Consider the following 72,089-nt stretch of genomic DNA (forward strand, 5'->3'; position numbering starts at 1 on the left):
GCCGCACTTAATGTTCGCTCTCTGCCGGCGCATTCCAAGGACGTGCACCACGACCCCGTCCTACGCCATGCATCTGTACTTTGCCTCTCGGAAACGTGGATGGATCCAAAACAGGCGGTAGAAATCATGGACTACCAGTACTGCTGCGGCGTCAGTAGAGAGCACAACAGAGCGGCAGGGGTGGCCATCTACGTGCGTAAGGGTCTGTCTGCCGTACCCATCGAGATATTTGGAACGTCAGACGAAGTTGGAGAACTTTGTGGCGCCAAGTTCGACAACGGCTTGGTAGTGGTGGCTCTGTATATCTCGCCTACAGCACTCACCAAAGATATCGTGCATTTTCTGCGACTTGCGTTAAGCACACGTGGGTCCACACCCATGTTAGTAGTCGGGGACTTTAATGCAGACTTAAAGAAGGATAAGAACTTCATACCACTTATGCAGGAAAACCTCCCATTTCTCTCCCTCGTAACAGCTCACACCGCTGTGACGACCTCTCGAAACACGTGCATAGACCTCGTCTTTCAAAATCAGCCTTTGGTCCATCACCTGGAACACATATCCTGCCACTTCTCAGATCACAAGGCTTCCTTCATAACAATCAAGGACTGGGATAAGAGTGCTATTTAAAGCACCAGTATAGGAGGAGCTTGCTCTATATTTGTATATATTGTGGGGATTTTGGACGCCGAACTTTGGCGACGATATGCACTGCACGCTAGGAAGAAAGGAGGAGGAGAAGAACGAAAGCTGGGAAATTGTTCCCTCCGACGGTCTTGCGTACCTTGAGAGGTGTTAGGCGGGCCACTCGGAGGAGCATCTACCAGCTTCGTTATCAGTTGGAGCGTGCAAGTCGTCCAAGACAGGACGAGGAGGACGGTGAGGTTGAGGAGGAGGAGGAGAGGAGATGCCATATACGTGTTGTGCAAGCAAGTGGTCTCATCAATCGTAAATCACATTGGAGCTTCCAGATCTGACAAGTATATTCCCTTTCTCCGTACAAGCGGTGAGCAAAAATACCACAATATATTACATAGTTCAGTGCAGTATATCGCAAAATTGAGATACCTCAAAAGAGGAGGAGGAGCACAGGAGGAGGAGAAGGGGACGACGAGAGAGTACGGATGAGGAGGAGGGGCATACCCTCCCCTCCGTTCCCTCTCGCCCCCCCCCCCCCCCCCCCCCCCCCCCCCCTTGCTTGGAGCACATTTGGAACTTAGGGAATGTCATAGCTCGGGGCCTCTTCCTTCCTTTGCTACTGGAACTACACACTCTAAGTATCCAGAGCTTGAATATTTTTCATTCGAATTTAACATGGCCGACAGCATTGTTAAGACGTTCGACGAAAACATTGTAAACGTCATTAACACAATTCAGACCGGCTTCCCTACATTTATTATAGGTGTGTTCCAAGCATGTGACGACTTTCATGACCCTGTTTCATCATCAAGTATTGAAGTTCATCTTGCGTCAGATCTAAACAAATCACAACACCATGTTTGGGGTAAGTCCCTTATCAAGATTAAGATGGTGTGCCTGCCTGTAGCTTCTCTAAAGTGTCTTTTTTTACGCTCGTTTCACTTATTATAAGTGTTTTCTTTTTTATATTATACTCGGCCGAGTGCCCATCTTCCAGTGTCCATCACACTTTTAGTCTGGTGATCACGTCACCTTGAAACCCTTGTAAGCTTAGAACTGAAAAGTTTTGCTGCTTACGCACAGCAGACAAAAAAAGGTAGGCAGCATTTTAACTTCCAACTGTCTAAGCGTGGATGTCAAGCATAAACCCTGGGAAGATTTGCCCACTGCTTAACTACATGCTTTTTTTTTTTCATGTCCTGGTTGGCTGCTACACTGGAGAGGCTGCTGAACATCATGCCACGGCGGCTGATCATGGCGGTTTAGTTAAATTAATAATGGGGTTTTCATCCAGGACGTAAATTGGAAACTCGCGGAGCAAACTTTAAGGTACATTGGTATAACAATTGCGTACGTTGGCTTTGTACGTTATTAGCGTAAACCTTGGCCGGATATGCAACGCAGTTTCCAATATACACCACGGTTTTTCCCCAATCAATAAAATTTCAACCCTCCAAATTATTTGTCCTGACTCTATATTTCAGAGCACAGCTCTTACGCGACCCTTTCCGGCTTGAGCGGCAAGGAGGAAAGCAGTACGAAGGTGGAGGACGGGGGGAGGAGAGACGAGGAGGCGGAGGCGAGGGGAGGGGAGGAGCTTAGGGACGAGAAGGTGGTAAAGGAGAGGGAGGGGGAGCAGGAGGGGAGGAGGACTAGCAGGCATGATCACGAGGGAGGAGGAGGAATATACCCTCCACTCCTCCTCCTCAAGAGCTGCGCTCCAATTCGGCGTTACAGGAAGTTGTAAACGGCTTTCACTTTTTTTCACGAGCCCTGCCGACCTTCGCCATTAGACAAGGAGTTCTCTACAAAGAGAACTTCGGCAACAACAACTCGACGTGGCTGCTGGTAATCCCGACCGACCTTCGAGAGGAGATCTTCCAAGCCGGCCACGACGACCCGACGTCCGGACACCTCGGTTACAGCCGGACACTGGCCCGTATTCGTGAAAAGTATCACTGGCCCAAGCTCCCCAAAACGGTCCACCTATATACACACGATCATGCCATGAATGCCAGCGACGAAAGAAACCTCCAACGAGGCCGGCCGGACTCCTGCAGTCAACTCCTCCGCCAACGGCACCCTTCCAACAGATCGGAATGGATCTACTTGGCCCTTTTCCACCGTCGACATCGGGAAATCGCTGGATCATCGTTGCCACAGATTATCTCACGCGGTACGCCGAAACAAAAGCCCTTCCTTCCGGAACTGCTGTGGAAGTTTTTCATTGAATCCATCGTCCTACGGCACGGCGCTCCCGAAGTCCTGATCTCAGACCGTGGATCCTCGTTCATGGCCCAGCTGACACAAGAAGTCCTTCGTCTCAGCCACACCAGCCATCGTCGCACCACGGCGTACCACCCTCAGACCAACGGGCTGACGGAAAGACTCAACAAGACCATCGCCGACATGATTTCCATGTACGTCGACGTGGAGCACAAGACATGGGACGAGGTGTTGCCGTACGTCACCTTTGCTTACAATACGGCCGTCCAAGAAACCACCGGGGTTACACCCTTTCAACTGGTTGATGGTCGCAAAGTGACGACAATGCTGGACGCAATGTTACCCCACGAACCGGTCGTCGACGGAAGCGACGACGCCCAAGTGGTTGCCCAACGGGCAGAAGAAGTCCGTCAGCTCGCCAGACTCCGGATTCAAGCCCAACAACGTATCGACACTGGCCGCTACAACCTTCGTCGCCGGGACGTCCACTTCCAGCCGGGAGACAGGGTGTGGGTCTGGACACCGATCCGCCGCCGTGGTCTCAGCGAGAAACTTCTGAAGCGCTACTTTGGACCCTACAAAGTGCTTCGTCGACTCGGGGATCTGAACTACCAGGTGATGCCCGATGGAACACGGACTTCATCACGCCGCCCTCCAAGACCAGAAGTCGTCCACGTCGTGCGCATGAAGCTGTACTACGCTCGATAGGACTGTGGACCTTATGTGTTCCAAATGACTCTTTTGTTTACCGTTATTTCTGTTCGCTTTGTTTTCGGTTTGTGCTGCATCGGGACGATGCGCTTTTAAAGGGGGGGGGGGGGGGGATAATGCCGCGCGCAGACTTGCAGAAGGTTCTCGTTTATTCTTGCTGCGAACATAACTTCTATCGTTTTTGTTGTTCTAGAAAGAGCGTGTTCATTCTCGCCCCAAGCGCGCTACGCTCGAACCTTCCCCGCCGAATCTTCGAGATAGTGACTCATTCTAGATAAGAGGCCGCCCGCGACCTTGTCGAGTCAGTTTCGCCCCAGCGTTCGACTCTGCTGCTACGCCGACTTCGACGCCCGCGACGCTCTGTTATTATCTTTTCTACCCTTTTATTTTGGCCCAAGTTCGCCATATTAAACGTTTATTTCTTCCTATTCATTTCTTGTTTATTAGTCACCACCCGTGACAATATCCAATTGCAATTTTTTTTCGTGTTTTTTCATATATGAGCAAGGGTCCGTGCTTTCGGGTGAATCCGAAAAAAATCCGAAAAACACACTCGTCGGTAAATATTTCGTCAATTCGGATTTATTCAAAAAACTCAAAATTTCGAAGTCACGACGACAAAATAAAAAGCAAAAGAGACGGCTTTTACAAATGTACTTCACAAGAAACTGCAGGGGTAGGGGTCCTGAGGAGATACCACTTCAGTTTAATTTGAAATATCTAACTACTGACAAAAGGCTACTCAAACAGGTCATGGTGCCTGGATTTTTTTATGAACGCAGTAAAATAAACTACGAATTTCAAAGAATTGAGAATGCAACAAAAATAAACACCGAAAAACACCCTCCGAAGTTTACGAGAAATAAACTCCGAAAACACAAAGTCCTATATATTGGCTGTACTTGCTATAATGCCGGTGCTACGGCGCTGCAGGTTTTTTCTATAAATATCTTTCAACTGAACTCCAGAACTGAGTCCTTCATACCTTTGTACGCCTAAAACAATTTTGATTTGTAAAGATTCAAATCGTTTAACGTGAAACGTTTTTAGGCCAGGTTTCTAGATTAAAGGGATTATCCAAAACTATTTTGTCTCCAGAAAACAATCGCTTTATTTCATCGCTTTTAGGAATATAATCAGCGTAATATCCTAATTTTTAATCCTCCGACGCACAAGTAATTAAATTTTAAACGGAGCCGAAATGCACAGCTTGCATCTGCAAAACCCACACCGTTTCCGCTGGCAACAGGGGAAGCTCTGACCTAACATCTGGCAAAGAGAGCCACCTCAGCTCTTGACTGCTGTCTCAAGTAAAATAACTTCGTCTTAAGAAAGACAAGGTTTACGGTATTGAGGGAAGCTCAATTCTTCGACGATGATCTCTGTATACGCACCATCAACCACGCTGATCAAAACCGGGAACTAGTCAACGCCCGCGACTCTGACATTACCATGCCTAATGTGACGTCACGACACACGACGAGCCTTGCATACTTGCGAACTTCGGCGTGAAGTTTCGTATTGATGCTCATAATTCATTTAACGAATATTGGGGCGTCTTTTAATTAAATAAATGACTAGATTTAGTCTCTCTCCGCGTGACAAGCGCAAAAACCTGGTTACTTCGGAAATCACCGGACAATCCCTTTGAGCGAAGCCACAAAAAGCGCAAGCACGTGTTAGTAGAGTTAGCAGTGCTCCACCAAGTCTGACTAACTATTTCTAACTAACTCTAACTCTAACTGTAACTCAACACTAACTCGACACTAACTCCGCTAATCCAGAAACGTTTCACGTTGCAACACAGTTGCAGGACAATTCAGGGCACATTTTTTATTCATTCGTCGAACAGTCAGTCTGCTTCATCAGCGTTAGGGCGCGTAATTTCGAAATTCCGATGTTTCCGAACATTTTATTTTTCTAAACAAATAAAAGAAAGGCCTACTTTTTAAAAAAAGAAATGTATGACGACACTTATTTACGCACCTCTCCACGCAACACTCCAGCTCTCAACACCTTCATTCAAACGACGTAACGAGAGAAACGCACAAAAAAAGATAAAAAAACTATATTCAAGATATTCCCGTGCGGCGTAATAACCAACAACACGTCTTTTCTCTCGCTCTTTCTTTCTTTCTTTCTCTTTCACTATTCCGCTCGTTGTCTTTTTTTTTCTTTTTTTCTGTCACGAAGCTATTCCCAGTCAGCAGCAAGTATCCACGCAAAAAAAAAAAAAAGAATAAGATAAAAAGAACCAAGAAAGCAGAGCAAATACCAAACGGCGGAAGGGGTCGGTCGCAAAGCCCCCCTAGCGGGAGTTTTATTAACTACCCCCCGCTGCGCGGAACAATAGCTCTGGCCGTATATATATCTCGCCGGGTCATGGTGCGTGTTGTAGTAGTAGACGCGGGGATACGGGAAGGCCGGGGGAGGAGTACAATGGCAGCGTGTAGTAGTGTCGTTGACGACACATCTAGCCGCGTGCAGGCACGCGAGCGCATGGTGCGCGTATACAGGGCATCGTAGATATCTGACGTCACGTGATGACGATGACGCTAAGTGTCGTACGGCCCATGCGCAGAAGTTTCGCTCGTTCTAAAAGGGGTTTTCTGAGCAGGCGTACTGTCCACGTGCTTTTGTGGGCAAATGCCCTTGTTAGCAGACAATGAATAATGAATTGGAGTACTGGTAACGCAATGATGTGATTGACGCACCATTCGCGCCGAACTGCACCGAAGTGCTCACCATTTCGCCAAAAATCTGACGAATTTGCGCTAACGGTTGGGCAGAAACTCCATTTCACTCTAATAATAGTGGAAATATAATAGATCAGCCCCGCTGCACGGTCGGACCGTCTCGGTATGCGCGTGCATTCACAGTGGTAGGAACGGAAATGAAGCGTGCGTGTTCATGCTTTTACGAAGAACTCCGATGCGGTGGCCGACGAAGGTGACAGCACCAGCACGCGGTCTTCGAGTTCGTGATATTCCCTATTTTGCCTCAGTCACGGGGTTCATTATGTTCAGTTTACACCAGCACCCCTGCGCCCTCGCTTTTGTGTTCAACGATGTCCTTGAGCCGCAATCATAGGGGGCCGTGTTCCCATTTACGGCTGAACAATACACTGCACAGTAGGATTAGACGTTCAATCTGCCCATTTTTGTTAGTGCTTCATTCTTTCATGATCACACCTTTCGTTCTAGCCCACCGCAACTGGCTGAACGCGAGCTTACCAAGTAACAAACAGGACGGTATGCTTCACTTCCCCTTTCTACTTCTGAAGCCGCGCAAAGAGATTAATGTGCAGAACACCGAAGGTTGCGTAACAAATGAGGCCAATTATGTTGGAGCAAAAGAAAAAAATGGACCTATAAAATTGTATGCTTTCGGGCCCTACGTTTGTTTCTTACCCTAAAAGTTTAAGATAATTAAAATAGAAATATATATATTTATTTTTATTTTTATGTATATATAAACAAATAATATGCTCTATTATGACCCCGTTTTTGCTTTGTAATTTTTTGTGTTCGTCCTTTGACTCAGGTTTTAGTGTGTGCAAGTTTCTTTTCTTTATCCCACAATATTCTGAAATGTTGGCGTCGGAGCCGTGCGGCGTTTAAGGGAGTGCGCCAGCGCAGGTCTCTCCGAGCCTACCTGTCAAAAAGTTTGGAAGCAAGTTTGGAAATACGAATTTATGACGCGCAGAGAAAGATCGATTGGTGTGAGAATCTCCCAAACTTGTTTCTTCCTTTTTTATTTTATTTTCACCTTACCTCCGCCACACCGCAAAAAAAGAAAACCGCTTCTTTTTCCCTTCAGAGTGCGAGCAGAGGAGCGAGTATCTCCTAGTTCTTTTCAATCGAAGATTTCACGTTCGTTCTATCTCCTTCTCTTCGTCCATTTTCTTGGAGAGGGCATCTATTTATCAAGTGTCATCTCCACATTCTTCACTTTGAGTAGCAGTTTGTTTGCCTCTGTCCCGTGATAGTTTGCTGTATTTACGTTGGAAGAGAATATATATACCTCTTTTTTTTTTCGATCTTCTTCGATTGACAGGCATTGTTGCCACGGAAGCACCTAGAAAAAAGTGTATGGTATGTTTCTTTTGGCGAGGTAGTTTATATTTGCATAATGTTTTGTGCGTGCGTGTGTGCGTTTTACCACGTACAGTTCATGTACAGTTCTGCCTACTCTTAAGGTGAAGGACAACATGCCAAGACATAAAAGAAAAAAAGAAGTGAAATATTCTTATTTAATTCTGAGGATTTCTGACTTGGGGAAACGCAGTCTTTTAAATTTTGTTGGTAATATTTTTAAAATCCAACTCGAGCCGAGGGGGAGGGGGGGGGGGGGGGGGGAGTTACAGAATATGATTATTTACTGAAAAAAAAATAAATAAATAAACACGTAAAAGAATGCTTGACAAACAATTGAAACGGAAGATAAAGTAATCTGGAAGTTCCAAGTCGTTAGCACAATGAAATGAAGCTCCGGGTTGTTAACACGATGCGATTTGCACGTGATAGAAAAAAAAAAAAAAACTATGGTCGGTTGCTGGTTAAGAGTTAAAGGGCTTAAAAACCGGTTCTGTCTGACTTGGTCATACTTGGTTGCAAGTGTGAACGGCGCTTTAACCTGTCACTGGCTACAGCGGCCGAATGCAACGATCAGATGTTTCTTGCTACTGCACGGTGTGTGCTCGGCTGAATAGTGTCGCTAAACCTTGGTATATCGCCCGCATTTATATCTTCCTAAGTGCGCTTTCAACAGGCTCACATCAATGTAGACTACACATTTTTTAGACGCCACCATAGATATATTTTTCTGTCACGCCAGACCATACTGAGCATCAAGACCATATATCAGCGAAACATATACACGTTTGCAAGAAAGGCTCCTGTGCGCTGCCATTTTGAGCGATGCTGGCGCCGCGTAACGTTTCTGCCATGCTGGCGTGCGCCAGGGTCACGTCATTGGGGTCACGGCGGCAACTCCATTTGGAATAACTCCAGCACGCACCTCCCGGGAGGCCGGGATTCAGCGGCGCTTCGTGGCGGGGCCTTGTAGTCTGTATATTTTTTCGTCTTTTCCGCGCTGCACTTGGTTGTTTTGGCCTCTATGGTGTTGGCGGCGCGGTTCTGTAACTGAGCAAATGACCAGTTCCGTAATTGAGCTAATCTAATAGACGCTTTGCAGCAGCTGTGCATGGGCACCGACATAACTGACCTTCAGTTTTTCTTTCCCCTTATTACGTTTACGTCACTTCATTATTACCATAGCAGGCCAGGTTATAGCCATCTTAGATTTTATTCTGTCTTTCTCCCCACCATTGGCTTTTGTGGAGGCTCTTCCACACCAATTTGAGTGGCTCGGTATCTCGGTAAAACAAGAGAAGGTCAGCAATGGCGGCTGTATTCTGGCGCGTGTGGCCGCCGTCATCTTGTTTGGTTGGGGTGCGCTTGAGCGCGGCCATAATCCGATTACGACGCCTTAGCAAAGCTTCGTAATCGGATTATGACGCTTCGAAGCGCACACCAATCGAGCAACATGGCAGCGCTTAAGACTGACACGCGGGCTTAACGTAACCGAGCTGCAGCCGCGCTGCGATCGCGCCGGAGCCGGGAGGTGTGGGCAAAAGGGCGCGCGTTTTGCATGGCCGCCATAGCCTTTCAGCATGCCGCAATGCTGTGTAGCCGTTAATTGCACCGAGAGGTACAGGAAATGTAGCGGAGTGAGTTTCCCCAAGTTCCCGACTGACTCTGAAAGGCGCAGAAGGTGGATAATATCCGTGGATCGAAAAGTATGGTCGCCTTGCGTGGACGACCGCTTGTGCGGCAAGCACTTCCTTCAAGGCAACTGTGGCTTTCATTTCCATCTCCGTCCCGACTCTTGCTTATGTGCAGGGAAACCGTCGTCTGAGATCACCCAGATTTTGTTCCTACGGTGTTCGCGCACAAAGCAGCGGCCAAGCGCTTGTCGGTGGCTCGCTACCACTGCTGGGAGCAACGCGTTACAAGTAACGCGGCGTCGCCGGTAAGACGTTACTATTTTCTGTAACGCAATAACTTACTCATTGCTTTTTCAAGGCAGCAACGGGTAACGTACTTACGCTACTTATTTCGAATAACGCGTACATAGTAGTTACGTTGCTCGTTACATATCCTTCCCAAGACTTGAAAAAAGTAGCTTTTTTTCGTGCTTTCATACTTCGTCTTACCTTCAGCCCAGACGCAGCCAACGCTACGAGCTGATGGGACCAATCGGCAGCGTCAAAAACAGACCATCATGGTGTCCGTCATGTTTCTGCACGTGTTCTACCATCGCTGAACCAATCATAAACCAGAAAGACCCAGTGACTCGCTCTGGAATTAAGTTGAAACGAAGTATAGGCACCAAGACATCAATTATTGCACTACATTCCACCTACCTTCAAAATTTCGCTTGTTTTTTCCCCATGCAAAACGTTTCACTTCGGAAAAACCCCAACGCCTAGGCCCTTTGTCCCAGTGTCAAAAAGTTGTCACCAAAGAAAGAAAACACTAACCGCTCATTCACACTGGAAGCGGATCCGCGTTCGCAAAGCGGGCACTCGATGACTTCAAGTGCGCGTGCAATTGTACTGGATCTTTATACAACCGCGTTCGCAACCGCTTTGCGAACGCGGATCCGCTTCCAGTGTGAATGAGCGGTTACCGTCAATTTATAAATAAAAAGTAATGCAAAAGGAACGTGCGTTACTTTTTAGCGGCAACGCTTTCCTTTTATCTTGAGGTAACGTAGGTCGTACGCGTATCTTTTATTTGCAAGTCACAAGTAACGTATTTCGTTACTTTTTTTCGGTAATGCGCGCTACGCCCGTGCCAACAAGCCGTAGGAAGCCGGAGGAGGAAAGGAAAAAGCGCTACCGCTTGTCGTGCCTTGTGGTCATGAAGGTAAGAAAAATATCCCACCTTGACTCGAAGGACGCTGTATGTATTTAATCAATTAATACATACACTTCCGCAGACCCACAGTCTACTGATCCACTTTGCTGATCCCGCCGGCAGCGTGGAAAGCGGCTCGAAGTAATTGTAGTCCTCCAGTGACCTCCTGTACACCTGCACCGTGTCGGCTGTGAACTGGCTTGGCGAAAAAACTAAATAAACGACGACGTGAGCCATCGACATCGGTGGCAGAAACTTCATATCGGAACTCCAGCTGTCCTTGTTTACGGCGTACGGATCGTCTCTAAGGCAACGCCGTCCACGCACAGTTTGTCTCGATACCGCTGCCTTTCAAGCTCGGGTAGCGAGCCCAAATAGTCGGGCATAACATACAACATACGCTGACAAGAAATACGGCGCACAAATAAAGCTAGAAGCGTCTCTACAACGTCAACAACGAGCGCACGCCACATAACGCAATGGCGAAAACGCGCGGAGCCTGGCTGCTTTGGCCCACATAGCTTCTGCGCGTGCGCGGCCTTCCGGCTTTGTTGGTAAACAGAGCCGCGTCGCGTGTCGGTCTATAAACGGGGCGGTAATTCCAAGATGACGGGAGAGACGAAGATGGATTCTCCCGGATTTTCCGTGCGCCTGCTCGCTGACACTGCTCAGTGCGCTAAAATGACGTCCTTGCACAGGACGTCATTTCCGTTGCCCTCCAAAGAAGAGGGGAAGAAGGAGCTCCCCTCTTATCAGGACCCTCCTTTGTACCTCCCGGATTTGTACAGGCGTCGCTATTCTCCCCCCAGAAGATTATAGAAGATTAACCTGTCGCTCAAAATTCTTACAAAAGCAGCTTCCCTCTCCTCCTCTTACTTGGTGTTCAAAATTGTGCGATGTGACGTCAGTGCAAGGAGCCTATAAACGCGAAGCGGTCAGGGCGGAAGCATATTACAGGTGACGGAGATGTTGATATGCCCTGCAAGGACGTTTTTTTTTAATTTGCACTGAACCTGAGCGCACTGAACGTAGTAACTTAATGAAGCTTTTATTTTCTCGAATTTTGCTTTAAATTAAAAGTCATAGGCAAATTAAAATTACAAAAACGACCAAAAAATAACCTCCTTCATGACGTCCTTGGTCGCTTGAGTGGCCGTGAACTAGAGGAGGGGTAGTGAGCTCAGCGAGCGCTCACGGCTGCCGCACTCCGTGTCGGCGGCTCGAGAGGGCGGCACTAGAGCATGTTCTGGATAGGCTGTATGAAGCGGGCAGCCAGGGCGGCTTGCATTGCATCTGCTGCGCGATTATGCACTAATTCGGCATGACAATTCATTGGCCACTAACGACAGCAAACACGGGGTAAAGATGACTTCAGGACGGGAGCCACTTCGCGCTGCCATTCCGCCAAAAGGCCAAACCGCAAGCCAAAGCTGCTCGCCGAAGGCCTTCGGAACACTCGGAACCGGTCGGATCCTTCAGTCCATACGACCGCAGCGCCGCCGCGTACGTCCGGGACCTTTCTACGCTCGCCGCTGGTCGGTGCCTGATCCCACTAGACCTTTCTAGTACACGCCGCCTTTTTCACCGCTTGGTGGCGGGTATGTCGACGGGTCATTCCTTGTTTTCGTACTTTCTAAACTGCATTTGTTTCTTTTCTGACCTAAAACACCGAACAAAAACTACTTTCATACATAATTGAAACGGTTCGCGCCACTTATATTTTGTATTTTGACTAAAAAGAAGCTTTTAGCGGGTCTGACCAGTAGGCACCAAGGCTAGCCCATAGATAGTCCTTGCCACCGACTCCTCGCCGCCGACGCCGTCCCCGTTCCTCTAGTTCCTCGTTCGTCCGCGAGAGGGCGAGCGGTGGCTGGAAATGCCAGCGTTCTTCCCACATCGGGTGTGCGCATAGCGCGTGCGCAGAAACCAGACTCGCCTGAGGCAAGCCGTCTGCGCCTGCGCAGTTCCGACAGCGGCGCCACCACAGCAGCGTGACGTCAGCGAATTGAGTTGGTGTATAGCCACCGCCAGCCTAATTAAGAAACGTAGGGCGTAGCAAGTTCCGAGTATATCATTATCGCTCCACGGCCAATCAGATTGCGTCATTCGCTGATAAGAGCGCCCGAAGAACCAATCACAAAAAAGCAAGAAGCGCGAATCAACATAAAAAGCCACGGTATTTCTGGCAACGGGGTAAGGGAATAACATCCTGACAAGATGTCGAGTAATGAGTCAATACAAAACGTGTTAAACCTCGTTTCAGCTTAAGACTGCAGACGCGGCCGACGCTACGAGCTAAAATGGGAGCAATCAAGCAGCGTCAAAAGTGCGAGTCACTGGGCCTTTTCTGTTTATGATTGGTTCCGCCATGATGGAAGACGTACAAAAACATAATTACCACCATGATGGTGCGCTTTTGATGCTGTCTGATTGGTCCGATCAGCTCGTCTGTGTCTGTGAAACGACGTAAAGTGGCAAGACGTAAAGTGGTAAGTCAACAAAATACGTTACAGAGCAGATCAATGTAGCTAACGGAGGCTATTCACTCCCTCGGTAAAAAGCAGTAGGAATTATTTATTCTAATCTTACACTTAACAGAAGAGTACAGTGGCCCAATTTTTTAATTATATCAAGCGAGCGTCGACCGCCGGGACTGCCAGCGCCGTGCCGCGGAGGCGTGCGGCGAAACGGGAGAGATTAAGTGCACAAAGCCATTTCTGGTGGGAGCGTCGTCTGCTAGGCTATTCCGTTGATCGCACACAGTCCCTGCTCCTTAGCAAAGGAGGGCAGGGCGCTTGCGTTGTCGAAGTGCATCGCCGATACGCCCCTCCTCTTGGACTGTTGTTGCTATATCCTTTTGTGTCATGCCGCCCATCGAAATTCTCACAACACGTTACCGTGTCTCTATAAGCACTCGAGGAGGCATAAAAATGTGCGCGCGCCCGCTGGTCAAAGAAAAGTGTGACTACTCTGCTACATAGGCTAGATGACGACAGCAACAATGCAGTTGATAATACAAAACGCCAAGCGGAAACCCTGTTTGTACTTCATTTTACTTTGCGTTGTACCGCAGCCGACGCTATGAGCCATCTTGGCCAGTCCGTCGCTAAAAGAGTGTCACGGGGCCTTCCGGTTGGGTACAACTGCACGCGAAAGTATGACGTCACACGGCAAAATGAAAGCACTGGATTGGTTTGATGGCTCGTAGCATTGTTTGCGGGTATATAGTTTAATGCATCGTTGCATTCAGTTTGTCGCGTCACCGTATTTTTCATTTCTCTTGGTGCTCACAAAGTAAACGCAAACATAAAATGAAAAAAACAAAAAACAAAATTGAACTCGAGATAACGCGTGGTTTACGCCACGCCTGAGCAGTATCGAAAAAAAAGAGAAAATAAAAGAAAGCGCTGTTCAGACCTTTGCTGAATGGCGGTTAGCTATGCCAGCAGATAATGAACAGGGGCTGTGTGTGGTCAACGGAATAGCCTAGCAGACGACGCTCGCAACGGAAAGAGCTTTGTGCGCACGCGCCTAATCTCTCCCGTGACGTGGCGTTTCTCCGCGGCACAGCGCTGGCCGTCCAGGCGGTCGACACTCGCTTGATATTATTAAAAAAAAATTGGGCCACTGTACATTTCAAGTGTTTTCAGTACCCTTCCGGTATCTGAAGATTACGTTTAGTGGGTACTGGATATTGTTTTGGTGCGGCCAGCGTGTCGAAGCAGTCCAGCAACTGATGTGTGCATACTAAAATTAAATGTTTGATATACTCTTCGACTCTAAGCAGAATATCCCCCCAAAAGGTTTCTTTTTCTTTAATTACGAAAATAAACGATCCATCGCCCAGCGCTCATATTCCGTCCAAATGTAGTGCTAGCGGTCCGGACCAGGTGCCAAAATTTCATAATTGAGCGAACATTTCAATGGTAAAATGGCGGCCGACGGGGAGCTCTGAAAACACATGGAACTGAGTGGCGTCAGTTACCGAAAATGGGCGAAAACGGGCTCCATTTTCTCTATGAAGTTTTCAGAAAATCGCTTATAATTTTTATATCAGATATCGGTTAGTTATGAAACTGCCATCCGCTTCGAAGTGCTAGCCCTACATTTGGGCGGAAAACAAGCGTTCCGCGACACGTAGTTTAATTTTTCAAGAAAAAAAAAATAAAAAAAATTTAATTTTTTGGTTTTGTATGTGCTCCAAGTTTATTGTGCGAGCGACGTGTTTCGTTTACGTATAAAACTGGAATACTTTTAGTATCTAGCATTTTTACCAGGGGCTGTAATCACCGGTGCTGTAATCAAAGGTGACGCGTTAAAAAACAAAAGGATAAAAGAAACAGAAAATACGACAGATAGAGCCTAACTTGCCACGTGCAATGAAACAAGGTAGAATTAAGGCATTGCAGCAGACGTGTGGTTTCCAAGCGGAAACAAAAAGAACAGAAAACAAATCTGTGCACGACATCTAATACGAATTACTCTGAACAAATCGACAGGAATGAGTCGCCTCCAGTCCAGAGTGTAGCATTGCCCCCCGCTCTGCATTCCGGTTTTAAGAGTGGCACAACCAAACACAACACGTCGAACGAAAAATACCAAAACGTCACTGCAGCACGGGACAACTATTTTCCAATCTAACCTGCTAACGCGGGACAACACTTTGATTGGTGAAAGAATGTGCAAATAGCGAACGAGAAATAAAATAACGGGAAAGAAAAAAATATAAATAAATCTCCGTGTCCAACAACTCGTTGTTTGAAAGAAGCGATGCCAACAAGGTTTGTGACGTCATAGGATGGCTGCTGCTGAAAATTCCTGAAATTTTCGGAGCGATCGTTCGTTTGCTTTTTTTAAAATTTTTGATGGCTAGAGTTTTCTAGTGTGTGCGTTTCGGAAACGCTGAAAAGTCATCGTGTTGCTGTAATGTATTTTTTTTTTTATCCTTGTTGTTGCCACTCATGTTACCGAATAAGGCAAGTTACGAACGAGACGAGAGGACCCAGGGCTAGCATTATAAAAAACGTCATGACACCATGAGAAACCACGATTTATAACGATTGTCTCACTACAGTAGAAGACATATCTACATTTTTATTTAATCGTATACATAGGGTGTTTAAGCGAAGACTGTAAAAAATTTCCGAATTACTATATTCGAGGTATAATGATAATTTTCTCGGGACCGCTTTACTCGTGGTGGCGGACGTCAGAGAATGCGCGATACTTCCTAATTATTCGATAATTATTTAAAAATTACCAACAACTTTGATTTATTGAAAATAGACATGTGGTTTCAGTTAAGAACTTGCTGATAGTCATCGAAAACCACTAAATCAGTAATTTTCAGAAAGACCTTGAGCGCGTGAGAAGCTTAGTAGTGTAATAAAGCTACCACCAGACTTGTACCGTACGCATTACAAGTAATCAAATTACTTGTAATCGATTACTTTTTGGAGTAATTTTGTAATCAGTTGATTACTTTTATTAGGCAGTAATCACAAGAGTAATCTGATTACTTTTTGAAGTAATAAAATTACTTGTAACCATTACAATTTGTCCACGGGACCCCCCCCCCCGGGCACACGCCTTTCTTTTATGAAATGACAAAAATCAAATTTGCTTCTTTTTATTTTTTCGAACGGAAAAAAGAAAGATTTTTGCGGAGCTGTAGGAAACGAGGTCAATATCTTTCTATGTACAGTTTCTGTGGAATGCCCGTTTTTTTTTTTTGTTTTTTTTTTTGAGCTGGGACTGGGAGTGGGAAGCCCTAGGGAAGCCGCAGTGCGTGACGAAGGCCATTCAGGGCGAAGTTTGAGAAAGCAGAATGTAGCTTTGTGAGTCCTTCGTTCAAACTAGCCCCCTCACGCACACACTCACAGAAATAAAAAAATTAAAAAAATCCTGCTTAGGGTACCTACTCGCAGCCCGTAGGAGAACTAGAACCGAAGAATGCCTAAAGCGGATGCAAAATATAACAAAGGCAGTTGAAATATTTCCCCATTTCCCCTACGTGGTCTTTGTGACAAGCAATGCTTCGAGTTGAGAAGTAGTCGGGGCGATCTCTTCCGCTAATGAATACTACACATGATCCGTTTCAAATCCTGGAGCTGCTGCCCTTTTGTATAACGTGCGAGCTCATCCACATGTGAATAATAAAATGACCGACGCAAACTTTGAGCGACAACCCTTGCTCAAGCTTAACAAGATCTAGAGCCCCCTCCGCTCCCCCCCCCCCCCCCCCCCCCCCCCCCCCCACACACACACACAATGGCGAACACTTACATCATTAAACGTCTTCAAACGAATTCTATGCTTGTGTCCGCATTGTGAAGGTGCAACGACCACGAAGAGGGAGCCAGTTTTTCTTCTTCAATACTTGTGCAAATGTGAAATATAGGTTGGAAGTAGTTCAATGTTATGAGCGCTAAAGATGTGTCTTCACACAATAAAGTAATCGCAAAAGTAACGATTACTTCTTTAAGTAATGTCCAATTACTTTTGCCATCGAGTAATCAAGTAATCTAATCGAATACTTTTTAGCCAAGAGTAATAGTAATTGTAATCGATTACTTTTTTTTAGTAACGTGTACAAGACTGGCTACCACTCGTGGAGCAGGTACAAGGCTGGGCTCTGATGAAGGTCCGTTCACACACATGCAACCGATTTACTGTATTAATGAACAAATCTTCACCAAGAAAGTCGTAAACGTAGAAAAATGTTGGAACAGCAGTAGAGGCTTTATTACACGACGTTTCGGGAAGAGACTTCCCTTCTTCCACTTGAAGAAGGGAAGTCTCTTCCCGAAACGTCCTGTAATCAAGCCTCTACTGCTGTTCAAACATTTTTTCTACATATGCAGCCGAGTAAGACCGAGAGAGACCAGACCGGTTTTTAAGCCTTTTGCGACGTGTTAGGACCAGATGCGCTGCAGCGGAGCTGGTCCTAAGACGTCGCTTAAAAACCAGTCTGGTGTCTCTCGGTCTTACTCGGTCGCATATGTGTCCTTATCGCAAACGCTAGCCTTGTACCTGCTCCACGAGTGGTCACTTTACCGCACTACTACGCGTTTCACGCGCTCAAAGTATTCCTAAAAATTGCTGATTTATTGATTTTCGATGACGCCCTGCAAATTTCTAATTGGAACCATATGTCTATTTGCACTTATTAAAAAGTTAATTAGTCATTTTAATTAAATAAGAAACTAATTAGTAAGTATCGAGCACTTTTTTGACGCCCGCCACCATGAGTAATGCGGTCCTGAAAAAATTATCTTTTTACTTTGAAAACACTAATTTTAGGAATTTTTGTCAGACATCGCTAATATCAAAGCCGTCGAAGGCTAAAAAAAAAAAAAAAAATGGACGCATTTCCATGTGGTGAATGATGTTGATTGGGGCGGAGCTGTGGTGGTGCTGATGATACTGATTTTATTGTTCATAGGTAGTGCTGATGGTGCTGTTTCTTGTTTTTATTGCTCATAGGTAGTGCTGAGTTCCGGGTTGCGTTTCGACTTCATATTATTACTGCTTTATGGTCGGTGAAATGCAGAGCCAGTGGTTCTTCTAGCGGATCAGCCTGGATCCGCTAGAAGCCGTGGGAACGCATGTCCACCGCTTAAGTCAACGGTCCATGTCAGAAAGAGAATGTGTGGTATGGATCGTGGTTATATACGGATTTGAGCATTTGACCGCAGCGCCCTCTCGTCTATAAACGTTGAGCCAATGCATGCAAAGTTTAACGCGATTATATACGCATTTCACCACAGCGCCCTCTCCAGTATAGACGTTGAGCGGCTACATGCAACGTTTCATCCATGACAGAAACCCCAGCTCTTGAGTCACATCTCGGAGCCCCCTACTCATCCCGCAGTCGTGGCCGAGTGGTTAAGGCGATATACTAGAAATCTATTGGAGTCTCCCGGCACAGGTTGGAATCCTGTCGACTGCGCAAACATTTTTTTTCTTTTTTTAAGAAGACAAATGGCATGGCAATCGATGTGAGCACGGACGCCGGACAAGGCTAGACCCTAAGGAGCTTCGCCCCTAAAAAGAAAAAAAGCACAAACGTACCCGTACGTTTGCATTGCCACGGTGCGCTCTGTGGCTTTCATTGTATTAGCCACCAAGGACGCTGAAGATAGCACGAGAACAGCCGTGACTCAATGAGCGTGAGCGCACGGGTACCAGTATAGGGAGTATTCACTGGCGGCCATATCCGTGTGCGCTGCTGCTGAGCGCGTGCTGACGGCGAACTTTCGCAGTCCTTTTAGAGCGTGCATTTAGCACCATCAAGGTTGCCGGTCTTAGCAGGCTATTAATGTGAGCTCGTTCTGAGCATGCGCTCTAAACATCGCCCTCAAATATGGCGTCCAGTGAATACCTCCTATAGCTTTGGCTAGAGCCACTAAATGAGCTTCGCTTAGAGTAGCGGCACTCTGTTCCTCGATCTGCTTGTGAGCGCCGCCATCATGGTGTTTAGTGCAGAGCAGAAGCAACTGTGGATCATAACAATTAAAATTTGCGACATCATCAGCGCTATAGGTACGGTGTTAGGAAACTCAGGTGATATTGTTTTGCTCTGTCGCGAACTGTTTTAACATTTCTGGAAAAGGAAAAGCGATTCCTGCGATTTCAGATAAAGCTTCAGATAACTGGCGACCATGACTTTAAGCACCAAGTTGATCGAAGCGTCGTTACTCTGAGGCGTAGCTTATTTAGTGGCTCTAGCTTTGGCTTCATTGCCGAGGAAAGTTGTCCCCAAGTATAGAATATACGTCGGTATCCGTCCGCGCAACTGCTGAGCGCGTGCTGTCGGGGGAAGGGAGGGGGGTGGGGGGTTGCAGTTCTTTTGTAACGTGCGTTGCGCTATATTATTGTGAGCTCGTTCTGAGCATGCGCTCTGAACTGCGCAATCAAATATGGCATCCAGTTGCAAGCATGTCGCCCGATTGCTGCAAGCTTGCAAAAGCTATGTTCACGCGCAAGTTGCGCGTGAACATAGCTTTTGCAAGCTTGCACTTGCACGGGCTTGTCCCCACGAGCAGACACATGGTGGCGTCCAGTTGCCTTGCTTGCAATCGTCTATAGATGTCTAGAAATTGAGATGGTTTGTGCACCACAGACGGGAACTTTTGGCAATGCAGAACGACTGCTAACATTCGGTCTTGAACCTGTATCACGTAGTTGTGATTAGATGAGCAGATGCGGATAGGAAGGAGCTACTTTTATACTACGCGGTACGGCGACTTGATCTTAGCGGGGAAGACAAGTTAGCAGACAACCCACCGACGAGACTAGCACGACTCTCTCTCTAGTGTGTGTGACTCCCGAGGGAGCTCGACGGGTTGGTCGCGACACTCGGCTTCGCTTCGGCGTCCCGAAACTACAAAAACAAACGCACGTTGAAGCGGACGCTGGAAGCAGATACACACAGTCACGAAACGCCACCAAGAAAAGGTACGACGAAAGCGAAACAAAAACTACAGCGAGGAAAACGGGGAATCGAACCGGGAAAAAGGGACCGAAGCTGACAAATCACGAACCAGGGAATCATGAATGATGAGGGGAATTGGGGGAGGGAGGGGGAAGAAAAAGGGGAGGCAGAAGGGTAGCTAGGGAAGTGGGTGGGGAAGGTTTTGACGCCGCAGAGATTTGCGTCTCTGGGGAATACGGCGCTGCTGCTACTGCCACCACCGTCTCGCCGCCAGAGGGCTTGTCCAAGAGGGCGCTGCGATCGGCACACGCGAACGGTGTGCCTAGATTTCAGAGTGTTTCCGTCGGCTCGGTCGGGGTCAGGTGGTTTGCAGGTTGGAAGCGTTGGTTTAAGCGTCTATGCCTTTCCACACGACAGCGCAATGAATGCGCCTTTGCGATCAATCTGCCCAACAGGCATCCGCCATTAAATTACAAATACTCTTTCCACGGTCCCAGTTGCTCCCTCTTTTAAAGATAGGCACTCTACTCTCGAGCGCGGGGCGCGGGGCGCTTTCGACGATGGTGACACCTGGTGGTGGGTGGGGGAACTAGGGTTGGGGGAGCAGTCAGCGTGACGGCGGTGAAACGAGCTCCTCACACCCCCGCTTTTTTTCGCGACTGAGGATGTGTGTAATGTTTAAACGACTGCCATGACCATTAAATATGCAAACGAGGAGTGGGTGCGTGGAGCGGCTTTCTAGGCTTAGTAATGGTTCATCGGTGAGCCGTTGTAATATGAATGTTTCGGTTACGTGTTTGATTGACTTGGCGCTCGGTTTTTCGTGCCGGTTCCCCAATCTTCTTTGTAGGTTAAATTTGGGAAAAAAATATGGTTAAAGCGTTTGTGGCTTGGCCATAATCCACGCTACGCTTCAGATTGTTATATTTTCAGTGATGACAGGGATGACGCACCGGTATAAATGTAGACAACAAAACATTTTCCACGCCAGAGTCATTTTGAGAAAGTTTACAACGAAAATAATCCAAAAAAGAAAAGCACGGAACACCGAGTAAAAAAGTTTGTTTTTACAAATACGAGTATACAAGGAACACTTACATCGAGCTTTTTTTTTTTTTTTTTTTGCCACTTAGAGTCTCTTGAAGGTCAAGAGCTCGTGCATAGAGGAGAAACTGCATCAGGACGGTCTCAGCAAAGTTTTTGGACAGAGAAAATAAAGTTTATTTTAAAAGGAAGTCCATTGTACAAGTGAAATCTTCCGAAATCCTTAGTTACACTGCAGTGTCCTCCGCTTACACTGTTTATTTCAGGCTCGTGGTTAACAAAGCAAGCAGTACTGTAAAAAAATGCGTGCTAAAGTACCGGAATTTGACTCAATTTCACGAACTACTTGTCACAGGCTAAAGTAGTTAATTACCATTACTGTAATTATAATTATGATAATATAGATAAATAAAAAATAACTATAAAAGTCCGACCGAAAACGCTACCAGGATTTATAAAATCATACACCGGGAGTATTAGCCTCGAGAAGTTCGCGTGGCGCCCCCTTACGGAAAACCGAGGTGACGTCACGGCGAGGAGAGAATTTTTCCCCGACTCGCCCTGCTCGCCCTGTGGAGCCTGTGACGACGCTAGCTGTGGGCGCGCTCGTTTCAATCTAATTTTTTTTGCGTGTTTTTCATAGGAAGTGAAAATTTCTATCTTTGCCTTTATTGAAGTATGGCCTGTAGCTACAGGCGAAACTTCAACCAACATTTTAAGCATGGTTGACAGGGCAGGCAACGCATGAATTGCAGCTGGTATATGAAAATAAAGAAATATGGCCATAATTGCAGGAGAATCACTATAGATTTACCTCTCGCACAATAAATGCTGCTGATGGTCTGAATGAATTGGTAGGTTATGCATACTATTTTTTTTTTGTATTTCTGTTTTTAAACAAGATCGCCGAAGCAGAAAAGCTGCATGCCGTTCGAGCAACATACTGAATAGAGTCTGGGCCTTGGGGAGAGAATCACAAGTAAGACAGCCTGAGTACAGGGGCGAAGTAAGGAAACAAGGAACATTTATTATATACGTTGCTCGCATTTGACCTTTGCTGGAATCGGATAGTATTTCAATGGACTACACGGGTGGTATCCGTGGACTTGTTTATATCAACCCTTAAGTAATGTATAACAAACGTAAGCGAAGGTGTCTAGCTCGTTATTAGTCCCTTAAGCCCTAAAATTGAGATTTTACTTAAATCAAATTCTCCTGAAGCTAAAATACCAGAAGCTTTTTTCACGCATACTGTCGCCCTTCACGCGTTCCACATTTTCTGCTACTAGTGCTGCATCTACCACTGGACAGGTGTTCGAATGCTTGCTTTTACTCCTGTTTTCCTCTGTTGTCAGAGAGTCCAACTGTAGGGAGTTTGGAGGCTGAGGAAGCTTTTGGAGACCCTCAACAATCTCTCCTTTAATTGGAAATGACAATTCAGACTAAACGGTGTATTTTCCGAATACCCAAGGCTGGAATAAAAATGTCACGAAAATGTATAAACTATCCAAATTACGGCGCTATTGCTGTGCATATTTTGGGCAGTTCAATACATATCATACATGCAACTGGGGGAAATTCGGCCGTTTTTGCTGCTTCCATACAAACTAATTTCCAGTAATTGTGCATCTTCTAAGGAATATGCCTGCATACGTGTATAAACTATATAATTAATTCACGAATAAGCTACATTTACGTAAAACAACCCTGTTCCCCGAGCACTTAAATATAATCAGACACAGGGCCTTTAAAACATCTGTGAACTAGCGCATGCAGAGTGGCAGCGCAAAGTCGGGGTCGCGAGCTAATTTGCCGCCCACCCAAAGGCTCATGCTATAAATGTCACTTCAAATGCTTTTAAAGCGGGATGTAATCTCGTCCCAAATCATGAACATGCAGGGAACAGAACTCCAGCATTTGAAACACTTGCGCCACCGCTTCGCCGATCCCTCGCAAAATTGCCTTGTCGTGTGGACGGACGGGGAGGTTCTTCGGCGGAATCGCCTCCGACGATAGCTTTCGGGATTTGTAACCCAATTTTAAAAATAAAAGGGACAACTAGGCTTATAAAACGTACGGAAGCACGTCAACATCGGCCTAACTCAACGTCTTGTACAGCGGGTAAACAAGGTCCAGCTCCTCGAAGAGCTTGTGGCACAATACGCCAAACCAGGAAACCGGTGCTGGGAAGCGAGCCGATGCGACATCGCGGAGCGGAGCCATCCCCCTGACGTCACGGTACACCTCACCCAATCAGGGCGCGGCGACCGCAGCGACGCTTGTGTTCGCTTTCGGGGCTAATAGTACTGACGAAGAAGCGAATAAACTTGTTTTTTAATCTTGAAACCAGATTTTTAATTTTGCACCTAAAGAACCGTTATGGTCACGTGACAGCTAGCTCAAGAAACGCAGGAAGCGGCGAGTCTTGAACATCTCATTATCGCTTCTCAGCCAATCAGATCGCACCCAGAACGACCAATCACGAGGCGGGAGGCGTAAAAAATGACGACCCGTGCTCGGCGTTTTTTCAGGTTGTCAGCGACCCTAGTAACGCCGCGGTCTCAAACCTGCTAATACATCGTACAAAAGAGAGCCGGCAGAGACGTAAGAGAGTTTTAGGGAACCGTTTTTGTACATCCGATGCGGTTCCCTGAAACGGTTCCCCAAAACTCAATTTTAAAGAGTTTTAGGGAACCGTTTTTTCTCATCCGATGCAGTTCCCTGAAACGGTTCCCCAAAACTCAATTTTAAAGAGTTTTAGGGAACCGTTTTTTCTCATCCGATGCAGTTCCCTAAAACGGTTCTCCAAAACTCCCTATTAAAGAGTTTGAGGGAACCGTTTTTTTCCCATCCGATGCAGTTCCCTAAATCGGTTCTCCAAAACTGCCTATAAAAGCGTTTTAGGGAACCATTTTGGCACATCCGATGCGGTTCCCTAAAACGGTTCTCCAAAACTCCCTATTAAAACGTTTTAGGGAACCGTTTTTGCATATCCTATACGGTTCCCTAAAACGGTTCCCTAAAACTCGCTGCTAGATAGTCTTAAGGAACCGTTTTCGCACGTCCGTTACGGTACGATGAAACCTCCGGTACGCACTGCGCATGTGCGGGTCTTCTGCTTTAGCGCACGCGCACTTCGTACCGGAGATTCCATTCTACCATATCGGATGTGCAAAGACGGTTCCCTAAAACTCTTTACCGTTTGGGTAGGGTATGTTGACATTACTGTCTACTAGTCTGGGGTTCAACGACTAAGACAAATATTGATAGACTGTTTGTTTTGCAAAAAAGAGCAGTACGTTGTATTGAAAATCTTCAGCGCACCGACCACACAACGCCGTTTTTTCTAAAACATAGCTTCCTTAAAATTAGTCAGTTATTCCAGCTTAAACTTTCAATCCACATATTTAATGAGTTCAATCGTGACCAGTCCACTTTTTTTGACGCATTCCTTCCTAGAAATATACAATACAATCTTCGGTATGACTCTTATACGCCTCGCAAGTGGGCTCATTTTCGTCTTCTCCGCATGAGAAAGGAAGTAGCGGTGACGTCAGAACGCCGAGCCCTGACTGGCTGATCGCGACCCCCTATCTCAGCGTTGTCTGCTCCTTTGCAACGTCGTCTGCCCAGGTCTTTACGAGCGAGCTCGACTTCGCCTTTCAGAGAGGGCAGACGAAATAACTCGAGCGGTACTTTGTTTTTGTCTAACAACTAGCAGACGCGCATCAAGGAGGGAAGTCAAAGGACTCACTGGCGAGGTGTCCCGAGGCGCCGAGGTTTGTTTGCTAAGAACCGAGAGTGAGGGTGGTTAGTGTCCGCAAGTTCCCTCCCAAATACTTTTTCCCTCCTTTCGCGTGCGGCGAGACTCCTCATTCTTTAACGGCGTCGGCGGGTTGGCGCAGTTAACGTCGTCTGCTTTACGTCTGCTAGTCAAAGCGATGGCTGCTTTACCTTTCCTGCGTCTGTCGGAGATTCACCGCTTTTTCACCGGCGAGACTCACCGTTGCCCCAGGAAACAAGGAGATAACAAGAGGAAGAAATTGACCTCTTAATCTAAAATTGAGGTCAGCGATCAAAGTATAATACGGGAAGGGTTCACAAGGGTCGCGCAGGCATATTCCATTCAGCACGCCAGCCGGTCCTGGGTACTAGGTAGACGGTCGCCGGGTCGCGGAGTGCCTGCTAGGCCTAACTGCCGTACTCGCTTGGTCGTGTTCGGTGTAATCGTGACCGTTGGAGCTTTTCCCGGGTGTTTGTGGATCCTGCGTTCTTGTTCGGCGTGGTCTGTTTCAAGTACTTTTATTTCTTTCTTGCTGCTTGAAGTCGGGACGCGTGAGAAGCGCACGTAGAAAAATAAACGTCCGTGGGTCGTCGCGACCGCGACGCTGTCGGCCATGCTGATTTGATCGTAAGTGGTAGGATAGCTTCGGAGCTGCCGTAGGATTTCGTCGTAACCTGCGCAAAACTTACGAAAATTTCGTTTCGTGAATGTTCTTAAGTTATGTCTTACGTACATTTTTGGCGTAAGATCATTTCGTGAATCTGGCCTCTGTACTTTCGAAAGTCGCAGGAAAGGTAATACAGACGCAGACAACGTTGCGAGCAGACGACGTTGCAAAGCAGCAGACGACGCTCAGATAGGCGGTCGCGATCAGCCAATCAGGGCTCGGCGTTCTGACGTCACCGCTACCCCCTGCGCAAGAAGCAGACGAACTTGCCCTCCGCATAGAATACCTTGGTCAAGGACGAATTACGGACATACTCAATTAGCGTACTTAATTCCTGATTTCTTAAATAAACATCCGGCCGTAAGAGAAATGATTCATGAATGCGGCTCAAAGCATACCTTTAAAAGAAATATAAAACGGTACCTTCTGTCATGTCCCATTGAATGAATGTTTTTAAAAAGTGTTTGTATCCAATGGTTGAGCTTCATTTATTCTAGTGCATCCTATGTCCCCGAAAATTGTTATGACATGACTACTGTATAAGTTATGTTGTTTTGATCTTTATTTGTGGGCCGTTCTGTTTCCTCGTGGTTTCTGTGTTTATTTTACAACGTGTCGTAATATACGCTGAGCAATGTAAACTGGTGATAGGGCCAAGTCAGGCAGAACCCATCTGCCTTTTGCCTTGTCATCCGAGACCTTGTGTCTGAATAAACCAATTCAATTCAATTCAATTCAAAATATAATAATAATGTCGCTGTACGAAAAAAAAAATCTTTTGCAGAGATAATAAAGAAAGACAAGGTGTAAAAAAACACTTTATTTTTTGTTTATTGCAAAAATATACTATTCATTCATTTGCCTTATTTTCAGTGCCACGCAAACACGCCTTCTTAGTGGTGCACTACGTCTAAATAAAAAATAATTCGCATCTCAAGAACAAATGTTGACATGTCAGAACGAAAGGAAGACATCGATGCACTTTCTAAATGTTCGTTCGCATCCAAAAATATCAATACCAAGTTCATCTAATGGTGAATTCCGCTCGCAGATCTCGAGCGCTCCAAAAGTGCTCCATTTGGAGCGCGCATATTCCGCTCGCAGATCTGGCTCAAGTTGGTCATCTTCCGCTCGTAGATCTCTGGCAGCGCCCGCTCCACGGAGCGCCCCAAACTCCGCCGAACTTGCTCTGCGGGATTTCACGGATCTCTCCGGAAGCTGACAGTGCGGCCCACGTGATTTCCGTCTAAATCGGCGGTGCGCATGCGCGGCGAGGTTGGAGAGATCGGCGGGCCGGTCGGGTCGTGGAGTTGGACCTGTTCGGGTGCATCGGTTGTTTACTCTGGATTGTGACGGCTCGAACGCTTCTACCTCGCGTAGATCAGGAATAAAAAGCCGGGAATGTGGAGCGTGGCAAATCGTAAGCGCTGACGTCTGTGATCGTGAGAGGAAGAACGAGAAAAAGAACGACAGAAAAGCCGGAGGCAGACGCAAGGTTAGGCCTATTCATTCTGCAGCCAGTGATTGTTTACCTTTCTACACTGCATTCCGTCGGCGTTTTCCCGTGAAATAAAGCAAGAAGTGGTTAGGCAACGACCGCGAAAGTTATGGTTTGTTACCTCTGTGTTTATTAAAGTCGTACTACAAATCTGAACACCGCTGGCAATCGCTGTCCGTGCCCCGCCGCTTCGAGGCGGCCGAAAGGTATGTGACGGTGCCGAACGCGGACGTCCTCATTATTTGTCACATGGGCGCCGCGGTACGTATAATTTCGCCCGGCCTGTGTCGCGTGTTACTTCTGCAGCTAGGCAGTGACAGTCGTCACTGGTCGTCGGAAAGATCAGCCGGCTGTGGCGTTGGTGGGCTGGTCAAGTTCGAGCAGCGGCCATTTTGTACGGCGGAGGGAGAAGGGATGGGAAGGGGTGTGGGGGAGGTCGCTCCAAAAATGCAAGTTTATCTTCCCCTCGTCGATTCGGAGCGGGTCCCACGGAGCGGAATTTTGCCTCCCTCGCGGAGTTTGGAAAGCGCTCCAGATCTACAAGTGGAATTCACCATAAGTTGGATTCGAATTTGTTAAAAACCAGTTGCAGTCGCGTAATAGGGTCAGCGTTGTGTAAAATCGAAGGATAGAACAATGAGCGTATGTGAATAGACCGTTGAGGAACACGCAAATATACAAGTGTCCAGTAACGCTGTGCAGTCAACACCATTAACAACTTTATGCAAGAACATGAAGTCACGCATCATTCGCCTATTACACAAGGAGCGTAAGCCAATTTGTTTACTGATTCTCTCATAGTCATAAATTACCTTGGACTGCAAGTAACGATCATAAAAGACACGTATAAATCTTCTTTGCACTCGCTCAATACTAGATGAGTTAGATTCTCCACTGCTGTTCCATAGAACTGAAGAAAACTCGAGGCGGCCGTTAGCACAAGAGAGCGAAATAACATTAAAAAAACACTGTGGATTTCTAAAATTTCTCGATATACGCGTTATGATACCAAAAACATTTCGAGACGAGTTTACAATATTCATAACCTGATGATTAAACGAAATTTCAGTGTCTAAATACACATCCAAATCCCTATTCAGAGACACACGGCTGATAACAGTTGAGTCTAAAGCATAGCAAGATTGCAAAAGGTCACGTTTCCTGCTGAGAGAAATAATTTTTTTTATTCGTTTAATACAAGGTTATTGGTCAAGCACCGCAAAGAAATAGAGCATACGTCACTCTGATGCAAAACACAGTCCTCCACAGTATTTGACCGTCGATACAAATTTATTCCGTCGGCAAATAACAACATTTTTGAGTATTTCACACAAGAAGTGAGGTCATTTACGAAAATTAAAAAGGGAAGAGGCCCAAGAATGCTTCCCTGTGGGACGCCCCACGTAGCGAAGAAAGGATTCGATAAGCAACTGAACACACGTACCAAGTTCTCGCGTTTAGACAAGTAACTCTCAAAAAGCTTGCAATACTTGGGGCATAAACCATACATATCTAACTTGGCCAATAAATGCCGGTGATCGACTTTGTCAAATGCCTTCGTCATGTCAAAGTAGACTACATCAGCTTGCTCCCGGTTATGAACAATGGGCACAACGTCATGCAGAAAAGAACACAAATTCGTCTCCACCGAACGACCTTTCAAAAGTTCGTGTTGTTCGGGTACAATTTTCTGACGAAAATACGCATATTATAGAGGATTGTGTAGTATTATTTCGAAAACTTTTGACAATGTGCAGAGCAGTGACACAGGTCGATAATTGTTAACTTTACTTCAGTCACCCGACTTAAACACTGGAATAACAAGAGAACTCTTCCATATTGTCGGGAATACACCCGATTCCAGATATAAGTTAAAATTGTGATGTAAAACGGGACAAATCGTTTCCGCACAGCCTTTCACTATAAAACTCGGGATCCCATATATACCCACAGATAACTTCGGCTTTAGCCTTCAAACAGCCTCCATCGAACTTCGCACTCAGTTATCGGGTTGCTAGACAAAGACATCACCGAACGCTCATTTAATGGGAAAATGGCGGCCGACAGAGCTCTCAAGTATACATACGTGGAGAATTGGAGATCTATGGGAATCCCATTTTCCCATAAAAATTAAAAAAAAAAATCTCCTATATACTTTTAAATAAAATCATGGTCAGTGCTGAAATTTTGGCACCTGGTTCGTACCGCGCGTGCGCTACATTTTGTCGGAGAACGCGCCTTCGGCGATGCGTAGTTCATTTTTTTTTTTGCGGAAAAAGAACACTCCTTTTTTTTTTCTTTTCTTTTTTTTTTTTTGGGGGGGGGGGGGGGGGAGGGGTGGGGCACGTTGACCATATGAATGATGCTAACATGCTTTGAACATGTGCTTGAGTGGTGTTTCGCAGACAATTATGTGATCATGTCCGCAGAGACCATCGTGTTTTTTTACATGATGGAGCACTGCTGCTTAAAGCTTTTTGACTGATGTGAACCCCCCAACATAGTCGGCATACCCTACGTAATTTTATCACCGACCCAAGTGAACTTATCGCGTTCCGTAAAATTGCAAAAACGCGTATCCACCAAAGATTTTTTTCTCCTATTGCTTAAGGGGAAACGCTAACAGCGTCTCTTAATCGTTTTCTTTCGCTAATGACCCCAATCGTCGTTCGCTAATTAATTAATTAATTACCCCCGCACCAGCTTCCTCGGGAAGATTAATGAGACCGAGAAGAAGGGCGTTCGGTCGATTAATTCAGCACAAATTGATTATTTTCCAACTATCCGTTAATCAGCGGAGCGGCAGCGCAAACAAAATGCTGTGGTTCGACAAGTATACCTAGGCGACAAACATTTGTTTGTTTAGTATAATGAAATTATAGCACCTCTTGTACGCTACGATAGCTTGTCGTTTCGAGGTAGTCATATTAGCATGGTTACCAAGTGAATTTTTCACGTTGGCTATATGTATCGATTCGGGGCACTGCGCGTTAATGGAAAACATTAACGCGCAGTTTTTGACGTCACGCGGGTGCAGGTGGCGCTGGCGTCGGTGCCGCGCATGGACATGCGGAATGGGCCGACGCTTTACGTAGCGGGAAATTTTTTTTTTTGTTTCTTGCGTACGCGCGAATGGTAGCATCTGACCGTGGGCAAACGTAGACTTATTTTGTAAATAGGGTAAAATATATTATCCTGCTTCGATCACATTAATATACTCGTTTTCCAATCAAAAACCGCAACAAAAAAAAAAAGTTCGGCTTTTTGCGGAGCATAATTAATGTCACCTTTTACGTGAAAAATTAAGATATATGTCGGTGTATTTTAGATTATAACTTTGTTATCTTATCAAGACTTATACACACGTTTGAAAAGTAAAAAAAGCATCGCTTCTTTCCCCGACAACCAAATCGTGTGAGAACTTCCTATGCGGTGTCGGCGGTAACGGGTTACAAGTAACGGCGTTACCGATAACTCGTCACGTTTCTTTTGGTAACGCGTAACGTACCCGTCACGTTTTCAAAAATGTAACAAATAACGTACTTACGTTTTTTTTTATTTAGAGCAACCGGTAACGTAGTTACGTTACTCGTTACATATTCTTCCCAAAACTTAAAAAAAATACTTAAATTTTTTTGTGTTTTTAGGCGCCAAGTTATGTGAATTGTTTTTAATTTTTGGCGTCTTTATGTGAGCATTTAGATGAAGCCATAAAGAGGGGAAGGTAATTATATTCACTTTCTGCGTGGACATACGGTTTCTTGAAATATGTCGCGTATGCATAGCTTTAGCGTCAAAACAGTAGAACATGTTAATTCATAATTAAAATAAAATGTAACGCAAAAGTACTTTCCGTCATATTTTGTCAGTAGCGGTAACGCGTTCCTCTTATTTTTAAGTAACGCAGGTCGCTAAGGCGTTCCTTTACTTTGCAAAGTAACGAGTAACGTATTTCGTAACGTATTTCGTTTACTGTTTATCGATAACACCTACAACACTTGAATTACCGCGTGCGGCGTGTGAACAATGCAGAAAAAATCTTTAACAAGTATAGTACATCGCGCTTGTGCACATTGACATATTCGTGCGAAATGTTTTGCGATCCCTTTCGCAACTTCACTCTTCAACCGCTAGGGGCTGTGAATGATCACAACATGGGCAATAGCTTCGTCCTCCACCACAACGCTCTGCTTTGTCAACTTGTTGGTGCCTATTTTTCTTGAGTCACCAAATACATTCGGAGTGACGTCACCACCTCGAAAAGCGACCGATATTGGACCAATCACAGGCCACCGTCGTTATATTGGGCAGTGGGCGTGAAGAGCGGGCTAACGGTTCGCAATCCGGAAGTTTGATTGGATTAATAGCAAATCGTCAGTTAGATTGGTATGAAGGATTCCCGAAAATGATGTTTTGGTGAGCCTTACCGCAGTTCATGACAACAGTGCCACAGAGGTCTTGGAGATACCAATTGTTTTCACATAAATTAGAGTAGTTGGTCGAGAACAGCGTTGTCATCTCGGATCCCATCACCATGGCCGAGAAATTCAATGAATATTTTAGTTCAATCTTTATTGATTCGAGTACTTGCCCTTTGAGTCATGCACAATGTTATGGCGTTCATGTGGCAATGCCAGATCTTGTCATTGCTGAAACTGGCGTCACTTCTGTTAATTATCAACACAAAGAAGTCAATTGAAACCGACAACATCCCAAATGAATTTCTCAAGCGATATGAAGAAAGGGTTTCCAAGTATTCAACTATTATTCTCCAAGCGTCACTAAAACAACACAATGTACTTGCAGTCTGGCTGTGTACCAAAGTGTATTGACAAAATAGACATAACCAATAGTATCGACCAATTTCATTAACAAGCACGTGCAGTAAACTTTTCGAACATATAATTTTCAATGATTTTCTTGAGTGTCAGAGTGTTTTTTTTATAGAAATCAGCACGGTTTCAGACGTGGTTTGTGAACATTGATGCAGTTATTAGAAGCGTTTGACAATTTTTCCTGCTCCTCAAATGAAAGAGGCCAAATCTATTCAGTTTGTTTAAATTTATCAAAGGCCTTTGATATTGTGTCGAATAATAGACTTCTAGAAAATCTAATTGCGCAAGGCGTTAATGGGGGCGTATACCTTGTCTCATCCTACGATGGACTAAAGGCGAAAGCCACGGGCTGCCAGGTCCAATCACGTTCCACTCTATACTATGACACGCTTAACATTGATTAGAGGTGGACGAAAAATGCTCGAATCCAAAAGCGCCGCATCATTTCTATAGCTTTGACGCTGCAAAGAGCCTATATATCGTGGCTTTCTTTGCGATGTAAAATTGTTGAGTCACTCAGTGCGCTTCGATTCAAACCACTGTCCACCCGTCCTCTTATCAGTGATCTGAGACGCGGGCGCCGATACGTGCATCGAAACGAAATACCGCACAATTTCTAAGTGGTTCGTGATTGGATCTGTCGGTCCGTAGCTTTTGCCTTTAGTCCATCGTAGGGTGAGACGAAGTATAGTTGAATGGATCCGAGCGTACTTGTCTAACAGCATACAATTTGTGACTACCACCGGGAAATTACCTACTATTTGCGGAATGCCAAAAGTGATCCCGCGGGGATCACTTTTGGGCCCTGTTTTATTTTTTTGTTACGTAAATGATATTGCTGACGAATTTAGCTCTGACGTTACTGCGAGAATGTTTGCGGATGATCTGTTACTATATCAGACTTCTTTGATGGTACGACAAGTTTACTTGATGGTGTCTGATGGACCAAACCTTTTCTGATGGTGGCCCACGATGGACCATTATCTGTTTCTGTTTGTAGCTCACAGACCGTCAAAACGTTTCTTGTAATGACGACGGATCATCGAAATGTTTTGATCTTGCCCGGGTGAGACAGTTAGAATATCTCGATAGACCATCAGAACGTCAAAAAGCTGATGGTGCTTTTCATGACATTTTTTTAGTGGTGGAAAGTACCTGACTATCTTCGGGAGGTTCCAGCAGTGGCCGAGAGGAGGCGCCAATGATCTTACGTCGTCGCGCATGCGTGATTTACATACAGTGTGAAAAGCAGGCAGCGGCGTGGCTCGATAACCGGAGTGTTCAATCCGTAATAATCCGCCTTAACAATTGTCCTACGATACTTGAAAGGTAACGAGGACACCTTCTTATAGACTCAGGTGTTTTTTTTTTCAACCATAGTTCTTTGTTTGAAATTGTGTTATAGGCTTATAGTCCGTTGGTGAAACAATTTGCTGATCCGCTTTGTACGTCAAATAGATCATGTTTACAATCTGAGTGATAAAAGATGTGCCGAAAAACACACTTTGCTTGATAGTAAATTCATTTACTACGTGGACGTTTACTGTGAACTAAATGTTCGTGAGACAAAACGTTTACAAAGCAAAAATGCGGTCATACGAGGCTTAGCGCATTCTCGGGCCGTCGAGGCTTAGTGCGTTGCACGCTGTCGCATGACGCCGTCATGCCCAGCATGGACGATAAGGACAGTGTGTAGATAGCCACTCAGCCAATAAAGTTGCACGTTGTGGGGTCTCGAAAGTAGTGAGTGGATTAAGCGCATTTTCTCTCCTGTTCTTTGTTTGCAGTTAAATAATTAAAAGCTCGATAATTTCTCAATAGAAATAATAGTATGCCATAACCAAAATACAAACGTTGCTTTCAGGTTTCCACGGGGATTTCGGATGGTATCCTAACGCATCGGATGTTCTTTTTTGAAAGAATAATGGACGCAAAATGAAGTTCACATTTGTCTGCAATGCAATCTTTGTCCTCTGCCAGTACATACATGTGATTAAAAATTCATACCGAGCATCAGACTAACGGACCATATCGAACCATTGGGCCATCAGATGTTCCAAAATACGACAGACCATCAGATCATCACACTATTAAATCGTCACTCTTACAAAATACGACAGACCATCACACCATCAAGTTATCGAACCATCAAACCATCAGGCCATCAATGTCCCAAAATACAGATCATCAGTCAGATAGAGCATCAGACATTTTCTGATGATTCTTTTCGATAGGGCTGAATTATATAAGATGCTACCATACATTTTCAGTTGATGAGGTTACGTAGCATGTTTTCGTTACAATCTCCTTGCATTAATATGACGTAACAACTTTGAAATAAAACTGAAATTACTGAAAATAGTGCCACGTATGCAATATTCGTTCTCCAAATCAAACATTGGCACCTGCATCGCCAAACTTTTCGTGACAATTAAGTCCTTCTGTAAAAAAATTGTTTATTCGATACAATTCATCATCAAAGTACATTTTAAAAAAAAGTTCCAACCCAACTTTTTAATTCCCGTTTCTTTTACCAGTATTGTTTTTCATATAATTAGCACCTAAGTTTAATTTTTGATTTTCTATTTCTTCTTCTAATATATTTTTTTTTCCTTCCCAACGTGGAAAGGTTTGGCACGAACTGGAACCTTTCAGCTTCTTTAAAGAAGCCCTTTCCCTTTCTAACGCCTAGTCGAGCCGATCTAGAATGATTTTACATCTAATCATCGTAACGTATGTCTGTACTGTTGAGTAGTGGTTTCAGACTTCAAACAACCATAGATACTGCCGCGTTCATGACCGAGAAGGAACGCTTCTCCACTCTTCTAGAATATTCAAGTTTACTCTTACTCTGAGTGTAAAAGATAAAAAGGCCAGAATGACCATGGTCCTCCTAGATAAGAAAGCGTAAGTGCTGAATTTTCCTGCGTCGGCTAGGAGTCGTATTTTCGCTGGTTGGACACGACTCCTAGCCGAACGCTTGTGTCCAATCTGTAGCCAAAGGTGGCCTTCTTTAGTGACGCCGGGAAATTCAGCACTTAGGCTAAAACTGTCCAGTATATAGCCAAAGCGACAGAGGAGATTGCGTATGCTGACCTGTTCAACAGGAGGGAGAGGAGGAATGGGACAGCAGGGCTGGAATTTTCACGTTCCTCCTTTCCATCCTCTTGAACAGGTCGGCATACGCAATCTCCCGTGTAGCTTTGGCTATATGCTGCACAGTTTTAGTGAGACTGAGTATAGGATTTCTTATTTAGGAGGTTATAAAATGACCTTGCTGAGTAATTCTCGCCCTAGTTCACTCCCGAACATTCTAGGCCGAATCTTCGAGAAGCCAAGTGCACTACCATATTTCCCGGGCTCTAGTGCTTGGACTCTACATGTTTAAAAGTTGAAATTTCTGGCTATGCGGACTATCTACGCGTGCGGACTATACACAAATTTGTTTTTCAAGATCGTTCATTGTGACGAGACGTGACGGAATTTGTGAATGGAAGAGCGTGTTAATGATGATTTGTGTGTAATACGAGCCTCTTTGTGAGCTAAGAAAGCAGACATTTGTCGAGGTGAGCCGTCTATGAGAAGATTTTCGTGTCGACTTAGCACCAGGTGCGGACTATGCACCGGGTGGGGACTATCTAAGCAAATACTTTTATTTTTGACCCCTAATTTGCCCCTGCGGAATATACACCGGGTGCGCTGAGCTCTCGCTAATTCCGACAACTCCGACACCCGCGAAGCTCTGTAGTCAATTTCTTTTACCCCTTCTGGTTGTTCGTTTATTTCGGGCACAAGTTCGCCCCAATAAATGTTTATTTCCGTTCATTACTCATCGTTTCTCCGGCTTCATCCGCGACACTATTACGAGAAATATGTGAATATATTTCCGAAGAACAAGAGGTTAATCACTGTGATTTTGAATGTCCGCTGCTGGCTATCAAACCAACACCTACTGTACTCGTTGTAACCTAAAACAAAAAACAACAAAAAAAAGTTTTGCTCAATGTTCATACGCGGCGCGAAGTAGTTCTTTGGAAAGGTGTACTTCTTGATAAGATAAAATACATCTAATCTAAAACGCAGCTATACATATAATCTTAATCCTCCACATAAAGGGGGAAATTAGTATTGCTCCGCAAAAGGTCGGACTTTTTTTTTCTATATGAATTTTTAGATGAAAAAGAGTATAGATAAGAAAGCCGTAGTGCTGAATCTTCGGCGTTATCCTAAATAAGGTCAAATGCGGGGCGCCAATTTGTCACGAGTGCTGCGTCCGCGTTTGGCTGACGCTCGGGTCCAATCAGTCAGAAGCTGAGATGTCAATCGAAAGCAATATGGAAGACATTGCAATTTCTACCTACGGGGTTATATGTGCCATTGACCGATTGCCCACTAACTCTAGTCCTGGCCCGGATGATATATCCACACAGTTATTAAATCTAACCAAATTAATTTCTGGCCCTCTTCTGGGAAGGCTGTTCCAACGATCCCTCTTCATGGGTAAATTACCAGACGATGGAAAATATGCCCATGTTGTTCCTATATGTAAGACAGAAAATAAAAATTATTTGACAACTACAGACCCACCTCACTCACCTGTGTGTCATGTAAACTTCTAGAACGCATTATATTGTCGCAAATCATGACCCACCTAACTACCGATCAACTTCTTTTTATTGACCAGCACGGCTTTATGCGCGGACGTTCATGTGAGACGCAGCTGTTTGAGTAGTTGTTAAATGACCTTCATCATTCTGTTCACCGGTCCAGATACGTCGATTCCATTTTTATTGACTTCGAGAAAGCGTTTGATCGCGTACCAAATAATCGGTTTATATATATATAAGCTCGCTAAACTAAACTTATCCACAGGTGTTGTTAAATGGGCTATAAGCGTTTTGATTAACAGACGCCAATCAGTTGTGATTGCAAGCGCCTCTCCTCCCCTCTTCCCATGACGTCAGTTGTCCCACAGAGGCCTGTACTGGGTCCTGTGCTTTTTCTTATGTACATCAATGATCTTCACTCTAACATCAAATCTTGCGCTCGCCTATTCGCGGATGATTGCGTCATCTACCGCCCCGTTATGGACCCTTACGATAGTACAATTTTACAAGATGACTTAGACACAGTTTCAAACTTGTGTGACACATGGCTGATGAATATAAATACACATAAAACAAAAACTATAACCCTTCACCTCGAAACGACATCTCACCCCTCACGCGTACTTTATTGGTAGTGACTCCGTTGAAAATGTCTCCTTCTTTAAATACATTGGCGTTAATCTCTCAGCGGACTTAACGTGGAACTTTCACATTGAGCACATTGCAAACAAGGCGTCGCGAACTCCTGACTTTTCTAAACGAACACTGTTTCAAGCAAACTCAGAAACAAAATTTCTTGCCTACACTGCCTTTGTCAGATCTCAACTTGAGTATGCATCAATCATCTGGCACCCTCATGAAATATATCTGGCAGATAAGATTGAGCATACTGAAAACATAGCTGCTAGATTTATAGCTTGCGATCACTCCCGATTCACAAGTGTAAGCAGTTTAAAACTTCAACTTAACTTGTCACCTCTTCATACCAGAAGGCACCTCGCGTGCTTATTATTTATTCATGAACTTCCTTACAGTCCCTAGCCTTTTAGGGACTTTTTCCTACTACCGGATCACTATATATCGTCCCGCTTAGATCGCCCTTTCAAAATTAATCCATTATCTGCACGAACCAACATGTCTAAAAAAAAAAAAAGAAACTCTCGACTACTCTTAGGTATATCGGACTGGAACAGCCTCCCCAGAGAAATTGCCTCCATCAGTGACCATCAGTCCTTTGTCTCCGCTCTAAACATGCGAAACCTTGAACGGTCTTGTATCCCTGCAGTATGAGTGGTTGTCAGTGTCTTGTTTCTGATGTACATGTTTTTATTGCGCGCCATATTTTTTATATCTTATGTTCGAGGGCCAAAATTACACCAAATGCTTTCTACCTTCAATTTATGCTTTTTACTTTTACTTTTCTATCTTTGTCTCGTCTTTTTGCCACTTGATGCAGTTCTACGAATCTTTGTATCACGTTTACTCCTTATGTAATGCACGAAATGGCGTTTAGGGTTAAAATAAATAAAATAAATAAATAAATACACGGTGACGCAGCAGACAAAACCAGAAAGTGTCTGGTGAATTGTGCTTTTGACGCTGCTTGATTGATATCCCATCACCACGTAGCGTCGGTTGCGCCTGGACTAGCGGAAACGAAGTATAGGTGACGTGCGTGAGTCGAAAACTGTTTTGTTTGCGTGGCTAAACGAGATGAGGAGTAAGCGACGCAAATTAAACTATTTTAGAACTAAGTGGAATTGACCATATTTGTTCCAAACGTTTATCAAAACAAAATAGGAAAAAATGAAAACCGTTTACAACACCCTGTAACGCCGAATTAGAGCGCAGTTCTTGATGAGGAGGAGAGGGGTACTGAGGGGAGGATATACGCTTTTTTATCCTCCTCCACTCCTCCTTCCCTCATCCTTCAACCTCCTCCCCTCCTCTCCTCCTCCTCAACCCTCATACTCCCCTATTACCTTATCCTCTTCCCGCTCTTTCTTTTCCTCCTTTCTCCTCCTCCCCCACTTTTCCCCTCACTCTCCTCCTCCCGTCGCGGTGCATCATGGGAAATGTTCCATAGTTCACCGCGCGGGACCCTCGTGACGTCACGTGTGACGTCACGAGTCCCGCGCGTTGGATTATGGGACATTTCCCATAATTCACCGCGCGGTTATGCCGACGCCGACGCCGACGGCGACGGCGATGCCACTCAAGCCGGAAACGGGCGCCTAAGAGCTTCGCTCTAGAAAAAAAAAAACCTGCCACTTTTGAGGTTCGGTTAATATCATGCAATAGAAGTCGCTCTAAAAACCTGGAAATGAGGATGAGAACGAATATAAAAAGAAAGCGCTAATTTTTAATAAAAATGATACCCATAGGCCCCTTTCGAAAGTCACGTGCCGATTATTGGAAGGTTGTAACCACTGCACAATGGCGGAACAGCTGACATCGTGGAACGTGCAAGTCATTCCATAAGATAGCGAACGTCGGAGCGCGGCCAACGCTGGGAACTGACGAGCCTATCGAACAGCGTCCAAATTTCACCGTCATTGCGCTCATCACCTTTTCTGTATGTGTGTTTTGCATTCTAATTCAAGTAGACGCATAAAGTGCCCCGTGACGTTGCGGTTGTAGTCCGCCATCGCGCTGGGATACCACTGCCGACAGAGGGTAGTCTTTCGAAAGGGGCCTATTCTCGTTGTTATTACTCTCGTAAAAAAATGCTTATTTTATTTTTTGACGTCGCAAAGCAAGTAACGCTTTTAGCGGACTCCTCCCCCTCCTCTCTCCCCCCCCCCCCCCCCCAACAAAAAAAACAAAACAAAAAACAAACGGTATAAATTGAAGAAAAAAAGAAAGGAAACACTTCAACAGTTCGGAGGACAGTGGTTGGCTTAAAATCGTGCTCGGAACTATCGCTCGTAAAAATAGAATCCAGATAGTTCCAACGTGGTCGGTCGACTCAAAAAGGCACGCCGCATTCGCGGGACCGAAAGACAGTCGATGTCTCGTGTGGCCAAAATTATAGCCCCCTAATGTCCGCCATAAAACGGGAGTCGCCGCTTGGAGGGAACGTGCCTAAAATACAGCCCGACACCGGAACTGCGGGACACCACTTTTTGGCCTCTTTTTTTTTTCGAGAGTGAGAGCAAACCTGTGACACGCGCACGGTATCTGGATGATAATTCTTGTGGTTGCAGGTTTACGGATTTGCGTTAGGTTGTTAACCGACTGCGTTGTGCAGTCTTCCAATCTCTCACGAAGAGAGGCGATACGGGCGCTATCTATATTTGCTAGCCGTAGAACACTGGCGATTTCCGTATATTTCCCATGTTTTGTTCACATTTGTTTTGTTTTTACCATGGGCTTGGTTAACGGTTGACAATGTCATAAAAAACAATTTGTCCCAGACAGTGTCTGCATTTGATCTCGCAAACACTGTATAACCTTCGCTTTAGTTAAATGCAGTTCTCGAGCTCCCTCATAGATGGCATCAAGGTAAATTTGCCGTCGACAATAGTGCGTGGCGTTGCACTTCGCCACGACGCACAGCGTGGCTTTCGGTTACCGTAGCAACCGCTAGTAGTATCCAGAGCCTTTTATTCTGAGGCCAATGGGAGGAGCCTGTGGCCCTACAGAAAGACGATATTGTGATAACACATTTTGACGCGTTATCACACCCAGAGACGGTAACGGCCTGTTACGTGTCGGAAACATACGATCGCGGAGGAAACATACAATCTCTCGGTTGGATGGATGGATGGATGCTACTGGCTGTACCTTTTATAGCGTGCAGAAGCTTGCACCCCCTGGCCTAAAAACCAGAAGTGTGATTCGTTCCCCTCGCCCTTCTAAGCCAATTTGATTTTCCTCTGCATTTCTGTAACTGTCGACCCAGGCAATGTGAGATATCGCCAGAAAACCCTTTTTCGAATTGCGCTATGTATATATATATATATATATATATATATATATATATATATATATATATATATATATATATATATATATTTATATATATATATATATATATATATATATATATATATATATATATATATATATATATATATATATATATATATTTATATATATATATATATATATATATATATATATATATATATATATATATATATATATATATATATATATATATATATATAAAGACTAGAGATATCATTTCCCGCTTTTTCCCCCCGGCGAGGGAGTCACGAATTGTCCTCTGGTCAAAGCTATACGGCCTTAACCCAACACCGGGGCCACTGGGAAACAGGGTTGAGACTTGGGGCCGGAGTCACGCGGGTGTAAGTCCCAAATTTCCTCTGTCCCGCCTGACACCAGCTGTGATAATTAGTTTTACTTCGCTCAATTTCCCCTGGATAATTCCTACCAATCTTCGAACCTTCTCCTTTGCCAGTTTATTCATTTTCTCCTTCATTCTTCCATCCTCGGCAGCAAAACCCAGCGCCTCCGCCAGATCTAAGTATCTCCTTCAGGGAAAGCAAGGCGAAGCCCCGTGCACTTCAAAAACAATGGTTCTACAGCTTCGCACACTTACTATCACATATACGGCACATAATATGGATATCTCTTGAAATTTAACCCTATACGTCTTGGTTCTTAACACTTCTGTTCCCGCCTCGAACAGCTAAAAACTTCCACGTGTGTTATCAAACACCGTTTTTATGTCTTATGTCCTGTTTTTGTGACTTGTACATCGGTATTTTCTTGCATTATTCCCTCTCACATTTTTCTTTCTGACTTCACTCTCTTTCCCACAGAAATTGTCTGCTCAGCCCCCCCATCGCTAGTGGGGTTGTTAGACTGTCGGCATGTGTAAAAGATTGGTCTCTCCTAGCATAAACGGCTCCAGTAGCATCTCGCCGTTCGTGAGCTTACGCCTTATATCCACCCAATTGAAAACAAATAGTCAAATCGTCAAATGTGATTGCAAGCGAGAACTTAGAAAAAGAAGAAACCTCCTGGAAGTCACGGAATTGCAGCGGGTGTTTTTCTAGTGTACAAATTTCGATTCTATTTGTGAAACATCGCTTGTGACTTTGAAGCACGAGATTTCACGAGATTTCTTTTCCAACCCTCCCAGTTGCTAAAACTTGAGGGAGGAACTGATTCTTCTGTTCCAGTTTCTTTCGCATGCCTTCCGCGTGCATCAAGGAACGCGAAACGATCTGCCAACCACCACAAACAAGCGAGTCAGAAAGAAGAGAAGAACGAAAGTGGAGATGGCGATCGTTTGTTCGAAACGTCGTCTTTCCCCCCACAAACTACCCGGAGCGTCCACCTCCGTGTGATTTATGAAACTACTGGCACAGGGGGCCCACCAACAGCCGCTCTACCCAACTCTTACTTACTCTTCCCTACGCTTCGCCACTTTTCCCTACTCTTCCCCAAATTACTCCCCTCCGCCCCTTCTTAACCGAACTGGGCCACATAACTGTCGCAGAGCGAAGCAAGCAAGACGTTCCCCTTTTTTTCCTTTTTTTCTTCTTTTCTTTCCCCTGCCAACCGCCATCGGCCATTTGCGACGTTTACGACATTTACCGCGTTTATTGCTCGCTGCCATCGACATCGACACTATCCTCCAAGATGGCGGATGTCGAGGGGAGAAAACATCGCTTGGTGTGGACGACGCAGCGAAACAAGAAACGCAGAAGCAAACCGATACCGCTCGACAGTTGGCGGTGCTCCTAACGGCCGAGGTAAGGGGTGGCCAAAGGTATCGAGGAAAAGAGGGGGAAAGAAAGAAATAAGCAAGGGTTAACGAGAACGACAAAATAAAAATGTATTTCATATCGCTGGGAGATTGGTCGAAACAGGTATCGGGTGGGACGCGCGAAGGATTCGGATCGAGCCATATTGCAGACGACGTTTATGTAACCGCCAGGGGACAGTCCGCTTTCGTGGCGTTGATTGGCCTTCGCGTGTCTTCTGATGGCGATCTGATTGGTTGAGAAGTACGATTCTGCCGCGTATGTTTTTGTTGTTGTTGTTGTTCTTGTTGGTTGTTGTTGTTGTTTACCAAACTCTTTCCAGCGTCGGTTGGGAACGAGAGAAGATACTATCGGTTCACGTGAGAGTTTTAGTTGATCGTCACGACGACTCCGATAACGAAACCCGAGACACCGCGGCTACTTTTGCGCGTGCATGGTATCGTTATCGGGGGTATGGGATGTATCGAAACGATCTACTGAAACTCAAACGTTTTGTCGGCGGTGCGTTTCGTTACAATTTCACGCGTGATGAACTGTATTATATAGCTCTTTATTTTGTTTATACCTTTTGAAGTGGAAGAAGATTCGTAGAAAGGTGTTTGCAAACGTCACGTGAGAACGCATTAAAGTGAAAAAAACATGTATCACTGTCCTCTAGAGGTTTGTGCAAGACTGCCGAGAGGTTAAGATTTGAGCTCCCGGCAGATTAGTCACTGATAACCTAAAAAGTGCTGGCCGTGGCGATTTTCCCGAATTTTATTATCGGCCTGAAAAAATGGCATTGCGCCATTAGAAGGTAAGCTTGTCGAAGAACAAACTACGAGTCATTACGAATTAAAAAATTGCATAAGAAGACGCGTTCAGCGTTTCTTAACCTGTCCGTGACATAAACCGAAGAAATACTATATTTGTGAGCTTGAAAATGAAGTGAGTGCTTTGATAAAACACTCGCTCTTATTAAGATGACGATGATGATAATGAAAACAATGAAGTCAGCGCCTTCTGCTGGGTATTGGCGACGTGCGCGACCGAAAGCGTCGCTGTGGTCGGCCTTCCACGATTGGCCGAACGCTGACCATGACGTCAGAAAAGGATTTATCATCGACGGAAATAAGAGGAATGAAAGAACTTTAATTTTGACGGTGTTGGCAGTGTTCCTTTGAGAGCGCAATGAGTTCAAGCTTCCATCATGCTATTTACAAACACCATCGAACTTGTTGTATACAAGGTAATGACGTCACAAGGGGGAACTGTAGGAGGGCGCCACTAAAACATCTCGCCGCTAATACCAGTCGCGCTTCGGGCAATGCTGGTTGAGTCACCTTTGCGCAATGATCGTGCTTAAGTAAATTTTTTTAATTTCCGAATTTTAAAAATTTGAAGCAGCCGACCAATTTCCGAGTTGTGTTTAACTGTAACCTTTTGATGCAAAACAGTTTAAAACATATAGGATTTGTTTTTTTCAGAATTTACATTATATTAGAATTTCCAACGGTGAAGCTTGGAAGGCGGCAGTTGATTTACAATTTCGAAACTTGAAATTAAGACTCAATTCACACAATCAATTGCAATGTCCGCTTGGCTAAGGCTCGAGCGGACTTGGCAGAAATTAACTTTTGACACTACGAATTGCAACCATGCGACTAAAACTAAATACTGTGTCATGTGGGGGATTCGCAGGAAACAAGACGCACCACTCTCTTTATGTTCAGAGCATATACTGCAGCCTTTGCTTCTTGAGCTGATGCTCATACAGATGAATGTATGAAAAAAAATGATGTCAGTTTTCAAGTTAAAATCTTATTCGGATACATACCGAAAGATACGACGAAAGTTCATCTTACACGAAGTTTTTAGATTTAAATTATACTTTCTCATACCGAGATATTTTTTTTATATAAAATTGAAAGAGCAGCAAGGTGAGATTTTGTTTTAAACGTACTTTCCGTATACCACGAGCATTGCCTCGAAAACGAAATTGATATAGCAAAAAGGTTCCGCCCCGATAAGCCGAGATAATCCGAAAGTATCAAAACTTTCTTTCCATCCTTAATACCAGGAACCTCCAACCTATCGAACTCTGTAACGTGCGCCGCCAAATAGCTAAAAAAAAAAAAAGTTAAAGCGTTCAAATTATTAAAAAGAAAATTAACATATATATCTCTTCCTTTTAAAGGGGTTACAGTCCCTTTCAACTTTTTAACAATTTTTTTATTTGTTTTTTTACACATGTTACGAATGTCGACTTTGAGTTTCCAAGTCGACCCATTAGAGGAAGCCGTCTGCTCATCTATTTGAGGTATTGCTGGGCTAGAGTCTCTCTCAGTCGACTCAAAGTGCGGACTACTCCTGCCTAATCTAAGGATATGGGAAGGGAAAGGGGGGGGGGGTGGAGGTGAGGGGGGCTGACTGATTTCTGTGGTCCTTTTAATGTAAAAAAAAGATGTATTAACTTTTTCTTTTCTTTTTTTGAAGGGGGAAAGGGGGGAGGGGAGTGCGACACAAGTCTGCGGATGGGATGATGTGTGGTCGAGTATATTTATAGTTTGCGCATGTGCAATCTCGGTTTTTATGTGTATCTTCAATGAACATGAAGTATCTCGCTACAGAGATGACAATAGCAATCGTTTTGAATTCCATGTTGTAGAAGAGCGTTGAACGTTGGAAAGGTAAACAACCATCCTCGTTGTTTTTTTTTTATTTTGTTCAGCGAGGTAACGGAGATTGGCACAATGTAGCGTGCCATCCGCTCAATGAAAGGACTCTGAAACCAAGCAATGGCTAATATCGGCTGTGTGCAATTTCATTACAACTCCTGATCGGACTCGCTCAAGAAATCGGAAGCATCTACTTCACCGCAGAGCACTTCGGAGAGCAAAGTGCTGCGGTCTCGACGAATGATGAGGGTGAAACTATGTTTAGGCCTAAAATACAGCCTGCGTTCTAGCACAGAGCATGGTAAAAAAATGTCACTCTTACTGGTATTTCTTCCAGGTGGTCCTGGTTCAGCATAACCGAGCCTAGGACAACGCCTCTTTCCTTTGTTGTTACAAGCGCCTACTTGGGTGAATGCGTTAGTGTTGAGTTTCAGCACTGCAGCAGTCACCAATGACTATCTGACCGGCTGTGGACCACTGGTTCGAGTCTGCCTCTCGGTGGTCTATATATTCGGAATTTCAAGCACATCAAAAGAGGCAGAAATAGGTGTTCTTTTCTTAAAGCATGAAATGCTTTTTAACGCCACCCTATCCCAAAATATTGTCCGTCCGCCCCTCTGTCCATACGCCCGTGCATTTTACGCTGAATTTAGGGGGCAAGTCGATATCACAAGACCAAATTCCACCCCTAAATTTAGGGCCCGCTAAATTTAGGGTGAAATTTGATGTCACGCGACCTGACAGCACGGGACCTACAGATCAATACTCTTTCCTTGCTAAATTTAGCGGAAAATGGACGTCACACGAACTATCCACCAATTCAGTTTCCCCGCTAAACTTGGCGGCAGGGCGCCCCTAGCGGCAAACAGGTCGGTTTCGTCGGGAAGCTTCTGCCGGTGGCTGCGCTCAATAAAATGAGAAAGACAGTGCCAGCTTGTTCCACTGTTATCTTGAGCGTGTAAGCAAAACAGCGATGAAGTGTTACATGATTTATGGACTTGATAATTTTATTTCAAATATTATAAATACTTAAAAAACAGATTAAAATTAATTAAATAATTCCTACCCCATTGCCGCACCCATATAAGCTGGCATTACACGTGGCTGTTCCGAATCGTCTTTAATTAGAACACCCATTGCCAAAAAATGTGATATAATTCGGGTAATTTAACGAGCGCACGATGATTGCTCCCGTTTTGTAATTTTTGTTCTTTCTTACTTTTTTTTTTTGTAGAGAGATCGTTTGCTTGGAAGTCGCAGCAGTGCGTCGACACGCCCTAGCCGCCGCCAGTTCGAAATTAAAACATCGATTACGAAGGTACGCCACACAGCGACGGGCTGGGGAAGGGAGGGGGCGGTTGAGTTAAGCGAGCCACGCCCACTTCCGGTGTCGTCATCTCAAACTTCCGGTGGAGGGAGGGAGTGGGGATCCTATTTCCGACAGTGTTCGGTGATTCGGGCAATATCCGCGAGCTCGTGTTTTCTGCTTCTGGCCGCGGGAAAACACGTCGTTAGTGCAGACGTAGTTTCGAAGAACGGCATATACACACGCAGAGAAAGGAATGCTTTAAATTTTGTTGTGTCATTGAAAAAAATTGGCAGCGACTTTTGCCTCCAAATTCCTATAATGCATACAATCCAGCGTTTAAGGTGCGATCGTTTAAATCTTTTTGGAAGTGTTGGGGAGTGAATAGCCTTTATTTTTGTGAAATTACCCGATACATTGAGCAGGGAAACTAAATTGATGTAAAGGTCACGCGACATCCATTTTCCCGCTAAATTTAGCGGGGAAACTGAATTGATAAATAGGTCACGTAACGAAGAGACCTGGGCAGCGCTACATAAGACTTCGAATAACCCATCGAGCCTCAGAGAATGGACGCATCCAACGGGCGACACACGACGCAGGGCCAAAATAATATATGAAAACTGCCCTTGTCTATTTGCTTTACCTTATTTGGCCGCAATATCAGGATGTTCAATTTTGTTCGGCTAGTTCCCGTTTTGGTTTGTCTTTACCACTGGTCTCTACCTGGGGAGGAAGGCACCCTCTAAAACTCCCTAATGCTAGAACAACAACACCCCACACGCATATACATTATTATATTTAACGTTTGATGGGTCCATATCATATGAGCGAATGACGTTTTAGCGAATAGCGCCATTTGGGCGAATCGACGTTTTTTCGAATGAGCGAATGAGAAGCAGGACTAAATTTTTTGTCATGAATAATCCCGTTAGTGTCGTTCACAGAAAGGGGAACAATATGTAGTAAAATACCCGAATTAAATAGTAATGTATCGATAATACGCGATTTGATAAGCCGAATGAACAATACACTGTTTCTGACAAGAAGGACCACTTCTCTTTAACACTGAAAACAGAACACGACATAACTGATGACTGCGCATTATAATATTAAAGAACACAAGGTCGACAAATCCTGCTCAGAACTGGTTTACAGAACAAAGTTCAAATTTTCTAGAGTTCCTGCAGGGACAGTATCTTATCAGTACGATGAAAGCCTCCAGAGAACGGGACCTCCCATTTCGCTTATTCCAATTAATATTCGGAATAATATATATGTGTAATCAGAGAAAACGGTAAGAAGAACTACAAGTATGTCCTAGGAGCTCCTGAAACAATTTCAAAATGTAGTAGAGTCACAGCAAATGCTTCAAATCAGATACTCTGCACCGCCGTTTCAAATTCCAAGCATACACCTGCTGACGCATATTTCAAAACTATAGACATTTTCCACAGGGGCGCCGCCATCTTGAATTGTCGTCACTTCCAGTATGGGCGACGAAAAAATAATAAAACGTTTCAACCTGTAACTAGCAAAATAATAGAGGGGAGCCAAAACGAGAATGTGTGACGGTTAGGCTTATATCCTAAATGTCTTCTATTGGCGTGGCGACGGCAAAACAATGTTTTCGCCCATACTGGAAGTGACGACAATTCAAGATGGCGGCGCCCTTGTGGAAAAGGTCTATAAACAAGCGCTTTGAAGTCCAAAGCAGTGCTGCCAGTAGCTCCAAAACAACCTGCGCTGTCATGTAGGTTGGTACCAAGGGGGGGGGGGGGGGGGCGGAAAAAGGGAAAGGGAACACGGCGCAACGCGGTGGCGGCCATATTAAAACCGCTTATGTTGCCAGCATAGGTTTTGCAGCGGAGAAGATGCTGCCATTACGGCGGACTGAATGTTACTTGTTTTAGGTTTTGAAAAGATAATCTATTGTTGTGTTACATAAGTCCTCCTGCATACAAACAATGGAGCTTAATTATGTTTGTCTTGTTTACTTGGTTCGAAACCCTAAAAAACGGGCTTTTGACAACTTATTGCTTCCGTCATTCTGGAGTACGCAAGGCAGTTATCTCGCTGCTCTGGTTTCGGTTACAAAAGCAAGGCAAAACGCTCGGAGTTTCCGCCCTCAGTACACGTTGGACATCTTCCACACTTTGACACCGGGTAACTGGATAAACAAGGATTTACACTTATTTCAGAGGTCACTCTCAACGCTCCCTCACCGTCGAGCAGCAGGATCAGCTGGCGACAAGCCGCAGATGAAAGGCATCAACAGCCCAAGTGCATTCGGTGCCGATACGGGTGATGTGGGTTTTTGTCAACTGGTAGTCCAGCCAGCACAAACCGTGAACGTTCCAGCTCTTTGTCATGACACGGTGTTGCAGAGAGCAGGGTAAAATACAACTACACGGACCACCGAAGCAAACGCACTGTTATCGTAAATGTTGGCTGGTGATTGCGCCTCTGTAGAAAATTTTATTCGTTTTGCTGGAGACACGTGAACCACGGGCACAACAAAATCGTTTGCATATTCCGCATACCTCGCAAAAGCACTTACCCAGTAACCTTACGAAAAGCGCGAAACACGGAGTCCGCACCGTCCTGACTTCCCAGTCTTTTACCTTGTTTAGAGCAGTTTGTACCTGCTAGTAGGTATGTCTACTGAAACTTGAAACTATAGGGGCAGTGCCAGAGAGAAAAGAGACAAAGTTGAGAAAGCTTGCTCGGTCTCCCTAATTTCTCAATTATCAAGTGATAATAAATGCACCAACGCCTCTTCCCAAAAATAAAGAAAAAGCAATATGATCACTACGTAAAAAATGGTCTCAGTTCATGCATCTGTGGGCAGGTAGGAAATTTTCCCCTAATTTATTCACACCGCATGATGAGCGCAACAAACATACACGAGATTTACAGGAAAATATGGGTGGTGACTTAAAGGGAAGCTACGGAGCTTCTTGAAAAAAATGAGTTAGAAGTGAATTCTAGTGTATTCTTACCTCGTGAACCCGAATACCAAAACCATTTGCCGCGCAAGTATTGTTAAACGCGAGAAAAACGCGAAAGACAGTCGCTGTCCGTGACGTCATCGACGGATCTTTTGGCTTGCCAAGGCTAGGGAGGCGGGGCTTCAGCCCTATTTTCAAATTGCTCTTACGGCTCTCCGGCGCGTCGCATTGAAATATAAATGTGATATCTGTTATTCTGAAGGTCAAATGAACGCAATTCAAGCGTTTTTTCTCAAATGTAGAAGTGCCCCATCTTCCCTTTAAAGGGACACTGACAACCCCCAAATTTTGTTTTCATCTTTTGCCAGGCGATTCATTATGGTGTCGGATTACTACCCAATTAATACTTTGCTACAAGAGTCACGTATTTTTTAACAAAGCCAAAAAACGCAACTGCTCAAAACCGAAACCGAAACCCCGGCATTGCACGGAGAAGTAGAGAGGAGAGAGGGGATGGCGGAAGTCACGTGGGCGACACCCGACCGTACGATTTTTTTTTTCTTTCGTGCGAAGCAGACGAAATGCGTTGCGGGATCCGTTCGCCGTGCGATTCCTTTGCAGTAAAGCGCGAGACACATGCGCGTCAAAACTGTCCGATCCGGCGTGCGAACTGTCGGGAAGATGGCTGCTCCGAATCGCCGCACCGGACGGTTCGCGACACATGGTTTCCGACGCGTCGTTGCGTCGCTCCGTTCAGCTCCGCCCAGTTTCGGGTGTCCTTCTACCAAATGAATAGATGGATGCTAATGGCCATATTTATAACGGGCGGTAGCTCGCGCCACCTAGCCTAGAAAAATAAATACTTCCCTCGCCCTTCTTGGTTTTTCCGACTTTCAAACAAACGTAATATTTTTTATTACATTCTATTAAAGTGTGCGTGTGTGAAGATTTTCTGTGGGGCTATTTTTCTGCTCAACATCACTTAATCGCGAAGGACCGCAGCGGACCTTAGAGCCATCCCAGCGAAACGAGCACTGCGTACAAATCACGTGACTACGTACAGCGCGCATTGTTGAGTCTCTCCCCAAGTTCACGTGACACTCACATGACATTGGAATGGCTCGTAGCGTCCGCTGCTGTCCATCCTAAGGTGAAACGGGGTATATTCGGGTTTCGACGGGCTCGATCGGTCCCAGAAGGCCGGCTTGCTTTGGCGCGCGATATCAGCAGCTCGTTTTGTGCGCGCGGGAAAACTCGATGGCGTCCGTTTCCTTCACAACGACGACTCGCGTCGCGTGACGCACCGCGCACCGCCACATCCGCTTCCCCGAACCACGTCGCGCCTCCTCGCCCGATCGGTCCGAAAGTCACTTGACAACATGACCTTCGCCATCCGTGCTCATTGGCTGCGGCCACTGCGGCCTTCCGAAAATCGGACCGTGCGTGCGGCGATATCTGGCAAGTTGGACGCACGCCGGCGCCGGACGGAAGCCTCGTCCGACGCTCCGGTGCGACGAAAACCCTCGCCCTCGGACGTCGTTCCGGCGGTTCGCACGTCGGATCGGATGGCTTTTTCGCGCATGTGTCTCGCGCTTTACGTTTGTTCCGCTCTCTGTTCAATACCTCAAAATAAGTTGTTTTGTACATTTTAGTGTTGGCAATTAGTAGTGAGTGCCTGTGGTGAATTCCCGTGATAGGCTCCGAAAAGAATACTCCCAAGATGTTGCGTGAAGAGCTGCCTCACATGTCCTGCATCTGAAATTGCCATATTGTGCGGCAGAGTGCACACGTTTCCAAAAGATCAACGGGTCGAGATCAATGGCTGGCTGCAATTCCTGTAGAACAGTTACGAAAGCTTGGATAGAAAGAAACCTTTGAAAGAAAAAAGAAATGTAAACATCGCAAAATGATAGAAAAACAATTACGCTTTTATTAGCGATTGAACCCGTGCCCGCTGCGTGTGAAGTGGACGTCTTTCCACTGAGCTACTGAAGGAACTCTTTCGTTCATAGTAATGCAGCGGGTCGACCGTATGTCGGAAGGTTTGGTGTCGATTTCTCTCCAGTGCATGCACTCCCAGCTTGAAGTCGGGCAGCACCACGCATTGGCCACATTCGCACCAAGTAAAGAACCCGTACGCGTGCGTACTCAACTCGAAGTACGCACTTCGTGCTTGGCGTTTGAGCGAGCGATGTCTTCAGCCACGAAGGGACGACGGCTCGGCGACGTCTTCGTGCATTCGGCTTGCTGGTCGGGCGTGTCGTACGGGATGAATAGCAATTCTTTTGATCGGTCCAAAATTTCTCTTTCGAGGGAAGACAGAATTTGCCGGTACCGTGAACGACAGTTCTGAAGTAGAGGTCCCACGCCCGTTATCCGCTGCCACCCGCGAGTCCCACGAGACGCGAAACGACGCCATGTTGAGAATTAGGCAGTGAACGCACAGAATGCTTCCGGTTGTCTGTGCAACCTTTTTTTTTTTTTTCAATCAACGTATTTGCAGGTTTTTGGGGGCCACGAAAAATGGGTTTCATATTTTTTTCTCTATGTTTAGTACTGACTGTATGTCTTCAATGGCCCATGACTGATTATATTTGGTCGTCGCGTCTAAACCTTAGAAAACAGCCCGTGACTACGGAAAAGAGAGGGAGCGCGACTCAGACCGGCCAGTTCTCGATCGGCGGTTTTCGGGCGGAAAGAAACCGAATTTCGAGCCGCAAATTCTGTTCCGGGTAGTTGGGCTCTCATATGTCACGTGCGACTAAAAACCTCGGCGAGCATAAATACCCTGTCAGTGTCTCTTTAAGCTGCCCTGAAATTCTGTATAACCGGTCGTTCGCAGGACCGAATCATCTACTCGAGCGGTGTGCGTCGCTGTGCAAACACGCCACTGTGCAAACGCAGTCCAACAACACGAAGCATCAAAACGGCAGATTTAGGACAACAATGCGGAGTCCATTGTTCAATTAAAACGACGTAATTTTGTGGAAAACGCCCGCAGCTGTTTACTCACAATATGCGTCGGCAATCTTCCACATTTTGAAACGGAACACAGGAAGATTTACTTTTAAAGACGCTCGCTGCGTCCTCCCGGACCAGCTGACGACGACGGGACTGAACCGCGCCGAACCTCAACCCCACAACAACCAATTTGCGCTTCGTGTTAGTGTGGGTTTATACCTCCAAGCACCGCACCACACACCACAAACGTTTCAGCTCTTTGTCGCATCGCTGTGTTGCATCAAACACTGAACGAGATCGCCGAAGTCAACGCAGTGCTGTCGTGATCGTTGACTTGTGGCTGAGCACTCGTGGACCCTGAGACTCCCTTCGCTTTCAAAGCACAGACGACGATTACGAATGATGCGTTTCGTCTTTTGGGAACATCGCAGGGGCACTTCTCCGATCATGTCTTCGCTACATGTGCTCGCTAACCGAGCAGCTTCCCCCCTTCCCGTCCAACCAAAACAATACCGGCGCCATGTTAAACGTGCGTTGTTGCCAGATTTTCTGCGACCAAACAAAAAGAACGAAAGCACACCTGCTCTAGCTTCCAGCGTACATCGCATCGGCGTTGCGCCGTGGCCAGATTTTCTCCGTCAGCTCTTACTTAAAGATTAGCTACAGATGCAGCAACATTGGCATCAAGTTTTAATATGGCGGCCACCACGGAGCGCTGTAAATTCTAAGGGTGAATGGAAAGTGGCGGCACCTTCCATCCCCCCCCCCCCCCCCCCCCCCCCCTGGTTGGTACCGCCAAGGATTTTGCCACTGCAATAATCACAGAGTGGGAATTTTTTTTTTTCAGAACTAGAGTTCATTAATGAGCGAAAATTCCCAGCATCTAAATGTCTTGTAAAACATTCCTCCCACCTACACCACCGACCGCACTTCAACCTATAATCGGACCTCCGAGCACCAGCTTCCAAAATCCGATCATAGTCAGATTAAACCCAAACACCCATAACGGCCGAATCCAGGGAGAATGCCAAAAAAAAAAAAACACAAAAAAACTAGACATGCACAGAACGATTCAAAGACCGACCGCCAGGGTGTAACTATGTTACACCTTCCCCCACCCCCCCCTCCAAAAAAAAAAATGTGAGTCGATTTTGGAGGCAGTGCAATACCGGGCCAGGCCGTGGCAAAGGTGAAGGAAAACACAATACCGTAAACCCTAAACACACGTCTGCATGGTTCATGGGATTTCCACCCCGTGACACGCGATTACACATTCGAACCCGCAGCCGAGAAGGATACATTAGGAAGCCGCCGGGGAACGTCGGGAGATCACGTGACAGGACACGCGACGGGTCACGTGACCCTAACCGGGGAGCCCCCGCCGGTTTCGGTTGCAAGCGGAAGCGATCCGGAAGCGCCCACGCCTCCTCGTTTAATTGAACTATCTCCCGCGGCGTGACGCCATTGACGTAACCCCAACGCGCGCGCTGTAGCTGCCGTGTTGTTGCCTCGTTCGTGCGGGGGCACGGCGAGGCTTCGTCGTTTCTAATAAAGTCGTCGGAGGGTGAGTCAGCAATAGCTGTCCCTCACCCGGATTCAGTGCAAGCGCGCCGGACGTATCGAATACTCTCTTTTGTACGGATATGCCTTTTTTGAGCTTACCGGGTCTTATTAGGTTTAGAAAGCTACTTTATTTCGTCACTGAGTGCGGGTTAGAAAGGTGAATGGGGCCGGTGAACGGGTCTTCAGCTAAAGGCTTCGCTGCTTGTTGCGATGAGAGGGAAAGCTGAATCTCCGAGATCGTGGTGCGCCAATATGACCGCCGGGAAGCCAAACTGCTCTTCCTTGAAGCCCCCTGTCTTCGATAGCTAGTCTGGCCACCTTGGACGAAAGAGGCTTTACTCTGGTGCCTGTTGCATTCTTGGATTTCGTGTTGGCAACATTCACCTCACATCATGCCTGGTGATCACCTTCATGGCCCGGTGATAGGCGGTGGCATGCATTAGCGGTGCCACCGCGGATTTAGAGGGACCGTGAAACGGAATGCCATATGACACCCTGAAGCCCCGTCCTGACGCGTCGAGTTCCGTCGAAGCCATTGGCCGCCGCGTTCCTTTAATTTTTTTTTTCTGTTTTGCTTTCTATTTTATTGCTCCTCTGCGTTTATCTCCGGCAAGGGTTATGATCTCACTAGTCAGTTTATTTTTTAAAATTAATTTATAATATACTGCGGACCTTTCAGACCCAGGCAGGGTGGGACAATATAAAGCATGACACTGCAGACAATTTTAAAACCATGAACGTTCATATCGCCAGACAATAAACCACAATATCAATTAGCACAGCGACAGGAGCGATCAACAAATAGCCGGCGCTATAAGCACTGCGGAATCAAAATAATGATAAAATAAAACACCACGAGATGACTGGTGGCAATTTTCGACAGCATTCGCAGAAACCAAAGAAGTATATTTTATAAACGATGACATGTAAGGATTGGTGCGAACGCATCACATTTATAAAACTAAAGAACATGCATCGGCGAATTCTTCAACTGTAGCGCATTGAACTACCTCACTTGGTAAAAATGTTCCCATCAACTACTGTTCTAGGAAAAAAAAATTAATATGCACATTGGACGACGACCGAAAGGCTCGAGTGTGGTGCGAATTGTTTGTTCTTGTGGAATGTTTGAACTGAGTGAGCAAGTATACCTGGAAGGATCGATACCGGTTTGCCCGTTTACAATACAAAACAAAAGCTTTGGTCTGATAGCTTGCGTCGGGAACATAACGTTCAATATTCGACAATGACAACATCTGAGAAATAGAATCGGTCCTTCCGTATCTGCCATATATAAAACGTCAATTCTAGTTTTGAATAAGTTCAATTTTAGAAGAGTCGATATTGGTACACGGATCCCACCCCCACGGTGGCGCATTCTAACACTGTCTAATTAGAGTTTTGCATGCAGTCAACTTTGCTGATGATGGTGCCAGTTTAATTTTCCTCCTTATAAAACAAAATTTTCGAAAGGCAGATGAACATATACCATATATGTGCATATTCCAGCTAAGATTAGGTCGTTACACCCACGTGCTTTACGTAGTCAACTCTGGAAACTAGAGAGATATTAAAAACATAGTAATAAATTAAATGACTTACCTTTTAATTATGTAATATAGATCCTTTTTGGAAGATTCGTTAGCATATGCTACTTTTCGCAACAACCAGAGACCACAGGAAGAGCGTTGTGGACAAAAACTTGACCCTCAGCATTTTCAACCTTGGAGTACAAAACGCAGTCGTCGTCGAAAAGCCTGATTGTAATCCCTTGATTGATGTCCTTAAAAATATCACTTATATAGACAAGAAATAACAACGGGCCTTAGACTGACCCCTGGGGGGACTCCAGAAAAAACATCCAGGTGGGGAGAACGATACCATCAATTTCAACATATTGCTTTCGGATAAGTCAAACATTATCCAGTGTGTTAATCTGTCGTGAACTCCCGCTGCTCTTAACTTCGCAAGCAATAGATCGTATGGTACGGTATCAAAGGCCTTAGACAACAGAAAACAAAAATATCATATCGGCTTACCCTTTTTTATTGAAAACGCTGGCCAAATTATGCACAGTAGAAACAAGCCACGTCATAGTAGAGCGACCGCGTCGGAGACTATACTGGGAATCGCTGGAGAATTTAGTGTCTTCGAGGTAATCGGGTAATGTGCTTGTTCACTATGTGCTCGAGGAGCTCGGAAGATATACATGCATGTTAAGGATATCTGTCGGTAGTTTGAAATGCAGAGGTAGTTTGGAAATTGAGAGCTTATCCCCGGCCTTGTGAACTGGTGCCACGCGCACGAAACCAGTCCCTTGGAGCAATCTTATCCTAGAAGAAGATATGACATATAAGAAAATGAAAATTGATTCGGCATTCATCCTCATAAATGCAGCAAGGATTTCATCAGAGCCCGATAGTTTTTTGTTATATAGATTAAGTAACACAAAGATACCTTAGGCAGACACAGATATATCTGACATGACAGGTGAAAGGTGCAGTTTAAATTGAGGATAATAAGTAAGATGCTGCATTTGCGTGCCTAGTAATTGCACGGACTGGAAGTATCGGTTAAACTCAATACAAACACTCTCTGGGTTGTATATGACCATGTTTTATATTTTTATTTTATTAACCACTAAACTTTTTTTTGTGGAGACTTCTTCAAAAAGGTTTCTAGAGTACGTGAAAAGAACGCTGTCCGACGACCTGCTATTTTCATTTCTTAAAGTAGAACACAAATCTTTAAAAAAAGTAAAAAGAAAACATTGCGAGTTGTGGATTTTTTTTTGTCGATTTCTTTTAATGTGGCTCATCAAGTGAATAACTTCTCTCGATATCCAAGGACGTAGCCGGTTGATAGTTATATTTCTTTCGGCGACAAAGCGCTTACTACACTAGTTAACTGTGATTATTTAAAGGTGCAAGCGAGCTAGACAAGAATTCTTGTCCAGCTCGCTTGCAGCTTTGCATTTAATTGCATTATAATCATAACCTTAAAGTGCAAGCCGTTCACCCTTGTTGGTGTTAGACTGGTGGCAGCTGATAAAACCCGTTTGCTCTACTAAGTCTAACACCTGGTTAGCTCCTTTGGTAGGGCGCTCCACCTGTAATGGAGAGGTCCCGGGTTCGATACCCGGACCAGGCGGATTTTTTCGGTCGCGCACCGGTCACTTATGGCTGTGTTTGGAGATTTGTGATTGTCCTTTGTCCCATTTGTTCCCCTTTTCCAGGGATTATTTTAGTCATACTTAACTGTGTCCTTTAGCGTAACCCACGTGAATTCTGTATCTCCAAATGAATTACCTAATGAATCAAAGCTTGTTTCAAGATGATCAAGTATACTATCATCGTCTGCTCGAGATAAATCAGGTATTAGCCTATGTGACGCCTTTCTCCCCATAGCCTCGGCAAAACAGAAAACAAGCAATACAAGGTCAGGGTATGATATACCTTTAACTATGCTGACCTTGCAAGGACAAAGAAGGATTTACGAAAGCTAAATCAAGTACAGAAGACGTTGTCGATGTATCACGGGTTGTAGAAGTTGTTACACAACCATGTGTAACAACTTCTACAATACTTAGGTTGCAAAGTAAAGGTCAAGTAGAATCGACTCTGAGTACTAAACGACGGCTGTTTTAACGTCATAATTATAATGCAATTGAATGCGAAGGGGCAAGCGAGCTGAACAAGAATGGCAATATTAAAACCTGGAGAAGGGGAATACAGGGGACAAAGGACAAACGCACAGCTCCAAACACAAATAGGTGAGTTGTGATCGACCAAGAAACTCCGCCTGGTCCGGGTATCGGCCCTATGGACGATACCCGGACAAGGCGGATCAAACTTTTTACTATGTAGGAACGAGCATGAGCAGTGATACAACGCTCATCAAAGCTACTTGCGCGAGAAAAGGCTTCGTTTAGCGCCTCCGGCTGCAACATTGTGGAAGCTGTGCTATCCTCGACCACGCGGCACAAAATAGTTGACGCCGAGTGTAGTTTATCCCGTTTTTGTTCGCTTTAATGTATGGATTACTGACCGCATTAGTTAACTTTTTTAATGTGGCAGTTTGCAGCAGCACATGTTTTGTGCAATGCTCAACGGTAGGGCCTTTGAGTTATAAAAATATTGCATTCTATCACAAAACATAGATACATTCTTTACAGGCATCACATGTAACCTGAACGCTGTACGGTTATACCACCCCCTAATCATTGCGACAGAATTTCTCTCCGGCGTCCACGGAATTTCTACAGGAAAAAAAAGGAAAAAAAAAAGTAACCTCAATTCACGCTCGATATTAAAATTCGTCGAAGAAACGGCGCACACAAAGATCACGCCACATCAATGCACGCGCCGGTGGCGTTATTAAAAAATAGCTGACCGACACGGGACAATAAGACAGAAAAAAAAAAGATAATAAAAACTGCACGGATGCACGCGTGGCATTCGAGAACCTTTACGATGGGCGGTGCTGGAGCTTCACAAAAACCGAGATTACACACACAGCCTCGAAACATGAAGACCGTCGTATCGAGCTTCGTCAAAGTACTACGTAGTAATACACTCCTCTCTAAGTAGTAGGGGTCCACGTGTGCGTCCCGCACACACCCTCTACACGACGAGTGTGCGGCGGGCGGGCTGGTGACCGTTGCAACAGCTCTGCCGATCTCGTATTACCTCGAACGGTTCGCGATTGTTCGCGATGTTACTCGCCCCCCTTTTTCCTCTCTACCCTCGTTCCCTTCCAAACCCGGTTTTCCTTTTTACGACGAAGCGCAGCGAATGCCACGAGCCACCGGAGCCAATCAAAAGTCGCGCCAGTGTCACGTGACCGACCGGAGGGACGCGGGAAGTGGAATCACGTGATACCCTCTCGCACCTCTGGGTATGGCGCGTAGCGCCCCCTGCAGTCCATCCCGAGGTAAAAAAAGGGAATGTGGCTCGGCTATCGAGTAGCGGCGCTGGCGCATTCCTAACTTGTAATAAACTCGCGAAGACAGTGGACTGCCGCTTCCCCCCGTGTAGTCCGTCTCACGGCAAATTGGCAAACGGTCGAAGGCTACGATCGCGGTCAACCAATCAGATCTTCGGAGGGGAGACACGTGACACTCTCTACATTGCGCGCAGTTCTATCGAAGGAGCCGCGAGTGGGAGCGGAAGATGAAAGCCGTTGTTGCGTGAATTTAGAGCGACGCGACGAAAGGGACAGCGGCGATGGCTGTGACAACTGCTCCGGGTACGCTCTCTCCCCTGTACCTTTGGTGAGGGCCTGTCACGTGCTTACCCTCCATCGCTCTGATTGGCTCGAGCGAGTCGCAGCTTTCGCACTTTGCCACGTTACGTTGAGACGAAGTATGGCGGTGGCGGCGGCTGCGTGCCTGCCTGCCAGGCTCCGTCGCTGGCTAGGTAACCTTTATTGAATAAATTCCGCGACTCGGTAGCCACGCTACTACTCCCCCGCCCTTCCTGGGACGCCCGTGTTACAAAGAAGAGGGAGTGTGGTACGCAAAAAGCGAGCCGGGGGGTAATATTTGGGGCGAAAGCGACACACTCTTCATCCCTCGGGTGGCAACCCTGTAGCATGCGCTTGCTCTCCTCTTCGACCGCTGCGCGACGCTTTTTCTGCGTGTTCGTGCGCGCGCGGACGTGGAAGTCCTCGCATTCTTTGGGGTTCTTTTTGTGCGCGCGTGATCCTGTGTGACTGTGCATACATATTTGGTTGTTTATCTGCGAGAGCAGAACTTAGAACGGTGGAACTCAGGGTTACAAGAACACTTGGCAACTGTATATTTGTTCACACTGGAACAACAACTTCCTAAAATCTTTCTTCTTTAAAAAAAAAAGAAAAAGGTCTCTGCCGTTGTCTTAAATTTCCAGCCACGTTCTCGGGTGACATTTCCCGCACGCGCAAGGCGGTAGATTTGTAACGTAAGAAAACGGACAGAGATCAAGGGTAACGATAATAATCCCTGGAGAAGGGAATTAAGGGTGGACAAAGGACAACCACAAATCTCCAAACACAGCTAGGTGACAGACGTGCCAGTTAAAAAAAATACGCCTGGTCCAGGTATTGAACCGGGAACCTCTCCCGATTGGATTATGATTGTCCTTTTTTTCCCCTTGTTCCATTTCTTCAGGGATAATTATCGTTATTTTTGTCTAGCTCCCTTGCATCGTTGCATTAATTGCCTTATCGATCAAGAACAATTTTCTTTCTTTTTTACAGCTGATTATGCAGTATTGAAAACGCGGAACACTATATATAAATATATACTCCGTTTTCTTATAGACCGGCACGATGTTTACAAACAACTCAGCGCTTGCCCACAACAGGTGTGTGCACTGCACGTGCGCAGAAACCAGATTTGCGCACAAGGAACTTTGTGCGCATGCGCAGTAGCAACAACAGCGCAACCACAGCGGCGTGACATCGCAGCCGCGTGTTAATGTATAAGCAAACACGCTGTTAAAAAAAAAAGAAGAAAAAGTCAGCGTTTGCTTACGTGCTTGCGCATAAACCAGGTTTGCGAGAGATGACGCATCTGCGCATGCGCGGTGCGGACAGCAGCGCCACCGCAGTGGCGCGACGATTTGACAGAATAGTCGGCAGAAAACCAACGCGCGCGCCTTATCATCGTTCGCGCGCGCCTTATCAGCTATCTTGTGATTTTGACACTTGTTTCAATCAGAACAAATCAAATGTTTCAATCAGAACATGTAAACAACTGTTAAAACAGCATGATAGATGATAAGGCGCGCGCGAACGATGATCAGCAAGTGCGCTCCACGCATGTGTTTCGCGGCAGATTAACGGTTGCATAAGCTGACGCGGCAACGCCAGCGTACCAAGTCCTTCATATATGAAAAAAGTTTTGGTACAGTGCATTTACTTTTCTTTCGTCAATCATTTGGTATAGACCTTTTTGCTGTTTACAAACACAAACTCTGTCGCTAGCGTCCCAAGCGACTTCCAGTTGCACCGTCTTTACAAGCCTTTTGAGCTTGCTTATGTCACCAGTGCTAGAAAGCATAAATGCTACACGGAGAGCAAATCGGAGATTTAACGAAGGCCTTCGGCTGTATATGAGATTAGATCTTGGAGGAGGCAAGTTGGTTTACAAGAATACTCAAAACATTTTAGCACATCTCGCACTCCTTCGCTCTTTTGGCGTTCACCTGGAGTATTGTGGGTCAAACGTTTCATCTACATTTCAAGCGGCGGTGTGAAGATGACCTTTGTTCTTTTTTTTTTTATAAACTGGAAGTACTTTGAAACGCCAAAAACTGGAGCACCACCTCGTGGCGTTTGCCATAAAAAGGGTCTATAGTGCAATGGGCAATCGTTACAGCTGATACCACAGCTTCGCTCGCCAACCGTCTTCACAACGTAAATTAAAACCTCAACATTTTTTTTATTGCGCGTGATTGTTGTCGTTATTGATTGCAAACGCACGAAGTTACCAGCGCCGAGACGATGCATTTTTTTGCGCTGCTTGAATTTCGCTTCATTCGATCGTACATAGCGGCGTCAGCTTACTGTGAAAAAGAAACTGAAGCGGTTCTGTATTTCAGTAGAAACACATAAATCGTATTCATTTGGCCTCCAGAGTCAGGAATATCGAGAATATATATATATATTTTTTTTTCAATTTGGTGAACGGAGGCAGTAAAACATGATTTTCAAGAATACAACTGTATTCCCCCCCCCCCCCTCCGCCTCTTTTCTGGAGCGTTACGTCACAAAGGGAGTTTTCGGAATCTCCGCTCTCGCGCATCTTCGGCGTCTATCGAAGATATCCACGCGCACTCTCGCTATTTTCAAAAAAGGTCAGAAAAAAAAGCGTTGCGACTTGTGTGAGTGGGGGGGGGGGGGGGGGGGGGGGGGCAATCACGCGCTTGGGCAACCGTAAGATCCTTTTATGACGTAACGACTGGTAGGATGTTTTTTTGTGTTGTCTCGCGTTTAGTTACGTCTTCGGGGGAAACGAACGTGATACTCCGATTCACGGGATAGAAACACTCTAGAATTTACCTCTAACTCTTTTTTTCAAGAAACTCTTTAGCTTTTTTTTTTAATACCCTTCAAATTCGTGCTTTCATGGATCATAAATTGTTTCTCAATTTCGTCCAGTATTTCTTAGACGCAATCACGGATGCCAGTACCGTTTAAAGGCTGACTCAAACACTGGCGTTTGAGTGCGCTCCAGTGGACAGGGCCAATACCACCCGAAAGACAAATAGACCTGCTCGTGACGCCATCGTTGGTTCACCCCCGACCTCGCCCCCAAGCGGCTAACAGGCCGAAGCTTGAGAAAAGTTGCCGCAATGTTCCTCAAGATTGTTCGCCGCTTGGGGGCGGGTCGAGGGTGCACTAACGATGACGTAGCTCGCAGGCCCTGACTTCGGGCTGGCGTTGGTTGTGCTCGACCACCTGCGACGAAAGAAAAGCGTACTTGTACACTGGTGCCACATGTCGGAAAATCCTGGAACACCTCGAATTGGCGCATATATTGTAATGGTTGCTTAAGCACCGTTCTATTACCGTGAGCTCGTAATAATTCATGACAACGTTAGGAACGCCCATTTATCGTAAGTTGCGGAAGCGTGGTAAGCTGGACGAGTTGGTGTATGATGACGCGGTGAACAGTATGCAGCACACATAAAGAGAAGAACAAAGATTAAAAAAAAGAAGGCGAAAAAAGAAAAAGTGTTGCCATTTTTCCGTTTTTGTCGTTTTACGCGCTGTACTTTTCACCATATCGCTACTGCGTGAGCACGTTAAAGACCCCAGATTAGCAGTCGTACTGCACTGGCAAAATTGCCCATCTACAGTGCAAACCAGTGTCGCCCGACCTTGGCAGGCCGACCTTACGTTGTATAAGCACTAAACGTCTAATTTGTCTTTTCTTTTTTTTACTTTTCATCATGCTATCATAAATCGTGTCAGAGTTTGAATTATTTCGCAGAATGGGAACGTATGTGTGAAAGTTGAGTTTCAGCTCCCTTAATCTTGAAATTTGTTAGATATTTTTTTAACATATTTTTTTATATTTTGGAATGGCTGATTCTGAAGAAGGGTGCAGCCATAAATGTGTCTTTTTCTTGTGTTTTTTTCACTACTTTATTGTTTTTATGTATTGAAGAAGATGAGAAAGGGAAAATGAAGTTGTGAGTCAGTGCTGTGTCTGTGTCTTTCGCCTATTTATCCTTGCGTCTTTTTATCTTTTACTTTTTTTTGTAATTGACAGTCTAGGAGTCGCGATCAACCACGACGCACCCGGCATTGTTCAGAACCGACTACGTCACGACTCACGTTACGTCATTGTGTTATAGAAAAACAATATTTATTTATTTATTATTTATTTAATATCTCTTCTTAAAAATACTGCCGGTCAACTTTTGAGAGTCAAGGCATGCATGGACGAAAGAAAAGACGGTCAGCAAAACAAATAAGTAGTTCTAAACATACAGTGAAATGCGTAAGCAACTTCGTCCGTACAGTTCATTAAAGCAAAGGGAAGTACATCAATAGCACTAGAAAATGAAGCGAAGGAGACAATGTCCATCTCGCAGCAAGGCAGCTCGTTCCACTCACAAACACTACGCGGAAACAAAATAACATTTTAAAACATCTTTCCTGCAACGAAACTCACAAATTAGTTCCTCATGCTCCTGTCTGGTATCACGGCTCAAGTTAAACTGAAGATAGGTGTCAAACTTTAAACAAGCTTTGTTATGAAAAATGTGATGTAGAAATTTTAGGCGATTTACTTTCATTCGACATGACAACTCAGGCAGTCCAGACGCAGTGTACAGCGGTGAAACGTGTGATTCTTGGTCATATGAATTATAAATGAATCTAAGAGACTTTCTTTGAACCCCCTCCAACTGGTTTACATACGATTGTGAATGCGGGTTCCATAATATGTCAGCACATTCTAGTAAAGGACGAATTAGTTTTATACGCTGTTAGCTTCGTTTCAGGAGTGCAGTGAATCATAGTTCTCCGCAGTGACCAGAGCTTTCTAGAAGCTTTTGGCAACAACCTGCTCAATGTGAAGGGACCAGCTTAAAAGGGTACTCCGCCGATTTTTGAGCTACCTCAACTAACTATATTTTCTGACTCCCCGGCCTTTACCCTTTCTGGTATGCTATTTAATATCGCGAAATTCATAATAGTTATTGCGAAATCGGCAAATGAAAATGATGCAAAAACAAACATTCAAATATACCCGCCCTTTTCAGGGCCGCGACGTCAGTGGAAGGTAAGCTTGCCAGTCGGGCGAGCAGTCTAAAAAATAGAATATGCCAATCATTTGTTCCGTGCTGGAGCGCAGGGACTAGAGCGAGCTCCCAAATCATTCATTTGACACCATGAAACTGCTTCGAATCAGTTGGGAACAAATTCTACAGTCCAAAGAGTGAACCCCTGCACTTCCACTGACGTCACTTTTTTCATTATTGTCAGTAGAGACTTTCAGTTTGAAAAACACGGTGAAGACCGAAATTGTAAATTCAATAACTTCGTGAAAAAAATTATTTTTACCTTAATATTTGGGATACTATTTTGGCGATGGTGTTTGGCGAGTTTAACAAAATTTCAAGCAAATCGGGGACCATGAAAAAATCGGCGGAGTACCCCTTCAAGTTAGAGGTAACTGTGACACCCAGATACTTGTAGTCGTGGACCACTGCCAACGCATTGGAGTTGATAGTATAGGGGGAAAAAAGAAGCGGTACCTTCTTGAGCGTTAGTGTCATTTGCACACATTTCTTAACGTTCAGGTCCATTTGCCATTTTTGACACCACAAAGAAATAATTTCAAGGCTACCATTTAACATGTTTCTTCAGGAACGCAATCTATTTTAAAAATATACAACCATGTGCAAAAAAACAATAAAAACAAAACGTCACTGTATCGAAAATAAAAACCTTTAGGGGTAAGCAGAGCATAGTTCAGACGCTTGTGTATGAGTGCTACCGACTGCGTCTTCTCGTTCCAGTACGACGCGTTGCGCGTACCTCAGTTGCCATAGCAACTCTTTCGACATAAACAGTCATAATATGCTTTCGTTGCGTAGTTAAAGGGCCCATGAAACGATTTTTGGGTTGGGATAAATCATTTTAGATTGGGATTTTACTGATAGCACATCGTTCAGTGGACCAAAAGAAAAAAGGTAGAAAGTCAAAAGCCTGACTTTCAGTGCGAAAATTTGAAAACAGAGCGGACTATTTCGTACCTCCTTCCCTTCGCAACCTCTCTGCCTTTTCACTGTGATACATCCGCGGTCCCAAAAGCGCGTCATCGGGTCCAAACTGACGTCACACGCAACCGGACCTCACTTATTCCCTTCACCCCTAAGCTGACATTGTGGTGGAAGCTACGCGCTTGCCGTACCAATCAGCCGCCTCCCTTTCATCACCTGACTTCATTCTCTGCAGCCACATCCGCCACGCTCACGTGGCAAGTGTGGCTGGCCCAACGAGCACGTAGCTTCAACAGCACTGTCAGCTTCCGAATGAACGGGGTGGGGAAAGCAACTTTTGTCTGAATTTTGAGCGACGGGCTAATCTTTTAGGGGGAGAATGGATGTGTCCGGGGATTACACAAACGAGAGTGCGAGCAAGAGGGGACTCCCCCTTTTCGTCTTCTTTAACTGGTTGGTGGAATGCGCGATTTATGAGTTGAGGAGGAAAGCTAAACAGGAAAAAGTTGGAAAAGCGTTTCATGACCCCTTTAATGACACTGAAACGCAAAGAAAAAAAAAAGGTGTCAACTATTTTTTCTGGGACATGTCTACGATCGGTATGTTTTACGCAAAGCGTTATTATAATGTACGCTATAGTCCGTTGCAACTCAAGAAGGTAGGGCGAGGGTAAGACGGGTCGGGGAGGAGGAAGCAGAGGGAACGCTGGAGAAGAGAGGGGGAAATTCCCTTCTTTCCTTAGCCTTCCGTCTGCTTCCTCCACCCCGGCCCGCCTTACCCTCGTCCTACCTTCTTGAGGCACAGCGGGCGCTTGTCTGCTGTTGCAAAATGAAGCAGACAGCAACCAGTCCAAAACTGCCTTCCGGTAATGCGTTTCTACGCGGGAAAAGCGGGTGCATTTTTTTTTTTTATTCGCGATCGATTTTAACAACAGCGAATATTGCTAATATTTATAACGCAGTAAACAGCTTGGAACATTTCTCTCAGTAACGAAAGTGAAAATATTGATTAGTTGCAGTATTTCTCTTTCAAATTAATGTCATTAAACGCAATGCTAAAACTTCTTCATACATGCATTTATGTGCACTGTCGGACACCATGTTGGCGCGAATATTGCGCATCGGCGCTCTTCGGCATGAGGGATTTACGTGCAAACGAAGTATTATACACTGTTTCATACTTAGCGTGCAACGCTGTCAAAGCTACTGGCGCGAGCGTGTGGCTTCATTTATGGTTTGTTAGCGCGAGAACACGTGCAAATGGTCAACGAGTTCAAGCCCCATGCTCGCGCTAGTAGCTTTGACAGCGTTGCACACTAAGTATGAAACAGAGTATATATCCGGAAAACCAAATAAGACGACAGTAAAACTTGTAAACACTCAATCACTAACTCCCTGTGCATGTAGACGATCAAACTAAAGTGAAGGCCAAGTAGTAATAGCCCGCTCATCCATACATGTGCAAGGGTGCTTGTTCTGCACTCAAAACATCAATTGCACGCTCAAAATATTTGAAAACAAGGTAAAAGAAGAAAACAGGTGCCCCACTAAAAATGCCCGTCATAGAAAAAAAAAAACAAAAAAACAAAGAAACACACACACACATTTCATAGCTTGCGTATCTCTTTACGTTTTGAATGTTTTCGACCATTCGTAAAGATGCACTACAAGGTCATTTTCATATATAGTGGCAGGACTGGCTTATTAGCAATATATAACCATCACCGGAACGCTAGCGAACCTTAATCCATTTTGACTGTTATTTTGCTTAGAATCGCCGCTGGTCTTTACACACGTGCTGTGGAACGGAGGTTTGGGCATTGCATGTAACCAAGTTTGACATCGTTCAGTGAGGAAGAAGAACTACACATAAAGCAACTACACTTAAAATGATAATAATGATACATACTATTGGGTGCATTCCAAATGAAAAAAAAAAAAAAAAGAAGCGATCCATGTTATTCACCCGCCAAGAGACAATATGCACGAGCGTTTTTCCAACGGGAAATGCACAAGAGCACTAAGTCTAAAGTATGGACTTGTTGCTGTCTGGAGGTTCGCAGAGACACTCGCAGTAGGTGTACATTGTGATAGCTATGTATGGTTTAGAGTTCTGCACCTCCCATAGCATTCAAAGGGGTCCTGAAGAGGCGACAACTGACGCAACGAGAGCCGACGTGTGGCGATCCTAGTGGTCGGTCGTAGAAGTAGTGTAAAAGGGTAAGAGAGAACGCGAGTGCCACTGACGTCGCGACCTCCTAACTCCAGGCTGCTGAGGCTTCCCCGTCGAGCCGCAGAGAGCGACTTGCAGCAGAACAGGAGCCTTCCGCATCCACCTCCGCTTTGATGCCACCGCCAGGGTCGCTGCCGGCAACAGCACGACACTTTCATGAGGGGATACCGCCGCGTTCGTCGAAAGACAGTTCGCTTATAGGGCAACTCGTAGTAGGCCACTTCGTCACATAGGGCAATTCGTCATAGAGCGATTCGTCACTGGGACAACTCGTCGAAAAACCGGAGATGATGTTTGAAAATCTTGTTGCGCGCGTACTAGCTTTTCTTTTTTTCCAGCGTTCGGTCGTTTTTGGTATTCAGTTTTTGAGTTGTGTTTTCTTTAAAAGAGATTAGTGTTTCGCTTTCTTTTTTTTTTCTTAGGTTGGTAAACATTTTGGTTTAAATTGGAAGCATAGAATGCAAAACTTTAAGGAGCGTGTAGCGCATAGCTACTGCGCATGAGCGAGAAAGACAGCGCATGCACGACAGAAACGTTTCACGTAACACGCCATCATTGCCTTGCAATTCGCCATCCAATTTTTTTTTTTTAAGTAGCGTAATGGCGAAATCCAATGGTCGTTTTGGAGCGCGCCGGAATCAGTATACCAGGTCCGAGATGAAGAGCGCGATCCAAACGGAGTCGCTCCGCCTCCGGATCCCCAGTGGAACACGACCACTCCTCCGGGACCGGAGGATGCCTTCCCGTCGTTCATCTCCCCAGAAACCCCCTTCCCATGTTCCCAGATCTCGAAGCACATGTTTTAGCAATCGCGGGGCTAACAACACGTGATCAAAGCACGAGCGAAGTTAATCACGATGTGAAAGATGTGTGTCGATATGCGATGTGCATCAGCGTAGCCCACTTGCCTCTTCATCGGAATACTCGTGACCGGTGTCCAACTGCGTCTCAATTTTCAGCTTCTTTCGCGGAGGTCCGAAGAGGCAGTCGAACTCATGCGGGACATACGAGCAGTCTTCGTCGTCGCTGCTTCTCGGGCAACTTGACGACGAGCTGCCATCAAGCGGCAGCAGTAAGTCGGGCGGCCCTTCGCGAGAGGCCATTACAAATTCTTTCGAGGGTTCCGAGGTGAGGTGCCCGGCGAGGAAGGAAGTCACGTGTGCGCGCCGGGGGCTGGCCAGGCTGCAGCTTCCGGTCGAATCCGCCGAAATCGGCTGAGTGAGTTTTCTCGAGTCCGGATCGAGACCTGGAGTGAGAGCTGATCCGAAACGACGCGTGGAACACGTCCGTCTCAATCCCGATCGGCCAGTGAAATTGGCGCGCTCCAGAAAAGTCGATCCCGGCACGCTCCAAAACGACCAGTGGAACTCGCCATGAGAGAAGTGGCAAGATTCTGGTGGACAAGACACAATTAGCCAGTGCCTATTAGAATAATGTAAATGTCTCATTTATTGTGTCAAAAAAAAAACTTAAATCAAGGAAGGGTCTCTGGTAATTGTTTTGGAAGAACTATGCTAAAAGTAAGAAATATTTAATAGTTTGACGAACTGTCATTGTGACGAACTGCCCTGTGACGAATTGCCCTATGTGACGAATAGCGCTGCTACCAGTTGCGTGTGACGAACGGTCCTACAGCCTTTTATGAGGTCATCAGGCGATGAATCGAGGGGTCCCCTAGCGCGGTCAAACGCAGTCAAACACAACAGCGTGAACGAGCCTTTAGTCATTGGTCTTGAAACGCCAATAAGTGAGTAAACAACTTGGACGGTTCAACTTGAACTTTTAAATTGCAGGAGCCAAGTGGACAGGGTCCATCACGATAAGTTGACTTCTACAAACGAGCTTTGATTGTCCCTTTCACTGCGGACGTTGAGATGTCCTAAAACGGATAAAGTAGTTTTCCGCTAGTTACCCGGGATCGCGCAGCTGAAAGCCTTAGGGCCCAATTTAAACAATAAACGGAGATCTCCCACGCTTCAACGCACGCCGAGTTAAATAAAATAAAATAATATAAAAACATGCCGTTACAAAATTGCCGCCCCAAAAAATTTGCCGAGACGAATGTCCTTCCAATATGGCGTCGATTTAGCAGACGGCGTACGTTGCGTAGTATAGTATGTCTGCTTTCGAGTGAGTTTCAAAAGACTGGAAGAAAACACTTCAATTGTGACCATATCGTATTTTATTTCTGAATCTTTTTTTTTTTTTATTTTCTGTCCGTAGTTGAACAGCATTTATAGAAATTAATCGTCTCGCGAAGAGCGCGGGAACTCGACGTGTATTTATACGGTTACTGTTTTTAGGTTTTTGGGGCGTTTTGGTTTATTTTTCTCAATCGGGAAGTTTGGTGGATTTCGAAGAGTGGCTCTCAGGAGATGTCGAGACAGGTTGGCAGCTATTATTTACTGCCAAAGATGTTATCCACTTGATTGCTGCAATTTTTTCCGAGGATTTAGTCGTCTCTTTGGTGTAGCACCTTAGCAGCACTTGTTCCATTTTAGTTTCTTTAAAAGCGTCAATGTCAACTCTTCACTTGGCTTCCGCTTGTTTTATTATTATTATTATTTCTTTAGCGTATTTGTTGTTTGACTGCTTACTTACCTGAAGTAGGTTCTCAACATTCTACTTGGGAGCACACTGAGCTCTAACCACTCATTTTATGATTGTTTAAATTTCTTTTTTTATTTGTATACTCTTTCCAGCTTTTATAGTTCTTGTCTTGAAAGAGCTTTGGTTTCGTTTTCTTAGCAGGCGACTAAAAAGGACGCGTCGCCTGCTCCCGAGTAATCGTCTGCTAACTTTCCCGGCGTGTCGTCTGCAACAACACTGCCGTAACTTTTCACTCCAAACGTTTGAAAACTTTGTAGTTTTTTTTCTAAGTTATTTGCGTTCGTAGCTAGCTGACAGATTTAGTTTTTTATAGCGATTCTTGTTTTTACGCGTGTTTGTTTGTGTTTGAAAACCTTTTTTTTTTCTGTAGGCTTAAACACTGCGTTCCACTTTTTTTCTTCAATATTTTCTCGCATCCTAGAATTTTAGTTGATCCTGTACTTTAGACTCTTAATATTTTGTTTTTGCTTTACACACGAGGAGGTGGTGCTTGCGCCTAATTCTTTGTCAAGAAACAATGACAAAAAAACAACACACTAAATTTTGTTTGTTTTATAAATTTTATTTGGACCCTTTTTTAAGAAAACGAAAAGAACACAAAACTCGGAAGAGACTGTCGCCCCATTTATCTTCGTTAAAGAATTATATCGCGTCAGAGCCAGCCTTTTTTTTTTTTTGCTTTGATTATTTTTTAAAGATCTTCCCGTTACGCGTTCACACTTTTTTTTTTTAAAAGCTTCTCCGCGAGACTTTGCTTTCAAGGTTTTAATCGTTTTATTTCGTTTTGTTGTTCTACTAAAACAAAAAGAAACAAACTCACGCCCGCTACATAAGGTGAAGACCGTGATACGTTTTCTTTTTAAAATTTTTCATTCTTGTTTTTCAATTTTTTTATTCGATGGGCCGCGTAGCCGTTTTTCAGTCGAAGCTATCGAACCTTCGAGCCAAAAGTAAAAGAAATTGAAAACTGAAAACTTCAGATTCGTAAAAAAAAAAAAAAAAAAAAAAAATGGAGTCTTTTAGGAAGAAATTTTACGGACAAAGTCAAACGGAAAACAAAAAAAAAAAAAAAAAGAAAGTCAAATCAGAAGTTTGTTCGGGCAGAGTGAGCTGCAGCCTCAGTTCTAGCTTCGTTAAAAAGAAAAGAAGAAAGTAAAAGAAATGAGAATGAACAGAAAATAAAGGGTACGAAACCTTAGATGGATGAACCGAACGAGAGATGCATTAAAACGTCAAGCGGGAGAATTGACATTTTGTCCTCGAGTAAAGAAACTTTTACGCAACTTCTCACTTTGCACTCACGCTGTACGAAATCACGCGCTCTCGCACACACAGAAAGTACCGAACGAAACACCAACCACAACGCTTCAGAAAAAAAAAAAAAGAAGTCTTAAAAGGAAAAAAGAAAAACAGCCTATGCAGGAAGCCGTAAGCAATCATTGCGGTCCCCCCCCCCCCCCCCTTTTCCTTGCACAGTAAAAAAAGTCGTTTCCATACAATAAATATACTTGGCTTCGCACCCGGCGCCGTAGAACAGCATACTCTTTATAAATTAAAAAAATTCCTCCACGAAGCTAATTAACATTTTACGTGTCACAGGTTTGTCGAGTCCCAACCTCTTACAATGACAGTAACTATAAGCTAAAAAAATTATGTTAATACCTTGTTTATACATTATAATTTAGCACCTCTCCTCGATAAGTAATCATTCAATAAGCCCGTAGGTGAAATGTGGCGCGAATTGTTTTTAACTGATTGAAACAGCCCGTCACCGATGTAACCAGTCTAAACAAAAACACGTCCCCGGCGCTGTTTGAACAATGGCGACGCGAACCACACGTGAAATCGCGCATTTAACAACCCGGCGGTAGCCGCGTCGATCACGACGGGCGTCGCGAAAAAAAATTACCAAGTCACGCCGGAATCCAGCGATCCTCGAATATTCAAGACTTGCGCCGACTCCCCCGAAAGCCGGCGAGGCACCACATACCGGCGGCGACAAGTCGCTCGCAGACGACGGACACGGCCAGGGAGTCCTCCGCCATCTTGTCTGATTTCCCTCTTTCCCCCGCGGCGTTCCCCAACAACGCTCTCTCTCCCCCCTCGCATCCCCCATTCTCCCTAAAAAGAAACAAAAAAACGTCGAGAGAGGAGCGTCGGTGGGGCGGAGCTTAGGGGAGAAACGGCGGTCCCTGATTGGCCGCCCCTAGGCGAGGGAAGGAGGCGACGTTTGTGGCGGTGATCGCGGCGGTGCCCGGTCGCCGACGTTTTAGGGAAAGGAAGCAAGGCTCGATCCCTAAAACGCCCCAACAGTTCCCCCTTTTTACGTGCAATCGCCGCCGAATAGGCAGCGGAAAAGCGATCGGTGTCGAGGTGTGTTCCCCGGTCACAGCAGTCGAAGTAACTCATCGTTCGATAGGGTTCGCGAAGATTTCAAGAATTCGTGTTTTGAGCGAGGAAAAATTTCCGAGACGTCCAA

The 72,089-nt window shown here is 45.2% G+C and overlaps 1 long non-coding RNA gene across 1 annotated transcript; it reads left to right on the plus strand.

The window, feature by feature from the left end:
- The first annotated feature begins 1,390 nt into the window (after positions 1–1,390).
- On the plus strand, positions 1,391–1,834 carry LOC121045891. The gene is made up of 2 exons (XR_005797907.2): positions 1,391–1,504; positions 1,592–1,834. It is a non-coding gene; the product is annotated as an uncharacterized LOC121045891 (long non-coding RNA).
- The last annotated feature ends 70,255 nt before the right edge of the window (positions 1,835–72,089 follow it).

Source organism: Ixodes scapularis, unplaced genomic scaffold, assembly GCF_016920785.2.
Source record: "Ixodes scapularis isolate PalLabHiFi unplaced genomic scaffold, ASM1692078v2 PGA_scaffold11__112_contigs__length_91849675, whole genome shotgun sequence".
NCBI lineage: Eukaryota > Metazoa > Arthropoda > Arachnida > Ixodida > Ixodidae > Ixodes > Ixodes scapularis.